This window comes from Lolium rigidum, chromosome 2 (genome assembly GCF_022539505.1).
Source record: "Lolium rigidum isolate FL_2022 chromosome 2, APGP_CSIRO_Lrig_0.1, whole genome shotgun sequence".
NCBI lineage: Eukaryota > Viridiplantae > Streptophyta > Magnoliopsida > Poales > Poaceae > Lolium > Lolium rigidum.
In genome coordinates this window covers 135585872-135656889 of record NC_061509.1, presented here as the reverse complement: position 1 = coordinate 135656889, position 71018 = coordinate 135585872, and the positions used below count along the sequence as shown (strand labels likewise).

At 44.9% G+C, this 71018-nt stretch overlaps 4 protein-coding genes and 2 non-coding genes across 6 annotated transcripts; 4 read left to right on the top strand and 2 right to left on the bottom strand.

Moving 5' to 3' along the window:
* Positions 1-4366: 4366 nt before the first annotated feature.
* LOC124687298 (katanin p60 ATPase-containing subunit A1-like) lies at positions 4367-9405 on the top strand. Its single transcript, XM_047221088.1, has 7 exons — positions 4367-4485; positions 5056-5527; positions 6820-7017; positions 7391-7635; positions 7931-8089; positions 8813-8900; positions 9123-9405. Exons 1-7 carry the CDS (start codon positions 4367-4369, stop codon positions 9399-9401), a joined length of 1560 nt encoding a protein of 519 aa, XP_047077044.1. The 3' UTR covers positions 9402-9405.
* Positions 9406-15337: 5932 nt separating this feature from the next.
* Positions 15338-18945, top strand: LOC124687297 (UDP-glucuronate:xylan alpha-glucuronosyltransferase 1-like). The gene is made up of 4 exons (XM_047221087.1): positions 15338-15410; positions 16885-17088; positions 17196-17845; positions 17936-18945. The coding sequence occupies exons 1-4, from the start codon at positions 15355-15357 to the stop codon at positions 18943-18945; spliced, it is 1920 nt and encodes a 639-aa protein (XP_047077043.1). The 5' UTR covers positions 15338-15354.
* A 27026-nt stretch (positions 18946-45971) lies between these two features.
* LOC124690139 (mitogen-activated protein kinase kinase kinase 3-like) lies at positions 45972-51481 on the top strand. The gene is made up of 11 exons (XM_047223568.1): positions 45972-46435; positions 47146-47646; positions 48198-48285; positions 48430-48492; positions 48959-49119; positions 49205-49280; positions 49839-49898; positions 49994-50101; positions 50254-50496; positions 50857-50975; positions 51051-51481. The coding sequence occupies exons 1-11, from the start codon at positions 45972-45974 to the stop codon at positions 51268-51270; spliced, it is 2103 nt and encodes a 700-aa protein (XP_047079524.1). The 3' UTR covers positions 51271-51481.
* A 321-nt stretch (positions 51482-51802) lies between these two features.
* Positions 51803-51875, bottom strand: TRNAF-GAA. Its single transcript has one exon. It is a non-coding gene; the product is annotated as a tRNA-Phe (tRNA).
* A 3877-nt stretch (positions 51876-55752) lies between these two features.
* Positions 55753-55825, bottom strand: TRNAF-GAA. The gene has a single exon. It is a non-coding gene; the product is annotated as a tRNA-Phe (tRNA).
* Positions 55826-67821: 11996 nt separating this feature from the next.
* LOC124687295 (chaperone protein dnaJ 10-like) lies at positions 67822-70253 on the top strand. Its single transcript, XM_047221086.1, has 10 exons — positions 67822-67908; positions 67996-68055; positions 68150-68232; positions 68343-68499; positions 68667-68796; positions 68889-69047; positions 69135-69316; positions 69474-69554; positions 69664-69789; positions 69876-70253. Exons 1-10 carry the CDS (start codon positions 67822-67824, stop codon positions 69948-69950), a joined length of 1140 nt encoding a protein of 379 aa, XP_047077042.1. The 3' UTR covers positions 69951-70253.
* Positions 70254-71018: the final 765 nt, after the last annotated feature.

Here is a 71018-nt window from a genome sequence, read left to right as displayed (position 1 = left end):
TTGCTACTAATCCGGGATTCGCCACCGCTCCTACAAGTAATCCCCTTCTCCAGTCGCGCAGATCTTCATCCAGAGATTGTGGCCCAGTCGCTACAGGCCCCAACCACCCGGTCGCCGCATGGCCCAGTCACGGCAGCCTTTTTGGGCCTTCGTCTCCATGGCGAGTGAGACTGGCGACACACCCCCTTGAGCATATCCCCATCACTTCACCCAAAACACTTGGGATAAAACACTCTAATCCACTCCTGCGGAACAAGCCCTTAAGCATACCGCTTAATCACGCTTATATCGCCGCTTAGGCCTAATCCTATACGGTAGGCCTCCGCTGCGCTTCGCTTTCCGCCTAAGCGTACGCTCAGCAGCGCTTTTTTGAACCAGGCCAGAAAGGGAATATAAAGACAAAATCTATAGCAGGATAAATCTTCATTGCTGAAACTAAACACATATGGCAAACGGTAATGGAAAATTGGAAGCGACATGGCCTTCAAACATGCTTTCTGCTAGCCTTGATTACTACCATCCACAGATTTTCAATGATTCCTGAAACCTTGCTGGGAAAACATCAGGAACACTAGATAACCAGGAGAAGTACTCACGCCCAATCTCGGCTCGTTACAAAAATCACATCATAAGAATAGGAAAATCACATTAATTCCCTGCAAGGAATCAAAGAAGACCCTCAAGTTACTACATCTGGGTATGATTGAGGAGCCAAATAATTGAAAGAAAAATAGCCAAATCTCATGGATAAGGGGCGCTAAGGCCATGTACAGCGGGCAGCGCTTAGTTAGGCGCCAGGATTAATACCCTGGTTGGTAGTTACGAGCGATTCCAGTCCGACACTAAAATTTGAGTCGACGCTCCACCACAATTTTACCGCAACGGCCCGATTTTATTGCTCTCCGTGCTCGCGCATTAGCGTTGGAACCTTCTGACTCAGTGACTCCTCCATGGACGCTAGCGATTTTGCTAGTTTTTCATCCCTCAAGCGCCAGGCAAGCGCCTTGCGTTGAAGATTCCCTAAGAAAGAAAATAAAGGGGATCACTCTAGACGGAAAGACTCTGTATCTCACCGTGATTATGTTCCAGAAACCAGACTCCTGGTAGGGGTTGAGACGGAGGCGAGACCCCTTGTTGCAGAAAGATGGCGCATGGACGGTTGGGGCGGCCTCCTCGCCGACTTCGGGCTTCCTCCATGCGGAGAGGTGCCGCCAAGCTCGACGATGATTCCGTCGCCTACGGATCTGGCGGCATGGAAGGGGAGTGGTGTGCGCGGAGAGAATCGGGGATGGATTTTAGGGACGGGCGGAAACGTAGCGGGGCATGCTGAAGGGTGCGACGTGGTGCGGTGTTGGGGCGGACCAGGTAGGCCCGTGCGTAACGGGAGGACGATCAAACATAACGGAAGGACGACCAAACATATCGTGGATGGCAGAATAAGGACCACTTTAGTCTTTTTAAGGGCATGTACAACGGGAACGCTAAGATAAGACGCTAGGGTATAATTCCCAGCCGTTATGGCTCGTTCCCGGCCGATCGCAGGAAAAGGGATAGAGTCGACGCAAAACATAGAGCCGGCGCTTCGATTTTTCTTTCTCCCCCCAAACCGATTTGATTAGCGTCGGGAGCTATCCAGATGAATAAAAAGGACGCGAAAAAAAAAGATTTGACAGAAACGTACGAGGGCAGGAAACTAACTTCCCATCGGTAAAATGAGCGCTTATCATTTTTCGCGTTGGGGAGATGGGCGCTTAGTTTATTTCCTAGCGTGTATGTAGCGCCTGTTATTAGCGTCCAGCATTGTAGAGTGAGCGCTTTGATGATTTTTTAATTTTAAGATAATTAACCTTTTCTCTGCAAGCGCCTACCTAAGCGTTGAGCATTGTACATGCCCTAAGTAGTAGAGATAGAGAAATAGGAGAAAAGAAGGAAAATATAAGTGGCGGCGGATGGGAGTTCGCTGACAGTGAGCCACTCCCGCGTCGGTGACCGAGTCTCCTTCTTCCCAAATCTCGGACGCCAATAGACAACCACAGTCCTGTGTTAGAGCAGGTCTAACAGATCCCGTAAAAGGGGCAAACCCGTATAATAACCGCCGGTTTGAGGGTTTCGGCTCTACCCGGCCGTCTAGCACGCCCCGTAAAAACGGCCCCCGACGTTTTTTGCTGTTTTCGAGTACGGGGCGGGTCCTCGCCCCCTACTTGTGCGGGGTGGGAGCGGGGATAGTGGGCGAAACCACTATCGTCCACTCCACTGCGCGGGAAGCATTTCGCTGAAGCCAACTGCCGCCGCCGCCCGATCTCCTCCCCCGCGCCATTCCCGGCCGGATCCGGCCGCCATGGACCGTCCGCAAGAGCCGCCTACCGCCGGCGCTACACCTCCTTCGGGCGCGGTGGTTGATGTCCCCGTCGGAGGTCCGCCGGCCGCCGGCGTCGTGTCCGCCATGATCGCCTCCACCATCCCGTCGAAGAGGAAGAGGATCCCGAAGCAATTCTTCGAAGCGCCGCCGGCTGCCAAGAAGACGGGCCGGTTGAAGACCAAGGCCGCCGGGCCGAGGGGCGTGCCGGCGGCCAAGGTGCGGACCAAGGCAATCAGCCGCATCGGCCTCGCGCCTCCGCTGGCCTCCAAGGTCACGACCCCTCCTCCGTCCGTTCCGGCCGTTGCGCTGCCCGCGCCGCCCGCGCCGCCGCCAACCACTATCGACGTAGACAAGGTGTTCGATGTTGAGTCCACAACATCGTACTTGGACATGCTCAACGATTCCGCGGTGAATTTGGACGCCGGTATCGGTGCATTCGATGGGGAGTGCAATGTTGAAGAATTTGATGATGAGAAGGAGGATGAGGGTGACGAGGAGGAGGTGGTTGAGGTTGATCCGGCTGCCGCCGGTTCTTCGTCGACGCCGAAGCCACGCACGGCGAACTACAGCGAGATCGAGGACGTCATCTTGGTCCGTGCTTGGAGCAAGGTGGGGATGGATGCGTGCACCGGAGTGGACCAAGGCGGCAAGCGCTATTGGCAGCGCATTGAGGATCAATACCACCAGCTGAAGCCTCGCACGAAGAGCATGGCGGACAGATCCTACCGCTCCCTTGAAGGCCGATGGAACATCATCAAGCCGGCTTGTTCTCGTTGGAGTGCTGCCATGGATCAAGTGGCCGACAACCCTCCTAGTGGATGCGTGCCGGAGGACTACGTAAGTTTTCCTTGTGTTGATGATGTGTTCATGATGTGAAAACATCTCCTCATACTATTGTTGTGCAGCCCAAGTATGCTCAACAACGGTACAAGGACATGGCCGGCTCAAAGAACAAGGAATTTCAATTTGAACATTGCTTTTCCATCCTTCAACATCTTCCTAAATGGAAGTTGCGGGACAACGAGCCAAAGTGCAAGAAGGAGGCACTTATCACCATGGATGATGAAGCGGAGGACATGAGGGGGAGAAACACCGGCAAGCCCGAGGGCAACAAGAAGGCCAAGGAGAGGGTCAAGGTAGAACTTGAAGCAGCTAGCTTCCGGGAGAAGTTGGATCAACTCATGAAGTCCAAGGAGGCATTGACGATGAAGACGTTGGAGACCAAGCTCATCATCACCGACAAAAAGAGTGTGGTGAAGCTTGCCAAGGTGCAAGCAAGGAAGGAGCTTGACATGAAGATGATCGCAGCCAAAGAAGCCAAGGCCATGAAGGAGCTCTTGGCCGAGGAGAGGGAAATCATGATGATGCGCACCGACGGCATGGACGAGGATCAGCTGGCGTGGTGGAAGGAGACCAAGGCGGACATCATTGCGAGGAAGAAGGCTGCGCGTCAAGCTCGTGATCAAGGTGAGTCTCCGGCGAGCGGTGGCGCCGGTGGTGATGAATCCGTTGATGGTTGATCACATTTGGGAATTCCGTGGCTTGAACATTGCCTATGATCGTGTTGTGATGTTAAAACTATGAATTATGCATCACATATTTTGGATGTGCTATGTTTGATGTGAAATTGTTGTGCAAATTTCTGTCTAAAACCCTGTTTTGAGGGGCCAAAAACTCGGGCGAGCTAGCAGAGCCCGTATACGGGCTCTGCTAGCTCGCCCGAGTTTTTAGCCGGCGAAAACCGGATACAGGGCTTGTTGAACGCTCTTCTCATCTGTAACCACTCCTCCTAGTATTCAGGTGTAGACCGGATCGTGCGTGGGCAGCCGTTAGGCTCTCTCTCATATATTGTACTCGTATACAACGATTGTCTTCTCTGCTGTCTCAGAATTCGAAATCACAGAATAGCTCTCATCTTCTCCATCCGCCCGTGCGCGTCTCCTTCTCTCCTCCCACCCCGCGCGGGCTTCGGCGAATCTGCTTCCCCGCACCTCGGCGGCGGCGGAAATGGCGAACCCGCTCGCCAGGCTGCAGGTCCACCGCAAGCTCGCGCGGGACTACGCGCTCGACGGTCTCTACGACACCTCCATCATCATCTTCGACGACGCCCTCGCGCAGATCAACAAGTGAGCGCCCCAGCCCCCTAACACGCCCCACCTCCATCATAGACTATTTGGGGTTGAGAAAATCATCGTCTATTTTCACCGTTCTGCCGTCATATATGGCTCTAGTTAGGTCAAATCCCGCTTCGGTGTAAGTTCAGGGAACTTTTGAGTTTTGACTCGATAGCTTGGGCTTGTTTTTTTAGACTTATTAGAGTTGTTGGAAGCGCCACAGAAAAGCATGCATGTAAAGCCTGTCTGGAAGTCAGAAAAGCACCTTGTTTATTGTGAAGTGGCGATGGGTTTTACCATGGTTGCATAACAGACATCGATGCTCCAAAACAATAGTGGCGTGTTTTCACTAAAACAGTGCAATAGACAATCCTTTTGCGGATCAACTTTCAGTTCCATTATGCAACTGTTCCAAAGAAAAATAGGCTCCTGTTCTTGTTCATTTGATTATTAGTTAGGTAAAATGATGGATGCGTGAATATTTGTTATATTAAATACTTAGATAATGCAATTTACCTATCTTGCTTCTTGCACTTTACTTGTTCTCCTTCCTGTTCTGATAGATAAGACTTGATCATGCAGGCATCTGACTAATTTGGACGACGGTTTCACTCGCACAAAATGGATGAAATGTAAGCAAGCTATCAGTGAAGAGGTGGAGATTGTGAGGCAGCTTGATGCCCAAATGAAGTCCTTTAAAGAAGCTCCTGGGAGTGGGACAATGCGGTCCTCATCGCCTCCTATTCGCTCTAATAAATCATTTCTGTTCCAACCGTTGGATGAGTATCCAACATCATTGCCACAAACCTTTGATGACCCTGATGTGTGGGCGCCTCCAAAAGATAGACCAACCCGAAGGTTAACAAGAGGCCAATCTAGTGCCAAAAAATCCTCCCAAGATGGAGCTTGGTCACGGGGTCCATCGAAGACTGGAACACCTAGCCGTCGTGCAAAGCCCAACGGGAGTAAATCAAGCTCTGTGGTGAGATCATCTACTGCTTCTAGCGCTGGTGGGAGGAAAGGAAAATCAAGTTCAAGCAAGGGTGATTCAGCGGTAATTTCTGTCAAGCAAATATTTTCTGTTCACTATAAACTCTTTATTTGATTTTTTTTTGCTGCGGTTTGTTTTCTCTGTCTGCATCCGTGAATGAGAAAATACACATGTTCTGCGTATGTTTAAGAAATTAGACTTGTAGTGCTTCTTTTTCTTTTGGCACTGTTTACCTACCTATCTGCGTAGTGCAAAAAGGATGGAAATTTCACGATATAATCTAAGGTACATGCTCCCTCTGTTCCGTAATTCTTTGCCGTGATTGTATTCAAATTTGAACTAAAACCACGACAAGAATTATGGAAGGACGGCGTACTTCTTTTATAGTAGTGCTTGTATGTGTATGGCTTCAAAATGTTTGTAGATCCGTTATTTCTAGCATACCTTCTTGGTGTATTCAAAGTACGGTTAACAATTTTCTGCAAGGTACTGCTGAAGTCAATCACATGATGCCACTCAGTCCAACTTAGCACTTCTTTTGTATAAAATCTAACTTGGGTTTCTCCATTTGTTCCTAAAACTATTTAAGTTTGTCTTAGTGAGAAAACATGCCTCTTTAGGGCCTGTTTGATTCACAGGATTTACAAAACACAGGAATAGGAAAAAAAGTAGAAATAGAATGCCATGGCTTGTTCAATCCTTCAGGAATTGAAATCACAGGAATTTGTATTGCATGTTGTTTGGTTGCACCATGGAAAAAACACTTCCTTTGTACCTGCCGAAGATGCAAGTAGCCCAACGACAGGCTTGTGTGGAGTTGAATAGAGGTCTTTTGGCGAAACTGGGGGAGGAATTGCTGTGAAGGATTATGTGTTTGCCATAGTTGTCATAGAAACAAGGGAAACTTTCTATGAGGTTGGACCTAAGGGAAAACTTCCTATGGGATTGCATGCAAAGTAGACCATAGGAAAAATTCCTATGGGTTCAAATCCTACGAACCAAACAAGCGCTATAGGAAAATTCCTAATGAATTGAACCCTACAGGAGGAATACCATCATCATCTATTTGTAGTTCCTTCGTATAAAAAAAAAAACTATTTGTAGTTCCTTGCTGTTCATATTTCATAGAGACAAAATATGATGGTGCGCACAACAAGAATGATGTTGAAGTCACCAAGCATCTCAAAAGCAATCATCGACTGAAACAAGAGAGCATATGTTGTTATTTTTTTAAGTTAAGGAACTGGAATCTTCATGTATACATTGTGTAAAATAATTTTCCTCTCTTGTTGAGTACCTTTATATGACATTCAGATTTCTTGAAATTTCTATTTTTTCTGATCTTTTTGTTTCAGAGTAGCAACGCCGAAGAAGGCAAGTCCAAGAAGTCACGATATGATGGGCCAGATGGGGACTTAGCTGCCATGCTTGAAAGAGATGTTCTAGATTCGACCCCAGGAGTGAGATGGGATGATGTTGCAGGACTTAGTGAGGCCAAAAGACTCCTTGCCGAGGCCGTTGTGCTTCCTCTCTTGATGCCTAAATATTTTCAGGTAATGATTTATAATTTGGACTATGCTATTGTATGGACCTCCTCATACTTTCCACAATAAAGCGTCTGTTATTTTATTCACCCATTCTTTCTGCTATTTAACATCACGGCCAAGGATAATGTTGCTGTCTTTATTTGACAGCATGTGTGAGTAATCTGTACATCACACATGGTAGTTGTTCTTAAATACGACCGGTTTTAGGAAAACTTCATTCAGAATTATGTTCCAATCACCCTAACCACAATTTGAGTTTGTAACATTAGTAAATTATGATATTCCATGTAGTATATTATCTTCTCTCTTGTAACCTTTTCCATCCAGTCTAAGTTACATCTAGCCTCATCATGTCCCTTTGGGTTTTATTTCTGATCAGGGTATTCGTCGACCTTGGAAAGGTGTTCTTATGTTTGGCCCACCAGGTACTGGAAAGACCCTTTTGGCAAAGGCAGTAGCTACAGAATGTCGCACAACATTCTTTAATGTTTCTTCTGCAACATTGGCTTCTAAATGGCGGGGGGAGGGTGAGCGCATGGTCCGTTGTTTATTTGAACTTGCAAGGACCCACGCTCCAAGTACTATATTCATTGATGAAATTGACTCCCTATGTACATCTCGTGGGTATGTGCACATACATTTTTCCGTTTGCCATGCAAGTTCAATTTCTATTGATTACTGCCAAGATAATGACAACTCCCTGAACAGCTTGTATCATAAATGAAGACACTCTTAATTTCTTTGTTTGGTAAACAAGTTACGTTTTGTAGAAGAGAATATTTCCTGCTTTTACATCTTTCTTTTTAATAAAGCTCAACAAGCAAATGACAGAAAAATCTGAAATTGGTAGTTCTTTTATTTTATTTATAATCATTAGAAAATACTATGTCCAGCTTTATCAGCTTATGTATTTATTCAGAGCTTCTGGTGAGCATGAATCATCGAGGAGGGTAAAGTCTGAACTTCTAGTGCAAATAGATGGTGTTAACAGTAGCTCTACCAATGAAGATGGTCAGCCAAAAAGTGTTATGGTTCTGGCAGCCACCAACTTTCCATGGGATATTGATGAAGCACTCAGGTTGGCAAACTATTTTCCGTGATATTTGCATATATTAATTTCTTAGAGTTGCTTCTGTTAGTATCAGAACTTCAGGAATAATATCCTGTTTTATACAAGATCATTGATTCCTTGAGTTGTACTGCTGTTGGAGTCCTTCAAAATGCAAAGAATCCTTTTGTTCAGTTCATGCTTCATTTCTCATTTACCGATTATGGCTTAAAATCAGAGCCTTGCGCATTTGTAACTTTTGTCACTGGTTAGTTTCATAAGGCCATAAGCCTTGTATAGATGTAATTTCCTGGAAGAAATAGGTTTATATCTTGTCTAAATTTGAAGTCAGTTCAGCATGTAAGTAGAAACACTTTGGATGAAGGACTAGAGCAGTATATATGATTGAATTAGTTGCTCCATGCAGACATTATACTTAACATTTACATCATTCACTAACATTTAAATCAGTGTGACCTTCTTGGCTAGAGTCATATCTGGTTGTTTTGACTTTTGACTGCTCTTACGCCTCCACCGTGATTAATGGCCGTTTTACCTAGCTGAAACGTCTATTGTAAAAACATTTTTTTTCTGCAGTGGGGACAACAATCTACAGCTTCTGTTATTTAATTCTACGTGGCTATTTCTTTGACAGTCAACGTGCTAGCTACATGCAATTATTGCAACTATATTTCTTTTACTACACTTTTGGTACATGTGTCTTTTTAACTCGGTGTATCTTGATTGGCTCAGGCAGAGGCTGGAAAAGCGTATTTACATTCCACTTCCAAGTTCTGAAAGCAGAAAGTCACTCATCAACATTAATCTTAGAACGGTTGAGGTATGGTGTAACTACAGTACTAATGCATTTCTTGCTCATATTTTCTTCTGTTGTTATATGTTCGATGTGATGTCTTTCGTTGTTTCATCCATTGGTACCGCGATGTGATGTCTTTCGTTATTTCATCCATTGATGCCGTTCATTTATCAGTACCGCGGTGTCTTATTTGACGATAAATTACCGTTTCGTATCTCCGGTTGCTTACTGCTTTTATACCAACAGGTATCTTCTGATGTTAACATCGATGAAGTTGCAAAGAGGACTGAAGGCTACAGTGGCGATGACCTTACAAATGTTTGCCGTGATGCTGCGATGAATGGCATGAGGCGAAAGATTGCAGGCAAGACCCGTGACGAGATCAAGAACATGTCGAAGGACTATATCTTGAAGGACCCAGTGGCCATGTGCGACTTCGAAGAGGCTTTGGCCAAGGTCCATAAGAGTGTTTCGCCCTCTGATATCGAGCGGCACGAGAACTGGAACGGGAAGTTTGCAATTTAATTATGTTGTGTTGTCGCTACTACCACTTTTCTTGTTGTCTGGGTAAGTTGCAATGTTCGTTTAATAATATGTCTCGTACAACTTATTTTCGAACCAAATGACCAAGTTATGTCTCGTAAAACTTGATTTTTGACAAACTCTCACTGTTCCTGTCTGGTTTCTTGGTGAATGGTGATATGTCGACCTGTGCATTGCTTCTAGGGTTTCTACCCTTTTATATCTGTTGTGCTTCTCCTCTTGCTGTGACACACAAGCCTGGCTTGGCTTGGTGACTAATAGCTGTGCCTTGTTGTGCTGTTGATTGCACAGCAGCTCTATGAGCTGCGTGATCACTTTGGTGAAACTTGAGCCCTGTGTGTGGCTCAGGTTTGGTCTGCCTATGGTTATCCTGGTTCTGTCCAGGTATGTGTGTGTATATGTCAATAAAGCTCAAATTTTCCTTACGAGCCCCATTGTATTTGTATCATCTATTTATGAATTATTTGTATATTCATATTGCAATTTGAAATTCAAAGTGATTTGAATTATGATGTGTATTAGAATTATGAATTCATATTTTATATTCTATATTGTTTATCTTTTACTCATTTAGTTTTAAATTCAATATGACTTGTCAATTCAAAATCAACTCCCAAATACACAAGTTACAAAAGAGATCATGTCGAAATTCTTAACTCACATTGCCTAACCCTAATTGCAATTGAGAGAGAACCTCGATCCCTCTGAGGTTTAGTTGCAATAAGGCGCGAAAATTTCCCTCGTTTTGTGATGAAATGCACATCCCAATTCTAAATCTACCATTCGATGATCCTATGTTCTGGGTTATTACACATAGCGGCCTCAACGGCCGTGTCCGCGACCGCGACCCGTAGAACCGGCCATGAATCGGGTGGGGGGTCGAGAAAGTGGACGGTGGCGCTAGGGTTTGTGTGAGGAGGAGCCGATGCCCGAGCACACCCCGTTGCTTACCCGGAGGCAGGCGTGGGCAGTGCTGCACATTTATTGCTTGGCCGAAGGTAGGAGAAGGTAGCTAGGTGGGCGGTGGCGCCATCAATCTTTGGCACATATGGCTAGGTCATTACGCTGACCGCTCATTCAACGGCTGCCAATCGGGCCCGAGGGCTTCCATCCGATGTGGCGCGCACGTTGGGCACCCCGCACGAATGGCCGACACGGGGTTTCCGGCCCATCTATTGAGCTCAAAAACTAGCCGGAAACTTTTGGGGCGCGCCTGTGTGGCCTAAAAACTGCGCCGAACTCCCAAGTCACTATTGGGGGGTCGCTATAGGACGCGTCGGTGGAGATGCTGTAAGAGTCAGTCACTAACCCTTGAAGTAAAAAAAATCCCGGTAAACAAAATCCTTTTTGGTGTTGATCCAACTTTTTTTAACAAACTATTGTCTATTGTTTTTTTGGCTAACTTTTTTCTTAATTTTTGGTAAGTTCTAAGCAGATCATAAAATAATTTCAGTGCGCACAGTTCAACAACCACTCTCCCCCTATCCCTGCACACACAGATAAAAGATCCATTAAATTAAAAACAAAAATAAGAGATAAAATTAAGTTTGCTTCAAGCAAAATGGAATTGCCAAAGCAAAGGTTATAGAGTGTCCGCAAGAAATTGTACAAAAACAAGCTACAAAGTGACATTCAGTTGATGTCGGCTGCTACTCCTCTTCCACTACAGTATTTTTGTTCATGGCCTTAGCCAACTTCAATGTAATGAATTCCTGGCCTTAGTCGACATGTTAGAAAAATTTGTATTGTGGACCCACTATTCACAAAGTCAACATCAAGTAGAGCTGAATTCCACTTCATCCATAGTAAGATGTAAGACGTCGTAAATTGAGACTTTGACAAACAATCACTCCAACAAATTTGGGTTCAGGTCATGCAATGTCACAATCATAAGTAAATACTTTGATTATTGTCTAGTGGCACTAGTTTTATGCCACATAAACACATACTATTAGCAAAGCCATTGTTGGTCAATTAATTTAGGCAAAAGATACGCCTTAAAATTTAATAATTCATGGACCTGTATCTTATCCATCTTGAATGTTCTTCGTGGCCATTGCTACTTGCATTGCCATCAAGGCATCCGGAAATAGTAGCACCGTGACATCTTAGGTTCTTGTTCCAAACAGAACAAGCTGATGAATATCGTTTTTCCGAACATTTTCTTGCGTGTTAGTTGGTTCGGAGACCTTTTAGTGTTCTAGATCTTCTATTGTAAGAAAATCATCGACGTGTCTTTGCAGACAGGCAAATTAAAGAGAGGGAAAGGAAGACACGAAGTAAACTAGCACGCGTAGAAGAGAGAATAGAGGTCAAAGGAGCAGGTAGATGATTCATGAATGGAAATTGGTCCCCCGATCGATCGAGGTAAGCAAAGGAGCTCAGGCTAATTTCTCCATCCAGATGGAAGCAAAGTAAGACCTGTCCCGTTATGGCCAAAATGCCCACGCAGAATGCTTTTGCTTTTTCTCCAATCATGTACGCGTTAGTCTTTGTCTTGCCATAACAGACTTGGGATGATAACAACAGTAGTCTAATAGACCAGCAGTTTAGTTAGCATGCGAACGTTCTACATCACAAATATTCTACGCACACACCTCGCCTAAACAACAAAGAAAACTTCACTTTTGTGGCAGGTAACCTTCCATCTTAGGTTTTTTCGATAAAGGGAATATATTAATATCAAAAAATACCAATTATATTCAGCCTGCAACAACGTAACACCTTAATGACAGTACGGATGCACACATCCAAAAAAAACTAAGAAATAAAAGTCCCGCCATAGTATCCTAGGTCTAGCAACAACAATACATCCACCACCAAGACAACACCTGAAATATAGACTCTCCAAAAACGACGCCTCCAAGAAGGGAACAGTGCACCAACGTCGTCGTCCGATCAAAGATCTTAGGTTTTCACCCTGATGATAGTCTCCGCTCTCAAAAACAATGTCTCCAACAAGGTCATGATTGCCAGGCACAACCAGTTAAGGCAGACCCTGGGTTTTCACTCTCAAAGGTAGGACTCTGAACTTCACATGTGCTGCTGCCCCCACTTTCATACCACAGCTGTGAATCCCGGAACACCAAGCAAGTTCCACAACATCGCGAAGACTTGGACCTTCTTTAGTTAATCCCCCAATCCCGTCCTCATGATATTTTGTGCTTCTGACTTCACCATGGACCAAAATTCACTTGATATCAACTTAGAGCAGAGCTTCACGCCGCTCCCTCCGAAACCAAACGGTCGAAATAAAAGCATGGGTGCGCGCGACCGAATACCACCCGAGTCTGTGAACTCCAGGCAAAAGATGCACTGTTCCATTCGCTATCGGAGCTTTCGGAAATTCATCCCTCCGGCTAGATGAAGAAAGATCGGCATCCGGAATGTCTTATCTTCGCAAAGAAGAACCCTAGGACCACCACCATGAAAGCCGGAACGGACGGCCCCCACACCGCCACCATGACTGGGAACCACGGTCTATCTTCCTCCTCCAACTCGGCCGGTGGACGCCGACAGCCATCGGGATAGAGGCTACGCCCACGCCCACGACGCGGAGACGGCCGACTGCTGCCCGCCAGGGCCGAGCCTCATTGCCGCCGCCTCGCGACCATGTACCTTTCCACTGCCGCCCGGTCCCGCTGCCGCCCTTCCGCCTCGCCGAGTTCCTCCACACCACCGTGTCCCTCGCCATGATCCAGGTGATGTAGCCGAAGGCCACCACCACCAGACCCGCCATCCACCGTCGCCGCCCCTGAAAGACCCCGCCTCCGCGTGAAGGGGAGTCCATGGGCGCACCACCACCGCCCCTGCCTTTGGCATCCGGGCGCGGCCGCTGCCGCCATCGGGGTCGGCGGTGGCGGCCGGGAAAAGGAAGATCAACTACCTTTCTAGGGTTTGGATCGTCGCCCGGATCCGCCTCGCGTGAGACGACCCGGGGCAAAGATCGGGTGGGGAGGGAGTAGAGGGGGAGGGAGGGGACGGTGGTGGAGGGTGGAGGGTGGAGGGGCCGCGCTGCAGGGAGGGAGGCGGCGGCTGGGTGGAGGGGCGGCTGGGTGGGGAGCAGATCCATCTTAGCTAGACTCCCTGTTTTCCCTGTTCAAATTGTTCGTCGCGATTGCCTTTCGAGTTTCACATTCACACCTGTAAACCTTCTTTGCAAGCCTTTTTGAGTTTAGCAGTTTACCTAAAGCAACAATAGAGAATCATGTACTAGATCATTCCCTTGGCTACAAAGGTACTGCAGAATTTGCTTCAGGTCCAACCAAACACACGCGCACACACGCACCCAGGTGACCGGCCGGGCAGATGAGTTGGGTTTGGTGAACGTCAAAGCAAATGTCAATGTGTCTATTTGTATATGCATGGTAGCCAATCTGCATTCCAACCACAGCAAGTGTTAATATCCTACCTACATAATTATAGATTTTTGTACTTCTTAGCGCTTGATGACTTCTTTGTGGCCTGTGAAACTTTGTTGATTAAGCTCGGTCTTCAGATCTGATGAGATCTGTTTCTCGACGTGTCACTGGCGCTTGTCGTTGTCCACGACGTCGCTGGGGCCCGGGGCGAGGTGGTTCTTCTGGAGCGAAGATGTTGGTCCGGAGGTGGTTGGTATGCGGTTCTTCTCCGACTTCGTCGATGGGAGGCGGCGTATCTTGGTCCAAGACAGCACGGGGACGTCCCCCGGTCGACGTGCCACAGCGACATGTGCCTCGCTGCTTGCAGCAGGCCTGTTCATCGACTCACAAAGCCTCGTTGGCGATGGTGCTTTTTTGGATCTTGCAATGGTGGAGGCTCGGCGTCACTTCTTGCGTCCGTCTCGGCGGCGTTGGAATTGGGCGGCGGTCGCTTGCTACGGTGGCTGCAGGAAATCCTAGGGATCGTTTTGTATTTCTCGATCTTTTAGGATTTTATCTGCAAATTCAGGATAATCATTTTATCCCGGTTTGTCTTTTAGTTTTCACATGTGTTGCTTCATGTAACTTGGTTTTCGGTTAATGAAATATGTGGTTCTCAAAAAAAAAAAACTTTGTTGATTAAGCTCCGTTTTGGTTGGATTAATGTTACGCTATATGCATTGATGATGCAGAGCGAGGGTAACGAAAGATTCCATTTTCTAGAAGAAAAAAAAAACATAAGCACATATTGTTTCCTTTGAAAAGAATCACATGTAGAAGAGAATACAAAAATACTAGCTACTGGCTAGTTTATTTTGGTTCACTTGTGTACATCTGTGCCAGAGCCTTCTGTGATGGGTTTCACCAACTCTGCCTTCGCACATAACATAAGTAAGGTGGCGCCTGAAGCAAAGAAATGACAGGGGTGAGTGAAACTAAAACACAGACATGTAACCAAAGAAGACATAAACGGACCAACTGAACAGTCAGGGTAGTGTCTTAGGTTTGGAAGATCATGCATGCAACTCCACATGTAAAGTTTTGCAGGCTCAGCACCAAAAGATTATGTCTTTGGCATTCAGGTGACTGGTTCCAAACACAAGCGAAAGGGACCAGGGCTTCCTGCCTGCACGAACTTGTCAACCATGCTGGTCTCTTACTTCCTCACCTGCCCATTGCCAATGCTATATATATATAACTTCATTTGTTGCCTGGCTTAGAACTTTCATTTTGCCTCTTGAGAGTCCCCCTTGATCACAGCTCTCTTTTTACCTTGCTTGTACATACATATATGTGCCTATCTATGTAAAGCACACCTATTGCTTGCTTTGCTTTGTGATATCGAGCAGTTCTATGATTTGAACAGCTCCATTCTTTGGGTTGATATACAATAAAAGAAGATCAACAATCAGGGTGCAAGTGACAAGGAAGGTACTTAGGATTATCAACAAAGTTCATCTCGGGGTTACCTTGTGCTGCCTGAAGAAGAGATAGGTACATACTGAAGATTTTTGGTCAGAGGTGCTTCCATCAAGATGAGAGGTTTTGCGTGTGCACATGCAGAGAAGAGGCATCGCCTGGATAGAACTTTGTGAGTTTATGCTCTCATCACCCCTGCCTCCATCTGCAGGTTTAATTTCTAACTGCTACATCATCATCTTATTATCTTCTGCATCATTCATGCCGATACCGCAGTATTCCATGGTATGGATATGTGATTAAGTCAAACTGTTCTTTCTTGATGTGCTGCTCCAAGTCTTGCTCAGTTTTTTATTATTATGAAGTATTGTTCTTCTTGTGAGATCATAACTTTAGGTGACCTTTTGGTCTACGATATAAGTTTACATACAATTTTCACATATGTTGCAGTGCATATTATTGTTTGCTTATCGAGTAAGTGTGGGTTTTTCCTTCAGAGTGAGTAAGCATCTCATTTTGGTAACTTCCAAAGCACAAGTAATTATCAAATATAGTAATATTCTCTAGTAAATAAAATAAAACCATAGTAACGTGTGCATCTAAGAAAGAAAACTCTTTTTTTTTCCAAAGTTGGCGTGTAATAACCAAATTTCTTCGTCATGTTGTTGAACAAACACATAGTAAAACACGCACCGAATCAGTCACGTAAGGACTAACATCACGGTTTGCTCGCCTGCTTTGACCTAAAGCAACCAATCAGGGTGTTCATGCAGTTTGGCGAAGACAAAGTCACAATTTTTAACACTGTTCCAGTTCGGGAGAATTGTTCTTTTCTCCTCCATCTTTCGCATGCCAAGTAAAGGCAGAATAGATAGCTTCTGAAGAGACAAGCGAAAAGGGACAATACGGCAGAAGAGATGGATGGAGTCAAAGATCATTTGGCGAAAGCAACCGCGATACTGCGAATTAAAATAAGTCATCGATAACGATGAGAAATCGACGCGTACTAGATGTAAAGCCTGGGCCGTTAGGATGGGAAAAAAATCCTATGAGACCGGGTCTAATACCCCAGCATGATAGACCCACCCCGATGGATGACACCTGGCGGTCTCTAATTCTGATTCCAATGAAAAATCGGGATTAGCAGATGGAAACAAAGGCTGAAAAATCGGGATTGAAATTAATCGTAATATTAATGGGGATTTACGTGCATGAAGATTCGGATAAGCCAGGTGTCATCCATCATGCTGGGTCTATCATGCTGGGGTATTAGACCCGGTCTCATAGGATTTTTTTCCGGATGCATGGTACTAACTGTCCCTGATGACTTGTTCATAGAGTGGGTGAAGATTGCATACCTGACTTTCAGTTTCAGGTCATGAAACTGGAAATAACAGGGAAGGTCTGCAGAATTTTTTTTTCGAGAATACAAAGTCTGCAGAATTTATTCGTAATCCTCAGAGGGTAAATTAACATAGGTAGAAGTTAATATACAAAAAAACGAAATCAATTCCCGGTAAGAACTGCTACTGATTCAATTGCAGATGATTTTGATCGCAAAGCATGTACTTCTGTCCTTTAACTATTTAACTTTTTGACCTTGATGAAAACTCAGGTGCTTACTTGACATGTTGTGTTAATTTCAGGAACTGTATTAGCAAGAAGGGCTGTGTGGGAAGCTGCTATGCTAAGGACGTCAAGTACAAGCCGTTGGGCGCCCTGTTACCTGAAGGTTTCAGCGGCAAGATGTTCTATGTGAAGCTTGTCCTCCTCGTTCTCATGTGCGGCTCCTTCATGGGCCTTCTCCACTCGCCATCGATCCACCATGGCGACGACGAAAACAACACGCAGTGAGCAAAACATTTTACATATTAAGGGCGACCTTGGTGTCTGACCTTGGCGATGAATGACAATTAGATTGATGATTTATTCTCAATCTGCTTGTCTGGAAACACAGGTCCCCTGAAGCGTCGAAGTTGATGTGGACATCGAACGCCGATCAGAAGGACTCGGGTTACGTGTCGAACGTGAGGATCGACTGGTCTCGGATTTCCATGGCGGTGCAAGAAGTTTCTAGAGCAGAAGCTCAGTTACGAGTAGGGCTCCTGAACTTCGACGGGGTGGAGATGGACCAGTGGAGGACGCTGCTTCCGCGGGATGCGGCCGTCTCCGCGGTGCACCTGGAGCGCGTCTCGAGCAACGTCACCTGGGAGCACCTGTACCCGGAGTGGATCGACGAGGAGGAGCTGTACGCCGCGCCGACGTGCCCGGACCTGCCGGAGCCGGCGCCGGCGCCGGAGGGACTAGAGTACGACGTCGTCGCGGTGAAGCTCCCGTGCAGTGGCGCTGCGGGCTGGTCCAAGGACGTGCCGCGGCTGCACCTGCAGCTGGCGGCGGCGAGGCTCGCCACCGCGGGCAGATCGGAGAAGGCGGCGCACGTGGTCGTGGTGAGCCAGTGCTTCCCGGCTCCAAACCTGTTCAGGTGCAAAGACGAGGTCATACGCGACGGCGACGTGTGGGTTTACAGACCGGACGTGGGCGAGCTCCGGCGGAAGCTCGCGCTTCCCGTCGGGTCCTGCAAGCTCGCCATGCCGATCAAAGCACTCGGTACGTACTTGAGCTGCGGCTGCGCGCGCCACACAATTTCATCTCATGGTTGCAGCCTCTTACTAATTATGCGCGTGATTGGCCGAACAGGGGAATCGTACGTGTCGTCGGCGCCGCGTCGGGAGGCGTACGCGACGATCCTCCACTCGGAGCAGCTGTACGCGTGCGGAGCCATGGTGGCTGCGCAGAGCATCCGGATGGCTGGGTCGGACCGGGACATGGTGGCCCTCGTCGACGAGACGATCAGCGAGCGCCACCGGAGCGCGCTGGAGGCGTCAGGGTGGAAGGTGCGCACCATCCGTCGCATCCGGAACCCGCGGGCGTCGAAGGACGCGTACAACGAGTGGAACTACAGCAAGTTCTGGCTGTGGACGCTGACGGAGTACGACCGGGTGGTCTTCGTCGACGCCGACCTGCTGGTGCAGCGCCCCATGGAGCCGCTCTTCGGCATGCCGGAGGTGAGCGCCACGGGGAACCACGGCACGGTGTTCAACTCCGGCGTCATGGTGGTGGAGCCCTGCAACTGCACGTTCCGGCTGCTCATGGACCACATCGGCGACATCCAGTCGTACAACGGCGGCGACCAGGGGTACCTCAACGAGGTCTTCTCATGGTGGCACCGGCTGCCGTCGCACGCCAACTACATGAAGCACTTCTGGGAGGGGAACTCCGCGGAGCACGCCGCCGCCAAGCGCCGGGTCCTGGCGGCCGACCCGCCCGTGGCCCTCGCCGTGCACTTCGTCGGGATGAAGCCGTGGTTCTGCTTCAGGGACTACGACTGCAACTGGAACGCGCCCGAGCTGCGCCAATTCGCCAGCGACGAGGCGCACGCGCGGTGGTGGAAGGCGCACGACGCCATGCCGCAGCGTCTGCAGGGGTTCTGCCTCCTGGACGAGAGGCAGAAGGCGCTGCTGCGGTGGGACGCCGTGGAGGCCAGGAAGGCCAACTTCTCAGATGGCCACTGGAGGGAAAGGATAGCCGACCCTCGCCGGAGGATCTGCGCCGGCGATGAGGGGTGCCGCGAGAGGGAGATCAAGGGCAGGCGGGTAGAAGGGAACAGGGTCACTACGTCCTACGCCAAGCTCATTGACAACTTCTGACTTTTCCTTGTGAGAGCAGAAGCCCCGCATCACAACCGTTGCTTACTGATTGGACGGTCCGTGTGTGCCGCCACATATGACCGTAGCTAGGGACGCAGAGGAGAAAGGCTTCTTAGTTTGGGCCTTCGATTTGAGATGTTCAAGGTTTCATGCTGTTCACCGTTTTTACGAGCTGGTGCAAAGCATATGCCACCACGGAGGAATGTGTACTAGTTACCCTGGCCCCGATCATTGCGAAGGACCAGATGTGACATTAATGTGTACCACTAGGTAGAGACCGATCTTCGTGAAGAAAAACTTCGTCCCGTACAACGTACGTATACGTGATGTATATGACGTAGTATACGCGTAGAACACGTGATGTAATCCCTCTATATATATACATAAAATATGACATAACTCGGGTATCCGAGTAGATCGACATCTACCTGATCTTACATGGTATCAGGCCGGCCTCTTCTGCCGACTCGCTGATCGCCACAAACCCTAGATTGCTTCGACGCTGCCGCCGCTGTCCTCGATCGCGTCCATGGCGTCCTCGTCAAGCAACGCGCCTGTCACCCTCGGGAACCCGCCAACTGACAAGCTCACGCGTGCCAATTTCCCGCGCTCAAGTTCTTCCTGCCATCCGCGGGGCTCGCCTCCTTGGCTATCTCACCGACACTGCAGTCGCCCCGCCGAAAGAGCTCGAAGTCACGGCGGACAAGGATGCCGCCGACAAAGCTCCCAAGATGGTGCCCAATCCTGCGTACGACACCTGGATCGCCCAGGATCAGATCGTCCTCAGCTACCTCCTCCAGCCGCTCTCCCATGAGGTTCTTCCTCGCGTTCATCAGATCGAGCATGCAGCCGGCATCTGGCAGACCCTGGAAGAGATGTTCGCCTCGCAGAGTGAAGCCAAGATCACGAATATGCGCACTTCCCTGGCGAATACAAAGAAACTGAATATGTCCACCGCAACGTACCTGACCAAGATGCAGGGCTTCGTCGATGAACTGGCCATGGCTGGTTGCCCCGTCTCGACCAGGGAACATGTTACCTTCGTCCTTGCGGGCCTTGGTGGCTCCTACAATTCCCCGGTGGCCGCTCTCGGCGTCCAAACCACGCCGATCTCGCTGAGCCACCTCTGTGCTCAGATTGAGGCCTACGCCAGTGCCAGGAGATGCTGCGCGGGTCCTCTGATGCGTACTTTGAGACCTCTGCCAATGCGGTGCAGCGCCAATGCCATCGCCGTCCCAACCAAGGCCGTGAACGTGGTGACCGCGGTGACCGTCACGAAGATAGCCGCCAAGATCGCCGTGATGACCGTGCTCCTTCCTATGGCCGTGGTGGTGGTCGTGCACCTCCTGGTGGTGGCCGGGGCCGTGGTCAAGGGCGTCGCCGCACGACCCCGTGGGTGGACGTCACCTGCCAGATTTGCAACCGCGAGGGTCACAACGCCAAGGACTGCTGGTAACATTGGCAAGATGAAGATGATGACTCCGGTGATGACAAGGAAGCGCACATTGCCTCCTACGGTGGCGACACCAATTGGTACTTTGACACTGGTGCCACTAACCACATCACAAGCGAGCTGAATAATCAGACTGTCCGTGACCACTACAAATGACACGACAGGGTCAACACAGCTAGTGGACAAGGTATGCAAATTTCACATGTTCGTCATTCAGTAGTTCACACTCCTAATCAGAATTTTCAACTTCGTGATATTCTACATGTTCAAATCCCACCAAAAATCTCCTCTTTGTTCATCGGTTTACATATGATAATAAGGTCTTCATAGAGTTTCACCCTTTCTTTTTCTTGATCAAGGATCAGGTTTCAAAGGAAATTCTTCATAGAGGGAGGTGTGTTGGAGGTCTCTATCCCTTCATCTCTTCATTGGTGTCACCCTCGTCGTCCAAGCATGCGTTTCTTGCCTCCAAGCCGTCCAACAACAAATGGCATAGTCGCTTAGGTCATCCTTCCTTTACTACTGTTAGGTTCATTATTAGAAAGAATAAGCTTCCCTTTGCTAGGGATTATCACATTGAGTCCAATTGTGACTCATGTCAGAAAGCAAAGAGTCATTAGTTACCTTATCCAGTGTCCACTAGTGTTTCTTCTGCACCTCTACAGTTAGTTTTCTCTGATGTATGGGGTCCTGCTCCCACCTCTGTTGGTCGTCATGAATACTATATTAGTTTTATTGATGATTACAGCAAGTTCACTTGGATATATTTGCTTAAACGAAAATTTGATGCCTTTGTTGCTTTTGTCAATTTCTAAAAACTAGTTGAAAGGAAACTAGATCGAAAAATTCTAACAGTTCAGTCTGACTGTCTGACTGGGAGGGGGGTGAATATGAAAAATTAAACTCTCTTTTGCAGACACAGGGAATCTCTCGTCATGTCTCTTGTTCTCATGCACACCAACAAAATGATGATGCAAAAAGAAAACATAGGCACATTGTTAAAGTAGGTCTTGCTCTTCTTGGTACTGCTAACATGCCCCTCAAGTTTTGGGATGAGGCCTTCTTAACTGCCACATATCTTATAAACATGCTTCCTAGCAAAACTATCAATAATGAAACACATATTCATCCTTCTAGGCACTAAGCCTGACTATAAATCTTTACGTGTGTTTGGCTATGCATGTTGGCCCAACTTGCGTCCTTACAACAAGCGCAAACTTGCTTTCCGCTCCACTTAGTGTGTCTTCTTGGGATATATCCCTAAAAATAAAGGTGTTAAGTGCCTAGAAGTCTCCTCTGGACGTGTGTATATATCTCATGATGTTGTCTTTGATGAAGCCGTTTTTCGTTTCAAAATCTACATCCTAATGCTGGTGCTCTTCTTAGACAAGAAAAGAAATCTTGCTCCTTGATTCATCTCTCCTGAATTCTGATTCCATGGATGCTACTATTGATGACTCACATGTGACTAATTTGTCTACTACTAATGGTACTGCTAGTGCTCCTATTGTTGTGCAGGCTCCATCACAAACTGCTGCTGAAAATTTGAGGCAAAATGGTGCTCAAAATGATCCACCAGGCTCTCCTGAATATTTGTCACAAAATGACACAGGCAGCGACCCCGGGGATGATTCCCTGACGCAATCCGCTTCGGGATCCCCCTCCGCCTCGGATCGGGCGCCAGATTCGCAGCCCCACCTGGTGTGGTCCCCCTCGCCCGCCCAATCTTCATCGGGATTCCCCTCCGCCTCGGATCTGGCGCGGTCCCCCTCGCCCGCCCATCCTGTCGGCCGTGGCGCCGGATCGTCTGCGCCCGGACGTGTGCGCGCGACGCCCTCCTCCACTTCTTCGGACACACATGGGGCGACAGGATCCCCTACGGCTAGCGGTGGGGCCAGCTCTACTGATTCTCCTGTTGCATCTGCACCGGTAGGTTCTGCCAGCTCGGATGGATGCTCTGCACCAGTTTCTCATGTGCATCAACCTGCAGCACGTCGCCCTGTTACACGTGCATCTCGGGGCATCAAACAACCCAAAGAATATCATGATGGTACAGTTCGGTGGAGCATGTTTGCGATCACTGATGAGCCAGCCACCTTGCAACAAGCTTTGAGTGATCCAAATTGGCATAATGCCATGAATGAGGAATATTCGGCGTTGATGAAAAACAAGACGTGGCACTTGGTTCCTTCTCATACTGCAAATAATGTTGTTGATTGCAGGTGGATATACAAAGTCAGGCGTAAGGCGGATGGCTCCATTGACAGATACAAAGCTCGTCTGGTTGCCAAAGGTTTCAAACAGCGCTATGGCATTGACTATGAGGACACTTTCAGCCCAGTAGTCAAGATAGCAACTGTCAGACTTGTTCTAGCAATCTCAGTTTCTAGGGGTTGGGCTTTGGGATAGCTTGATGTCAAGAATGCGTTTCTTCATGATGTTTTGGAAGAGGAAGTCTACATGCGACAGCCACCTGGTTATGAAGACAGGGGGAAGTCAAACTATGTTTGCAAACTTGACAAAGCATTGTATGGATTGAAACAAGCTCCACTTGCTTGGTACTCCAGGTTGAGTTCAAAATTGATTTCACTTGGGTTTCAATCATCTAAGTCTGAAACATCCTTGTTCATGTACCGCAAGTCTGGTGTTACTATTTTCATGCTCATTTATGTTGATGATATTATTGTGGCTAGCTCCTCACAGCAAGCAACCGATGCTCTTCTTCGAGATTTGAGCAAGGACTTTGCGTTAAAGGATCTAGGTGATCTTCATTATTTCTTGGGCATGGAAGTACACAAAGTTGATGATAGCATAGTCTTGAATCAAGCAAAGCATGCTCAGGACATCCTAGCTCGGGTTGGTATGAAGGACTGCACTGGTTGTCCTACACCCTTATCTTCACCAGAAAAAAACTGCACATGAAGGAAGCTTGCTCGGCCCTGAAGATAGTACAAATTACATGAGCATGGTAGGTGCAGTAATTGACCCTCACAAGGCCAGATATTTCCTATGCAGTAAACAAAGTATGTCAGTATCTTCATGCACCCACTACTGTTCATTGGACTGCTGCAAAGAGAATTCTGATATATGTCAAAAGTACCCCGTGACTTGGGCTTACCTTTATGAGGTCTTCATCCACACTTGTTAGTGCTTTCTCTGATGCTGATTGGGCTGGTTGTGTTGATGATCGCCGGTCTACTGGAGGTTTTGCAGTATTCTATGGCCCTAATTTGATTTCTTGGAGTGCAAAGAAACAAACTACTATCTCTAGATCAAGTACAGAAGCTGATTATAAATCAGTGGCCAATGCAACAACAGAGATGATATGGGTGCAGTCTCTTCTCAAGGAGCTAGGAGTAAAGCTGCGACATATACCATTATTGTGGTGTGACAATCTAGGTGCAATATAACTGTCAGCAAATCCAGTGTTTCATGCTAGAGCAAAGCACATTGAAATAGATTTTCACTTTGTTCGGGAACGGGTTTTGAACAAGGAACTAGAAGTCAGATTTGTTCCTTCAAAAGATCAAGTTGAAGATGGATTCACAAAGCCACTCCTAGTGAGAAACTTTTTAGAGTTTAGACATAATCTCAACTTAGTGAGTTATGATTAAGGGAGGATGTTAAACACAGTAGTCCTATATGTATACGTGATGTATAGGACGTAGTATACGTGTAGAACACATGATGTAATCCCTCTCTATATAGACATGAAATATGACAGAACTCGGGTATCCGAGTAGATCGACATCTGCCTGATCTTACAACGCCCGTCCGCACGAGTAGAAACCAGAGCAGCTCTAGTACTGACGTACACGCACGTACAACCGCTTACGTCCAGGCCGCGCGCGTACAACCGCGTACGTCCGCCAACGCGCATGAGCAAGTACAAGTAGCAAATACAGTCACAGAAGTACAGTCGTGCACATGAGCAAGTACATGTACAGAAGTACAGTCGCGCACACGAGCAAGTACTGATACAGAATTACAGTCACACACATGAGCAAGTACTGATACAGAAGTACAGTCGCGCACCTGAGAAAATACAAGTACAGAAGCACATGTACGGTATTGTACACGAGCAAGGCACAGTATTGCACACAAGCAAGTACAATTACTGAGTAAAGGGGGAAACTGTATCAAATACACTAAAAAATAAAAGTACTTAACAGTTAAAACACGAGTATTATTAGGTACACCATGAGTACAACCATACTAGTATTGAAAGTATAAAAATAAAGTGCGTCAACGACAAGAACCACACTCAAGTCCGAGGTCACGGAGGCATGGAAGAGAAGAAGAAAGAAGAGGAGTTGGACGCTCCAGGCTGGCACTTCCGCCCGCACTCAACCGACACTACCGCCCCACTACGATGAACATCAAACTTGAACCGTTATTTGCCCATTGTATGGTTGTGCTTGTATCTTTATTTTCCTAAACTACCACTCCATAGTGGCTCGCTATATATATGCTCCCACCGCCCCCTTCATTAGCTAAGTCATAACTTGAGATAGAACTTGGCTTATGCCTCCACCATCTCTTTGAGATTAGGGAAACCTGATACGTCTTCAACGTATCCATAATTTCTTATGTTCCATGCTACTTTTATGACGATACACACATGTTTTATACACACTTTATGTCATATTTATGCATTTTCTGGAACTAACCTATTGACGAGATGTCGAAGTGCCAGTTCCTGTTTTCTGCTGTTTTTGGTTTCAGAAATCCTAGTAAGGAAATATTCTCGGAATCGGACGAAATCAACGCCCAGAACCTTATAATTTCACGAAGCTTCCAGAACACCGGAGAGGGGCCAGAGGAGAGGCCCAGGGCCACCACACATGGTGGCGGCGCGGCCCAAGGGGGGGGGCGCCCCTGTTGTCTGGCTGCCCCAGACCCCCTCCGACTCCGACTCTCCGCCTATAAAAGCCTTCCTGACCTAAAAACTTCGGGGGAATAAGCCACGGTACGAGAAACCTTCCAGAGCCGCCGCCATCGCGAAGCCAAGATCTGGGGGACAGGAGTCTCTGTTCCGGCACGCCGCCGGGACGGGGAATTGCCCCCGGAGTCATCTCCATCGACACCACCGCCATCTTCATCGCCATCGCTGTCTCCCATGATGAGGAGGGAGTAGTTCTCCCTCGAGGCTAAGGGCTGTACCGGTAGCTATGTGGTTAATCTCTCTCTCATGTACCTCAATACAATGATCTCATGAGCTGCTTTACATGATTGAGATCCATATGATGAGCTTTGTGATCTAGTTGAATATCATCTATGTGCTACTCTAGTGATGTTATTAAAGTAGTCTATTCCTCCTCCATGATGTAATGTTGACAGTGTGTGCATCATGAAGTACTTGGTATAGGTTATGATTGTGATCTCTTGTAGATTATGAAGTTAACTATTACTATGATAGTATTGATGTGATCTATTCCCCCTTTCATAGCTGATGTGGACAGTGTGCATGCTATGTTAGTACTCGGTATAATTGCGTTGGTCTATCTTGCACTCTAAGGTTATTTAAATATGAACATCGAATGTTGTGGAGCTTGTTAACTCCGGCATTGAGGTGCTCTTGTAGCCCTACACAATTAATGGTGTTTGTCATCCAACAAGAGAGTGTAGAGTGATTTTATTATGTGATCAATGTTGAGAGTGTCCACTAGTGAAAGTATGATCCCTAGGCCTTGTTTCCAAACATCGAATCTCCGTTTATTTATTGTTCGGTTGCATGTTTACTCGCTGCCATATTTTATTCAGATTGCTATTACCACTCATATACATCCATACTACTTGTATTTCACTATCTCTTCGCCGAACTAGTGCATCTATACATCTGACAAGTGTATTAGGTGTGTTGGGGACACAAGAGACTTCTTGTATCGTGATTGCAGGGTTGCTTGAGAGGGATATCTTTGACCTCTTCCTCCCTGAGTTCGATAAACCTTGGGTGATTCACATAAGGGAAACTTGCTGCTGTTCTACAAACCTCTGCTCTTGGAGGCCCAACACTGTCTACAGGAATAGAAGCGTGCGTAGACATCAAAACCCCTCCTCTCTTAGACATCAGTCTTAGAGTTGTATCAAGGCACTTCTTATATGATTTATCTTTCGCACATGTGATTCTACCACCAGTCTCTCACATGTGTGACTCTATAGATCGTATACCGGTCTTTCTCTTGGGGATTCAACCTCGTGTCTTTTCCTCAAGAGATTCTATCGGGACAGTGGTTCGGACTATCGGGATATAAACTGGGATTGTATCGGGTTGCGTTGCGTGTGTTCATCGTGTTCTTGTTGTTCATCCCTCTTACCCTCTTGTTTTTGGTCAATTTGTGAGATCGGGACACAAATCGAGGCTTAAGACCTCATCACTTAGTTACTAGATTATAGTAGTAAAAAAAATTCTCGCAACAAAATACAATAGAAAAATTAGTGAAATCTTTTTATTTTCTCTTTCTAGCTTGAACGCATTTTTTCGTAACAAAAAGTCCAGTTACTTAAATTTACACGGGGTACATTAGGCCTAAAATCGTAGCTTAACTTAGAGTGTGTGATTTTAAAACATACTAGGAAGTTTGTCACGGCGGTACACCGCACCATTGGCCGTTAGACTGTTGGTTATAGTATTGTAAAAGTGCTACAATATCTAAGTTACTGAATTACTATAGAATCGTTGGTGTGGAAGAACAGCTGAAGAAACGTAAAACTGGTCCTTAGCACCATGGTTTAGTTTTTTTCCAGCGTCCATAGGTACTGATAAAAAAGATGTTAGTACATACGAAAAACATGGGATAATCATAGGGCGATGGAAAAAAGAGAGATTAATATGCTATAGTTGTACTGCCCAAAGCAAGGACACCATTTAAAAGGCGTGACAGGTAATGGAGCAAGTCTTCGTCGAGAGATACCATTAAGAAAGCAATACTATTTTTCCCGACTAAAAGATGCGATGGATGGTACGGTTTCTTTGTTTCCGGAGTTGCTACTGAAGAAAATGGTAGTGTATTTTTCAGCCGGGTGAAGTAAGTATACCTTTCTAAAGGTATGGCAGAATAAGGTAATAGTATTCTCCCGAGATAAAAGAGGCGACGAAAGGTGGAGTAAGTATATATTTTTCGATGGTACCGTAGAAGGGTACAATATTATTTTTCCTAGGTAAAAAAGACGGCCAGTGTTGTAATTTCTTCTCTAATTGCCATCGAAGAATTATGCATCGGTGAACCATTACTGCGGGTAACTATCGTCCAGAACTACGGTTGAAGCTGAAGATTCGTGTAAATATTACCACACTTGTGTGTCATTGTTGCGGTCAGAAACCCACCGGCGGGCAGCGACTGGCAACACCGTAGAGCCGGGAACAACTAGGGCTGCGGCTGGCCCCAGTCCCTCAGAGCGACGGCCCGCAAAGCCTTCTGGTCACACGTCCGATGCTGTCGCAAGGGCGTGCCACCTGACCTATACCTCGGTCGGAAGTTGTTGGATGATGCCTCGCTTAGTTTCCTGCATGGCCTACACGTAAACGTTAAATACGAGCCTCGATCGGCTCTCAGAGTTGTCCCGTGAATCGGCTCAAAGAGCCGATCCACCCATGATTCGTACGAGGTGTACGAATATATGGTGGTCCTCGCTTGATCAAGATAAAGCTAAAGCAATCTACGACGATTTAGGGTTTTCACCGCATAATCGGATCATCCTACTCACGATTGGGCCTCGCGCTCGCGTACGGTGATCGTAAGCCGATCCTAGACAGGGCCTAAAAACCAACACGAGGTTGATCCCCGGAACATCCCTGTCTAGGGCTAGCAAACTACACCCTACACGCCGCTGGATCCTCCAACCCTTTGTAAGGCCTAACTATTGCGGATATTAAACTAATCCTTGAAGAATCAAGGAGCAATCGTAACGAGATCGGATCTACTAAACAATGATCAAGCGGGGTGCCGCCCCTACACCTAAGATAGGTGTAAGGGCGGCTAGATGTATAAGGGTTGCACTACGACAAGCATATGATACGAAAAACAATGCTAACCCTAACACATCTAAGATAACTACGTTGCTCGCCATAAAAAGGCTTCAGCACGAGCAACGCATGAACAACGTAGACAAGCTTATGCTGCCTAGATCGCAAGATGCGATCTAGGCAGCATGGTGCTTACCGGAGAAACCCTCGAGACGAAGGAGTTGGCGATGCGCCGAGATTGATTTGTGTTGAACGTTGGTTGTTGTTTATTCCATAAACCCTAGATACATATTTATAGTCCAGGGGACTTTCTAATTCAGGTGTGCACCTAACCGTGCACGGGTAAAACTCTAACTCCTAACCGACACGTATCCTACTATGGTACAGATACACGGGCAAACTAGCCCAAACTTTGCATGTAAGGCCGATTCACGTATTTCTTCTATACATATATTCTTCAAGCCCATCTTGATCACGGCCCACCTCTGATCCGGTCAAATTCTGGTGATAACACATGCCCCCTGGTTTTGGAAATGACATTTCCAAAATCATTACGCTTTTCTTCCGTCGGGTCATGTCGTGGCGGAAGCGTAAACCGCCGCGTAATCCTTCATCATGATGCCTTGCCCCTTCCACTTCTCCACGTGGCCTGCGAAATTTTCCTGTTGGGCACCACTTCCTTGGGAACTGCTATGGCATTGAATCTCCCTCATATCCCCTTTTATTTAACCGTTCTAAACAGTTCGCTCCTTCATCCCTTCGACCACGGGGTGACTGCAATCTTGGTCAAAACTCAATAAGCCGATGTCAGCGCATCAAGCCTTCATGATCTATTCTTCATCCTTTCGATCAATGAGTTTGAGTTCCGCCGGATCACTGATGGCGTGTATTTCACACGTTCGTTGGGCAACCCCAAGAGGAAGGTATGATGCGCACAGCAGCAAGTTTTCCCTCAGAAAGAAACCAAGGTTTATCGAACCAGGAGGAGCCAAGAAGCACGTTGAAGGTTGATGGCGGCGGGATGTAGTGCGGCGCAACACCGCAGATTCCGGCGCCAACGTGGAACCCGCACAACACAACCAAAGTACTTTGCCCCAACGAAACAAAGTGAGGTTGTCAATCTCACCGGCTTGCTCGTAACAAAGGATTAACCGTATTGTGTGGAAGATGATTGTTTGCAGAGAAAACAGTAAAAACAAGTATTGCAAAGCAGATTTGTATTTCAGTATTAAAGAATGTACCGGGGTCCACAGCTCACTAGAGGTGTCTCTCCCATAAGATAAAAGCATGTTGGGTAAACAAATTACAGTCGGGCAATTGACAAATAGAGAGGGCATAACAATGCACATACATGACATGATAAGTATAGTGAGATTTAATTGGGCATTACGACAAAGTACATAGACCGCCATCCAACTCGCATCTATGCCTAAAAAGTCCACCTTCAGAGTTATCATCCGACCCCCTCCAGTATTAAGTTGCTAACAACAGACAATTGCATTAAGTATGGTGCGTAATGTAATCAACAACTACATCCTCGGACATAGCGCCAATGTTTTATCCCTAGTGGCAATAGCACAACACAACCTTAGAACTTTCTGTCACTGTCCCAGGCATGAACCCACTATCGAGCATAAGTACTCCCTCTTGGAGTTAAAAGTAAAAACTTGGCCGCAGCCTCTACTAGAAACGGAGAGCATGCAAGATCATAAACAACACATGTATAATAACTTGATAATTAACATGACATAGTATTCTCTATCCATCGGATCCCGACAAACACAACATATAGAATTACGAGATAGATGATCTTGATCATGTTAGGCAGCTCACAAGATCCAACAATGAAGCACAATGAGCGAGAAGACAACCATCTAGCTACCGCTATGGACCCATAGTCCAGGGGTGAACTACTCACTCATCACTCCGGAGGCGACCATGGCGGTGTAGAGTCCTCCGGGAGATGATTCCCCTCTCCGGCAGGGTGCCGGAGGCGATCTCTCGGATCCCCCGAGATGGGATCGGCGGCGGCGGCGTCTCGCAAGGTTTTCCATATCGTGGCTCTCGGCATCGGGGGTTTCGTCACGGAGGCTTTAAGTAGGCGGAAGGGCAAGTCAAGAGGCGGCACGGGGGGCCCACACCATAGGCCGGCGCGGCCAAGGGTGGGGCCGCGCCGCCCTAGGGTTTGGCCACCCCGTGGCCCCTCTTCGTTTCGTCTTCGGACTTCTGGAAGCTTCGTGGAAAAATAGGCCCCTGGGCTTTGATTTCGTCCAATTCCGAGAATATTTCCTTACTAGGATTTCTGAAACCAAAAACAGCAGAAAACAAGAATCGGCACTTCGGCATCTTGTTAATAGGTTAGTTCCGTAAAATGCACGAATATGACATAAAGTGTGCATAAAACATGTAGGTATCATCAATAATATGGCATAGAACATAAGAAATTATCGATACGTCGGAGACGTATCAAGCATCCCCAAGCTTAGTTTCGCTCGTCCCGAGCGAGTAAAACGATAACAAAGATAATTTCGAAGTGATATGCCATCATAACCTTGATCATACTATTTGTAAACATATGTAGTGGATGCAGCGATCAAAACAATGGTGATGACATGAGTAAACAAGTAAATCATAAAGCAAAGACTTTTCATGAATAGTACTTCAAAACAAGCATCAATAAGTCTTGCATAAGAGTTAACTCATAAAGCAATAAATCAAAGTAAAGGCATTGAAGCAACACAAAGGAAGATTAAGTTTCAGCGGTTGCTTTCAACTTGTAACATGTATATCTCATGGATAATTGTCAACATAGAGTAATATAACAAGTACAATATGCAAGTATGTAGGAATCAATGCACGGTTCAAACAAGTGTTTGCTTCTTGAGGTGGAGAGAGATAGGTGAACTGACTCAACATAAAAGTAAAGAGAATGGTACTTCAAAGAGGAAAGCATCGATTGCTATATTTGTGCTAGAGCTTTTATTTTGAAAACATGAAACAATTTTGTCAACGGTAGTAATAAAGCATATGAGTTATGTACATTATATCTTACAAGTTGCAAGTCTCATGCATAGTATACTAATAGTGCCCGCACCTTGTCCTAATTAACTTGGACTACCGGATCTTTGCAATGCACATGTTTTGACCAAGTGTCACAATGGGGTACCTCCATGCCGCCTGTACAAAGGTCTAAGGAGAAAGCTCGCATTTTGGATTTCTCGCTTTTGATTATTCTCAACTTAGACATCCATATCGGGACAACATGGACAACAGATAATGGACTCCTCTTTAATGCATAAGCATGTGGCAACAATTATTATTCTCATATGAGATTGAGGATATGTGTCCAAACTGAAACTTCCACCATGAATCATGGCTTTAGTTAGCGGCCCAAAGTTCTTCTCTAACAATATGCATGCTCCAACCATGAAGGTGGTAGATCTCTCTTGCTTCGTACAAGACGGACATGCATAGCAACTCACATGATATCCAACAAAGAATAGTTGATGGCGTCCCCGTAAACATGGTTATCGCTCAACAAGCAACTTAATAAGAGATAAAGTGCATAAGTACATATTCAATACTACAATAGTTTTTAAGCTATTTGTCCCATGAGCTATATATTGCAAAGGTGAATGATAGAATTTTAAAGGTAGCACTCAAGCAATTTACTTCGGAATGGCGGATAAATACCATGTAGTAGGTAGGTATGGTGGACACAAATGGCATAGTGGTTGGCTCAAGTATTTTGGATGCATGAGAAGTATTCCCTCTCGATACAAGGTTTAGGCTAGCAAGGCTATTTGAAACAAACACAAGGATGAACGGTACAGCAAAACTCACATAAAAGACATATGATAAACATTATAAGACTCCATACCGTCTTCCTTGTTGTTCAAAACTCAATACTAGATGTTATCTAGACTCTAGAGAAACCAAATATGCAAACCAAATTAGCAAGCTCTAAGTATTTCTTCATTAATGGGTGCAGGGTATATGATGCAAGAGCTTAAACATGAGCACAACAATTGCCAAGTATCAAATTATCCAAGACATTTTAGAGTTACTACATGTAGCATTTTCCAATTCCAACCATATAACAATTTAACGAAGGAGAAACTTCGCCATGAATACTATGAGTAGAGCCTAAGGACATATTTGTCCATATGCAACAGCGGAGCGTGTCTCTCTCCCATAAAGTGAATGCTAGGATCCATTTTATTCAAACAAAACAAAAAACAAAAACAAACCGACGCTCCAAGCAAAGTGCATAAGATGTGGCCGAATAAAAATATAGTTTCAGGGGAGGAACCCGATAATGTTGTCGATGAAGAAGGGGATGCCTTGGGCATCCCCAAGCTTAGACGCTTGAGTCTTCTTAATATATGCAGGGGTGAACCACCGGGGCATCCCCAAGCTTAGAGCTTTCACTCTCCTTGATCATATTGCATCATACTCCTCTCTTGATCCTTGAAAACTTCCTCCACACCAAACTCGAAACAACTCATTAGAGGGTTAGTGCATAATAAAAATTCACATGTTCAGAGGTGACACAATCATTCTTAACACTTCTGGAAATTTCATAAAGCTACTGGACATTAATGGATCAAAGAAATTCATCCAACATAGCAAAAGAGGCAATGCGAAATAAAAGACAGAATCGTCAAAACGAACAGTCCGTAAAGATGGATTTTATTAGGCCACCAGACTTGCTCAAACGAAAATTCTCAAATTGAATGAAAGTTGCATACATATCTGAGGATCATGCTCGTAAATTGGCGTAATTTTCTGAGCTACCTACAGGGAGATAGACCCAGCATTCGTGACAAGCAAAGAATTCTGAAACTCGCGCAGTAATCCAAATCTAGTACTTACTTTTCTATCAAAGACTTTACTTGGCACAACAAAACATAAAACTAAGATAAGGAGAGGTTGCTACAGTATTAAACAACTTCCAAGACACAAATATAAAACAAAAATACTGGAGTAAAAACATGGGTTGTCTCCCATAAGCGCTTTTCTTTAACGCCTTTCAGCCTAGGCGCGTAAAGTGTAACTCAAGTAACATCGCAAGATGAAGCATCAACATCATAACTTGTTCTAATGATAGAATCATAAGGTAACTTCATTCTCTTTCTAGGGAAGTGTTCCATACCTTTCTTGAGAGGAAATTGATATTTAATATTACCTTCCTTCATATCAATAGTAGCACCAACGGTTCAAGAAAAGGTCTTCCCAATATAATGGGGCAAGATGCATTGCATTCAATATCCAAGACAACAAAATCAACGGGGACAAGGTTATTGTTAACCATAATATGAACATTATCAACTTTCCCCAAAGGTTTATTTTTAGCATTATCGGCGAGATTAACATCCAAATAACAATTTTTCAATGGTGGCAAGTCAAGCATATCATAGACTTTTTTAGGCATAACGAAATACTTGCACCAAGATCACATAAAGCATTACAATCAAAATCTTTGACTCTCATTTTAATGATGGGCTCCCAACCATCCTCTAGCTTTCTAGGAATAGAAGTTTCAAGTTTTAGTTTCTCTTCTCTAGCTTTTATGAGAGCATTTGTAATATGTTTTGTGAAAGCCAAATTTATAGCGCTAGCATTTGGACTCTTAGCAAGTTTTTGTAAGAACTTTATAACTTCAGAGATATGGCAATCATCAAAATCTAAATCATTACAATCTAAAGCAATGGGATTATCATCCCCAAGGTTGGAAAAAATTTCAAGCAGCTTTATTACAAGCGGTTTCAAGCAGCTTTAGCAGCTCTGTGTAATTTTGCGCGCTTTGCACTAGGAGTAGAAGCATTGCTAACACCAATTATTTTATCATGGATAGTAGGAGGTGCAGCAACATATGAATCATTAGCATTGCTAGTGGTGGTAATCGTCCAAACTTTAGCTACATTTTCCTCTTTAGCTAGTTTTTCATTTTCTTCTCTATCCCACCTAGCACACAGTTCAGCCATTAATCTTATATTCTCATTAATTCTAACTTGGATGGCATTTGCTGTAGTAAAAATTTTATTTTCAATATCCCTACTAGGCATAACTTTCGATTTCAAAAGATCAACATCAGAGGCAAGACTATCAACTCTAGAAACAAGAATATCAATTTTATTGAGCTTTTCCTCAACGTATTTGTTAAAAGCAGCTTTGTGTACTAATAAATTCTTTAAGCATGGCTTCAAGTCCAGGGGGTGAATTCCTATTATTGTTGTAAGAATTCCCATAAGAATTAGCATAACCGTTACCATTATTATAAGGATATGGCCTATAGTTATTACTAGAATTGTTCCGATAAGCATTGTTGTTGAAATTATTATTTTTAATGAAGTTTACATCAACATGTTCTTCTTGAGCAACCAATGAAGCTAATGGAACATTATTAGGATCAACATTAGTCATATCATTCGCAAGCATAGACATAATAGCATCAACCTTATCATTCAAGGAAGAGGATTCTTCAACAGAATTTACCTTCTTACCTTGTGGAGCTCTTTCCGTGTGCCATTCAGAGTAATTAACCATCATATTATCAAGAAGCTTTGTTGCTTCACCAAGAGTGATGGACATAAAGGTACCTCCAGCAGCTGAATCCAATAAATTCCGCGAAGAAAAATTTAGTCCTGCATAGAAGGTTTGGATGATCATCCAAGTAGTCAGTCCATGGGTTGGGCAATTTTTAACCGTAGATTTCATTCTTTCCCAAGCTTGAGCAACATGTTCATTATCCAATTGTTTAAAATTCATTATGCTACTCCTCAAAGATATAATTTTAGCAGGGGGATAATATCTACCAATAAAAGCATCCTTGCATTTAGTCCATGAATCAATACTATTCTTAGGCAGAGATAGCAACCAATCTTTAGCTCTTCCTCTTAATGAGAAAGGGAACAATTTTAATTTTATAATGTCACCATCTACATCTTTATATTTTTGCATTTCACATAGTTCAACAAAATTATTGAGATGGGCAGCAAGCATCATCAGAACTAACACTGTAAAATTGCTCTCGCATAACAAGATTAAGTAAAGCAGGTTTAATTTCAAAGAATTCTGCTGTAGTAGCAGGTGGAGCAATAGGTGTGCATAAGAAATCATTATTATTTGTGCTAGTGAAGTCACACAACTTTGTATTTTCAGGGTTGGCCATTTTAGCAATAGTAAATAAAGCAAACTAGATAAAGTAAATGCAAGTAAACTAATTTTTTTGTGTTTTTGATATAGCAAACAAGACAAGAAATAAAGTAAAACTAGCAACTAATTTTTTTGTGTTTTGATATAATGCAGCAAACAAAGTAGTAAATAAAATAAAGCAAGACAAAAACAAAGTAAAGAGATTGAGAAGTGGAGACTCCCCTTGCAGGCGTGTCTTGATCTCCCCGGCAACGGCGCCGTAAAATATGCTTGATGGCGTGTATTTCACACGTTCGTTGGGCAACCCCAAGAGGAAGGTATGATGCACACAACAGCAAGTTTTCCCTCGTAAAGAAACCAAGGTTTATCGAACCAGGAGGAGCCAAGAAGCACGTTGAAGGTTGATGGCGGCGGGATGTAGTGCGGCGCAACACCGTAGATTCCGGCGCCAACGTGGAACCTGCACAACACAACCAAAGTACTTTGCCCCAACGAAACAAAGGAGGTTGTCAATCTCACCGGCTTGCTGTAACAAAGGATTAACCGTATTGTGTGGAAGATGATTGTTTGCAGAGAAAACAGAAAAACAAGTATTGCAAGAGATTTGTATTTCAAGTATTAAAGAATGGACCGGGGTCCACAGCTCACTAGAGGTGTCTCTCCCATAAGATAAAAGCATGTTGGGTGAACAAATTACAGTCGGGCAATTGACAAATAGAGAGGGCATAACAATGCACATACATGACATGATAAGTATAGTGAGATTTAATTGGGCATTACGACAAAGTACATAGACCGCCATCCAACCGCATCTATGCCTAAAAAGTCCACCTTCAGAGTTATCATCCGAACCCCTCCAGTATTAAGTTGCTAACAACAGACAATTGCATTAAGTATGGTGCGTAATGTAATCAACAACTACATCCTCTGGACATAGCGCCAATGTTTTATCCCTAGTGGCAACAACACAACACAACCTTAGAACTTTCGTCATCGTCCCGGTGTCAATGCATGCATGAACCCACTATCGAGCATAAGTACTCCCTCTTGGAGTTAAAAGTAAAAACTTGGCCGCAGCCTCTACTAGAAACGGAGAGCATGCAAGATCATAAACAACACATGTATAATAACTTGATAATTAACATGACATAGTATTCTCTATCCATCGGATCCCGACAAACACAACATATAGAATTACGGATAGATGATCTTGATCATGTTAGGCAGCTCACAAGATCCAACAATGAAGCACAATGAGGAGAAGACAACCATCTAGCTACTTCTATGGACCCATAGTCCAGGGGTGAACTACTCACTCATCACTCCGGAGGCGACCATGGCGGTGTAGAGTCCTCCGGGAGATGATTCCCCTCTCCGGCAGGGTGCCGGAGGCGATCTCCCGGATCCCCCGAGATGGGATCGGCGGCGGCGGCGTCTCGGTAAGGTTTTCCGTATTGTGGCTCTCGCATCGGGGGTTTCGTCACGGAGGCTTTAAGTAGGCGGAAGGGCAAGTCAAGAGGCGGCACGGGGGGCCCACACCATAGGCCGGCGCGGCCAAGGGTGGGGCCGCGCCGCCCTAGGGTTTGGCCACCCCGTGGCCCCTCTTCGTTTCGTCTTCGGACTTCTGGAAGCTTCGTGGAAAAATAGGCCCCTGGGCTTTGATTTCGTCCAATTCCGAGAATATTTCCTTACTAGGATTTCGAAACCAAAAACAGCTAGAACAAAGAATCGGCACTTCGGCATCTTGTTAATAGGTTAGTTCCAGAAAATGCACGAATATGACATAAAGTGTGCATAAAACATGTAGGTATCATCAATAATATGGCATAGAACATAAGAAATTATCGATACGTCGGAGACGTATCAATCACCACCCTTGACGAAAATCGCGGCGCAGGACTAGCCGATGGTCACCCAATCGGCTTTCAAAAAACAGAGCATCCACCAGGCCAGCTGCCCCCCCCCCCCCCGAGTCTCGCTCAAGGCGAAACAGAGACGAGGGCACGCCATTCAGACAAATGGACCTGGGCTAGATCATGTCTGAGAGAACTATCATGCAGAGCCAGCCAGAGCCGATCACCCCTCCTCCATTGAAAGTCGATAATCACAACGGCTCAGAAGTAGAACTCCTCTGACACAGAGCTAGAGATCCTTGTGTTTTGCACATGCTACTGGTAGATTCCATAAAATTTGTGCTAGAGTCGATGGCCGTGCATCGGCTTTGTCCCTTACATATCATGCGAAATATTTTTTTTACGGGCCGATTTTTCTATCGGCCCCCAATATCTTACTGCACATGTATCGCACATGCTCATCTGACTAGGTCCTCCCCGAGCCGATTCTGCCAGGTAACTGCTGAAATCGGCTTCTGTGATTAGCCAAGGTTTTACTGTGCATGTTCATCCGATTAGGTGCCCCCCGAGTCGATTCTGTCAGGGAACTGCTGAAATCGGCTCTGTGGCTAGCCAGGGCGCTATGTGTGGACATCGGCTCGATTAGGACCAGTGTGGACTTCTTCTAGCTTATTAGCCGATGTAACCCCATTTCCCATTAGATTGGCGTTGAACCCAGGCAGAATGGAAGGTGAGGATAATTTTGGCCGATTGCTGGAATCGGCCTCCACGTTGCTTGCTCGATGAAGGTTTTGTAACGTTCCTCCATAGATCCTTGGGGCCGATCACTTGGATCGGCATCGCCACGTTCGTCCATTGATGTTTGCCTTTGTTACACGGTCAGGCCGGTGGATAAAACCAGCCTAACCCCGTTCTTTGTCACGTCGATGTGCTCGCAGTCGTCCAAATTGATGCCTGAGAGTGGCTCTTGGCCTGATGTCTCCCAAACGTTCATGCCAGCCGTCGAAATCTCGGCTGAATCATCTGCGTGGACGACTTCGACTTCATCTCCATCCCACTGTATTAGGCATTGGTGCATCGTGGATGGAATGCAACAGTTGGCGTGGATCCAATCTCTCCCTAGTAGGATAGCATAGGAGCTTTTGCTGTCGACAATAAAGAACGTCGTAGGGACAGTTTTCTTTCCTACGGTCAGATCCACATTCGTAACACCTTGTGCGTCGATGCTTGGCCGTTGAAATCGCTCGGTGTTACATTGGTCTTGATCGGATCCGAGCCGGAGCGTCCCAACCGACGTAGCATGGAGTATGGCATAATGTTAACTCGCCGCTCCGTGTCCACCAACATTTTGTTGACAGAGCTGCCCATTGATGTATCCTCGCAGTACAGTGGCCTTCGGATGCTCGTAACTTCTTTCTCGTGGCTTCTCAAAGATGACCGGCCGTGGGCCGCGAGTCCGCTTGTGCTACGGGTGCTTCGTATAATCCCGGAGCGCTAAACTCCGTTGGAAGGATGAAGACCATGTTTGTGCCAGCCGATGTCTCATCATCGGCTTTCCTTTGTCCGGGACGCCACTCTTTTCTTTGTGGCCGACCTTCTTCGTCCAGGGTTCGCTGAATTTTGGCGGCCAGATCAGGCCGTGCCTTCCTCAACGTGTGCAGGTATAATCTTTCAGCTTCCTCCAACCCACGCAGACGCTGGACCCCTCGCTTCTGGGAACGGCTGAGCCCATCAGGGCACCACCTTGGCGGATGATACTTGTCTTCTTCATCATCGTCCTCTAGTTCCTCGAGATCTTCCACCCGAGCGGACTCAGCATGCTTGTTCCGAGGCGGGAGAGGCCCTAGACGCTTGAACACGGACACGTTAGCCGCATCCTTCTTCTTCTTTTGCATTCTCGGCGCTTCCGATTGTTGGCAATCGGCTCATTCCCGAATCCCAGCAGTTGTCCGAAGAAGGGGCAGTCCCAAGTGCCTATCCACGTCGTCTTGCTCCCTCGACTTTTCCTTGGCGTGGCGCTCGTATCGCTCCTCATCGTGATCATGCCGACGACGTCTCCTGTCGTCCCTAGCCAGACGATCTTTTTCATCATCGTCGTTGTATCGTCGGCGTTGGTCGTGTCGACCCACATACTTGTTGAGGAGGTGATCAGAGAGAGGTCGCTGATATCTTATGTTCTTCACTTCTCCCTCTGTGACGTAGCGCTTGCCGTCGTGGCGGAGCCGATTGCGTGGAGCGGCTTCCTCTGTGTCTTTGCTATGAGAGCAGCTGCCCTCATCTCCGTCCTTACCAGAGTGGTGCCCATGTCCCACCATGTTGATATTGCACGAGAAATCTGGTCGGCACCCTCCATGGTAAGTATACTCCACCATGTTAACGGCGGGGAAGGGGTGTGTGTCGACCTTCATGGCGTACTCGGTTGAAAATTAACCGCCCTTTTTCTATCGCCATTTGGATCTCGCCGACGCCACACCCTGCAGTCGTTAGTGGTGTGGGTGAACGTGTTATGCCACTTGCGAGATGGCTTTCCGTTCAGCCTCCCGCACCGTGGGGATCTTGTGGCCTTCGGGTACCTTTATATGCTTCTCCGTGAGTAAGAGATCGAAAATCTGCTCAGTTTTGGTCACGTCGAAGTCGAACCCTTTTGGAGGGCCTTGTGGCTTAACCCACTTGCAGGACACGGGGCCTGCCGCTCGAGTCCATTCAGCCACGGCTACCTCTCGATCTTCCGCAGCACCTTCATCCTCGTCTGCCTCAACCAGGACCACCGCACGCTTGAATTTGTCCTGGTAAACATCTGGGTGGCGCTGCTCATATGCTGACAGCCTTCGCACCATATGCGCCAATGAAGGGAGTCTCGCTTGGGAGGCCACGTCCTTGATCGATGATGAGAGACCCACCACCGCCAACTCGATCGCTTCTTTTTCACTTACGTGAACCGAATAGCATCGGTTCCTCACGGTCCCGAAGCGCCGGATGTATTCCGACACTCGTTTCCCCGCGCTTCTGCCGTACTTGTGCTAGATCGGCAATGCCAGCCTCGGAAGCCTCTGAGTGATACTCGCTCATGGAACTGCTTCTTCCAACTCGCTTCCAAGTCCGGATTGAGTTCGGTGGCAGCGATGTGTACCACCCGAAAGCCGATCCCGTGAGGGACCGTGCGAAGAACCTCACACGCAGCTCGTCCGACGCCGAGATCGTGCCCACCTGTGCCAAATATCGGCTCACATGCTCGATGGAGCCGGAACCATCCGATCCACTAAACTTTGTGAAGTCCGGGAGCCGATATTTGGGTGGTAGCGGGATCAATTCGTACTCGTTGGGGTACGGCTTGGTATAGCCGAACGTCTTCCTTTTCGGCATCATGCCGAACCGATCTTTCGAATTGTACAAATCTGATCCGCGGTGATGGTCGAAGGTGTCGAACCCCGAAGATTCGTCGGGTGGCATACTTGGCCAACCATGCTTGCTTTTCCAGCTTCCGAGCCAACCGCAGGAGCTGCGCTCCGGAGGTTTGTCGGAGTGGCGTACTTAGCTAACCACGTTTGCTTCTCAAGATCCGCTCCCGACGTTCCTCCCGCTGTTCCGCAGGCCCCCGCTCGTTGCAGCCTGGTTCGAGAGTGCCCGTGCACGCGGTCCGGCACGTATGCGCACGTGTATCCGTGCGGGATCTCCTTGGGCGCCTCGGTAGGAATTGGTAGTCACTACGATCACCAACAATCTTGTAGACGACGTATGCCGATGAGTTCGGCACTTCGGTGCTGCCAACGCGAACGGCAGCGGTGGACGGGACCGGAATGGTATTTCTCCTTTGTAAGTCCCCGCAGCTGGTCCCGACGGAGAATACCGATGGCCCATGATTTCCGGATCACGCGCAGAGCGACACGCTCCAAAGTGTTCACCAGTGCTCTCGAGTGGCGGTGCAGCCGAATGAGCCACCATGAAGTTGATCTCCCGACGCAGCGACCCGGTGTGTTCTTCTCGACGGGCGGACAGGTCCACTCCATCGAGCGCGCCTTCGGGTGAGAACCCCTTCCACCCGACGCCATGGGAGCGGGTTCGTGGAAAGAGCCGATGAGGTCGGCTTTGAGGACCGCCTTGATCTCGTCATGCTTCTTCTTGAGCTCGTCGGCGCGATCCTCGTACTTGACCGGAGTGCTTTCCGCCATCTCGGATGTAGATGGCGATGCGGTGGATGTCGAAGATGGTCCCACCGGGCGTGCCGCAATGTGTTGCGGTCGAAACCCACCGGCGGGCAGCGACCGGCAACACCGCGAGCCGGGAACAACTAGGGCTGCGGCCGGCCCCGGTCCCTCGGAGCGACGGCCCGCAAAGCCTTCCGGTCACACGTCCGATGCTCGTCGCAAGGGCGTGCCACCTGACCTATACCGGTCGTGAAGGTGTTGGATGATGCCTCGCTTAGTTTCCTGCATGGCCTACACGTAAACGTTAAATACGAGCCTCGATCGGCTCTCAGGTTGTCCTGTGAATCGGATCAAAGAGCCGATCCACCCATGATTCGTACGAGGTGTACGAATATATGGTGGTCCTGCTTGATCAAGATAAAGCTAAAGCGATCTACGACGATTTAGGGTTTTCACCGCATAATCGGATCATCCTACTCACGATTGGGCCTCGCGCTCGCGTACGGTGATCGTAAGCCGATCCTAGACAGGGCCTAAAAACCAACACGAGGTTGATCCCCGAACATCCTGTCTAGGGCTAGCAAACTACACCCTACACGCCGCCGGATCCTCCAACCCTTTGTAAGGCCTAACTATTGCGGATATTAAACTAATCCTTGAAGAATCAAGGAGCAACCGTAACGGATCGGATCTACTAAACAATGATCAAGGGGGTGCCGCCCCTACACCTAAGATAGGTGTAAGGGCGGCTAGATGTATAAGGGTTGCACTACGACAGCATATGATACGAAAAACAATGCTAACCCTAACACATCTAAGATAACTACGTTGCTCGCCATCAAAAAGGCTTCAGCACGAGCAACGCATGAACAACGTAGACAAGCTTATGCTGCCTAGATCGCAAGATGCGATCTAGGCAGCATGGTGCTTACTGGAGAAACCCTCGAGACGAAGGAGTTGGCGATGCGCCGAGATTGATTTGTGTTGAACGTTGGTTGTTGTTTATTCCATAAACCCTAGATACATATTTATAGTCCAGGGGACTTTCTAATTCAGGTGTGCACCTAACCGTGCACGGGTAAAACTCTAACTCCTAACCGACACGTATCCTACTATGGTACAGATACACGGGCAAACTAGCCCAAACTTTGCATGTAAGGCCGATTCACGTATTTCTTCTATACATATATTCTTCAAGCCCATCTTGATCACGGCCCACCTCTGATCCGGTCAAATTCTGGTGATAACAGTCATTGAGAAATTATCCATCCTTAAAGAATTGCTATTAGGTAGTTAACAATATATTTTGTAATTGACACGACACCCACAAAAATATTGCAATAGTTGAATATTTCTACAAATGAATTACTGCTATTACTATCGAAGATGAACAAATAAGTCTATAAAAAGTGCAGACCCGAAAAATGACCGCGAAAATCAAATTACAACGAAAGTTGAATATTTTCAATGACAAATTATTGCAAAAAATACCATCGCAAACCTGTAGGGTCGATAAATTATTACAGAAGTTGTATATTTCCATTAATATCAAAAACTTTTAAAAATTACTATTAGTAATTGTAAAAGTAAAAAAGTTCAGTCCAGTCCTTGATCCGAGCACGGCAGAGCAGCCGGCTTGCTCGCAGTAGCCTCAACTGGAATGTCCAGCCCTAGTCGAACCAGTCCGGCCAGCCGGAGTGTACCGGCCAAGCCCGGAAGGTCTGACTGGGCCAGAAAAACCCTCGCTTTTCCCAACGTCCAGTTTTATTAAAGGGATCTCCTCCTACCTCGAAACTCTGACGACCCACACACTCTCTCTCTCTCTCCACCATTACTAGGCTTCATAATTCATCTAGATCTCATCATTGCTCCACCCAAACACCTTATTTCTTGGAGGAGTGAAGGAGAAGCCCTAGATCTACAATCCCACCAAACCGATTTGTTACCACCACTCAAATCCTTCGCGTTTCTTCGTGTGTTGTTTGTGGATATTTTTTAGGTTGTCCTAAAGCTAGTTCTTGTGTAAAGCTTCAAGGGCATCATTTGGGAGCCTCCAATTTGATTGTGGATATGTGCCCCATACTTGGTGTAAAGGTTCCGGTTGCCACCTTCAAGGTTACCGCTTAGTGGAGCATGAGTTAACTTTCATGGTTTGCTCACCGGAGAATAGGGTGATGCCTTTGTGCTATTGGTAGGCCATCGTGGCACCACACCCCTTCAACGTAGACGTACTTCCGCTCAAAAGAAAGGAACTACGGGAATCAATCCTTGTGTCTCCGCGTGCTCTTCTCTCGGTTACCTCTATCATTTTACCGCACTTCACTACGTGTATGTTGTATCTTGTGTTTTCGCATGCACCTGTCATTTAGGTAAGTTCACCTAATTTCATATCTAGACGATTTACCTTTGTGTCAATCATAAATTGATTTTTTTGATTAACACCTTTTCACCCCCCCTCTATGTGCCCATACGATTCTTTCAGCTATAAAGGAGTATTCTTCCCCAGTTTCTAGAGTTCTTGAGCACGAAAATATACCTCCATTGTTTTCCTTAAAAAGCTTTCTTCCTCTCAATCCCTCCTATCATTTTTCATCTTTTTGAGGGATTTGAAAGAGAAGATCCAGATCTACAACGTCCACCAATCAATTCCTCCTCTAAGTGAGGGGAAACCATTGATTCTAGATCTTGGAGTGATTGGTTGATTTCCTTAATTGTTCATCCTCTCTAATTTGTCCCCAGCGCTTGTCGTTTTGGTGGGATTTGAGAGCGGAGGATTTGAGCACCCTTGGTGTTCTTGTTTTGCATTCTTGCATAGGTGTTGAGCTCTCCACCACAATTTGTTTGAGTGAGAGACCATGCACTTGTTACTGTTGGAGGGTGGCCTCCTAGTTGGCTTAGCGGTTTGTGTCATGGTGACCTCTTCGTGGAAGATTGTGAAGAGGCCCATGCTTTCCCCTTCATGGGATTTGTGATGTGGTCGTGGGATTTTGATACGCCTCTTATTGGTGCTCCTAATGCTAATTAATTTCCTGCCCAATCACCATTCGTTCTCTGTTTGACTCTAACCATGCACAAAGGAAAGACAAATTATACTCTAATTAATATCTGGGCCCATGATATATTCAATGATTATTCTATGTGGGCTACATTCCTCACATTAATATAGAGAGTGGCGGCTCCCAACAGAGCTCATTTTCAACTGCCTTCCTAGAAATTCCCCAGTAACCATTTTATTAGTTGTGAAAAAAACACAACCCCTATATATGGTCCCCCAGTTTAAATTTTAGCAACTCTCTTATAACTTGTAGCCAACTTGTCATTTTGCCAACCAAAGCCAAATACTTAAAACATTTAGCAATTCAGTCTTAGTGTTCCCCTTCATTCTTTTGTCCCATTGACATGTGGGCCTCTATGTGTGCGTTGTTTGTTGTGCTCGTGTGTAAATACGTGGGACAGTTGTGCGTGCGTGCGTGTGTGTGTATGTGTGAATGTGTGTTGTTTGCATCTCATCTGCGTGTATGTTGCGTGGTCATCTGCGTGTTGGTGTTGAAAAAATATACCTATCCAGTTTCAGAAATGCTGGCAAAGTAGTTTTTTTTGTTTGCATTGCTAAACACACACACACACACATTCTCTCTTTCCTCCCTCTTGTTGTGCCGTTTTTAATTTTTTTCTACTTCCCCTGCCTCATGGTAGATGTCTTAACTTTGCCAAATTTAAACAAAATCCATACATGGAAGGAGGGAGTGTTGTTCTAAATGATTTTAGATGGAGAGCACGTGCATTCCCGGTGCCAGCTCGATCTGCCCAGTACCGTTCATGCTCTTGCATCTTGATGTTTGCACGAAAATTCACGGCATGTCGCTAGCATTTGCATTTTGCAAGGCAGCTGGAACCTAAAAGTGTCAACTCTGGATTCAAAAGACCAGCGTGTCAGATCGCTGATAACCACCCATTTGGCACAGTAGGTAGAAGCCATGGCGCCACGCCATCACCAGTTTCCCCGGCTCGCCGCGGTGGGCCCAGCAGGCACAAATTTCGTGCGACATTCTCATTCCCATACTGGGCCCACCTGACCAATGACCCGGGAGGCCCGATCAGCGATCACCATGCCGCATTCCGTACGGCTGGGAACGAACGACAGCCGCCCAGCCCACACCACGGGCGGCACGTCGAGCCGCCGCTCACTGTCCAGGCGGGCCCACCGCGCCCGACCCCACAAACCTGGGCAGTGGCATTAACCCCACGCGCAGAGCAGCACGACGACACTTGACACTCGTCGTCGCGGCGGCAGCTCTGCTGTGACGCACTCATTACTGCTCTTCACATTCTCCTCTTCCTCCACGAAACCAAGAGCAGACCCGGCGGCCTGCTCCCTCGATCCCTCCCGCTTTCGCGCGCCACCGGCTCCAGAGCTCCGGCGGAACGGAATCCCTAGCGGCTCGGCGGCGATGCCCCTGTGGTGGCCCGGCCGGAAGTCCAGGTCCAGGTCCAAGGCCAAGCACAGCGCGGCGCCCGCCTCCGCGGCCTCCTCGCCGCCGCGCAACTCCGTCGACGCCGGCACCTCCTCCGCCTACGCGTCCGCCTACGCGTCCGCCTGCGCCTCCCCCTTGCCGTCCACCCCGCGGGGGGCGGCTAAGCCGCACGGCCTCGACTCGCCGCCGCCGCCGCCGCCGGCGCGGCAGCAGACCGGCGCCGTCTCGCGATGCGGCGGAGGAAGGGGAGGGACGGAGCTTCGGGCGGAGGGACAGGGGCATCCGCTCCCGCGGCCGCGGTACAAGTCGGCGCCGCTTCCCCTCGCGTCCTCCCTGGCTGCCGCGTGCGGGGGCTGCGCGTCCGCGGCGGCGTCCGTGTCCAGCGCCAGCTCGTCGGAATCGTTTGATGATGATGAGGAGGAGGATCAACGAACTTACAGGTAATTGTTGGGTTACGTGATGGTCGTTTACTGATTTTTGCTGTGATTGTTAGCGTAATTGCCACGTTTCCCACTGTGACTATTACTCAAATTGGACATGATTACTCCGGGCAATTCAGTCGGTACTGATTGTGCTGGTGAACTGCCTACGAACTTAGTGAATGCCTGTGATCTAGGGGTTTTAAGTTGAGTGACAAGCAGTGAGGCTTCGCACCAAACTACAGCCGTTGACCTCTTCCGTGCTTGGTCTGCTTTGTCTGTCCAGGACCTTTTATCTTTTCTTTTTCTGAAAAAAGGACCAGGACCTTTTATCTTTGTTTAGTAGTCGCCGTGGACTTGGGGTGTAAAAGTCCCAAACCGCGTCAGTCGTTCAACCATTTTTCATTTCTTTATACTCTACATACAAGATTGTCTACTCTATAGTACTACACTGTCCAATAGGAAACGGTGTCGAGGCGCCAATCATAAGGACAGCATTGTTTAGTCGTTGCAAGGAATGATGCACTTGAATTTTATTCTTTTTATTTATTACCCCATCGTAAATCTGAACACAACGATAGTACTGTTTTTTCCCCTTCTCTATTGCGGATCATTTTTATTACTGTGCTCTTGCCAAATTTGGCCTATGTTATTGTCTGACAGCTTCATGTTGCAGCAATGCAGCCCTTGTATATTCTCTGATATTTACTGTTGGTTGGTGCACTCTGCAGATATACAGATCCAGTTGTCTACTCTAGAGGAAAGACTATGCCACCTGACGGGCTTAAGGGCATGGTGGAAGGCAAGCACTTCGCCTCATGCAGTGCTCTCCAGGAGCACAACAGGTTCTTTGAGGCACCTATCAACAGCGTGGGGGAAGTTCGTCGGCAAAGCTTCGAGCCTTCAACGGGTGAAGCCAGTCGCTCGCTTGGCAGAATGCCCGATGATGCACTCAGAGCAAGAACAGGAAGTCTTTCCCCTGGGCCAAGAGGACATGCCTTTTCTGCCAGTGATGCAGGTCAGAGAGATTTTGGTTTCAGCCCAAGGTCACCACTGAAAAGGATGGATGATCTAAGGATTTCACCTCAACCCTTGCCTCTTCCTCCGGTCCCAGCTTCTAGCCTGCCCCTCCCTTCATCTAGCATTGCTTCTACCCAATCCCAATCACAGTGGAAGAAGGGGAAGTTGTTAGGTAGCGGCACATTTGGTCAGGTGTACCTTGGATTCAACAGGTATGAAAGTGAAAGTACAGTTCAGATTCTTTTCTGCTAAAGTTCGAATATTCGTGTAGAACAAACTCCCATACTTTGTTTATATGTACTTCTGTAGACTATAAATCTATAGCAGCAAAATACAGCATGCCATTAAGTGCATCCTAGCTATGCACAGACTGGGTGTAAAACTCTGATTGCTTGTATCGCCTTGTATCGCCCTTTATAGGAAAAATATAATTATAAAATACAGCATGCCATTAATGCAGCTTCCACTTGACTGTTGTCACTCTTTTTGGAGATCTTTTTAAATCAAAGAAGTGTAATTCTGACATGTATGCATGGATGTTTGATACTGATGTGGACACACTTATTCAACTGGGTAAGCTAGTAAATGGGAAATCATAACTATTAGATATATATGGTTCTAGTTGTCCAAAACGAAAAGCGGTGTATGTTTCACATTTTAGCATCAGATGCAAGAAAGCCTTAGAACTATCTGTAAAATTACTTCATTCTTGACGCCTCTGTTGTTCGGATCTTCTGATTGATCTTAACTGTGTGTTATGCAGGGAAAGTGGGCAGTTTTGTGCAATCAAGGAGGTTCAAGTTATTTTGGATGATTCAAATTCGAAAGAACGGCTTAGACAGTTGAATCAGGTTAATTTCTCCACCCCAATCACTATCCGAAGCAACTGTATTTTTATACCTGTAGCATGCAGCTATCCATCTTTGTGAGATCTTGATCACCATGTATATTGTCGATTTATTTACTAACTTGTTATCTATTTTTTGTATTGCCAGGAAGTAGATTTGCTTAGTCAACTCTCACACCAAAACATTGTGCAATACTATGGGAGTAAACTGGTGAGATTAATGTGATAACTCCTTGCAAAAAAGAAAAGAGATTCATGTGATAACTGACGCTACCATTTGAGTGAAACGTAGGCTCAAAATTTATGTGTTTTCACCCTACATGTTCTTGTTATGGGCCCTTTCGGGCATATTTTATTCTGTGTTCTGCATTATCTTTTGGTAATTAGTACTCCGTACAATGTTACTCACATAGTTCAGTGGAAGATAATGGCTGGTAATATGTCCAGATGCTGTGAGAAACTTTCTCTCTCAGAATACTACCTTTGCTTCATTTGGATGTGATAGATAAACTGTTATACTAACGGTATAGTAGAGATGAAAGCTTCACCTCAGTTTCTCTTGTATTTTCTATTTTTTCACTACCTCTGTATTATATTAAGTAATTACCATTTTTTATATAAACATACATCTTGAAATACTGATTATCACTGACCTAGTTATGTATTATTCTGGACAGACTGATGAAGCTCTCTCCATCTATCTTGAATATGTTTCTGGCGGTTCAATTCATAAATTACTAAGAGATTATGGTCCTTTTAGGGAACCTGTGATCCGTAACTATACACGGCAGATCCTTTCTGGACTTGCCTATTTGCATGGAAGGAATACTGTGCACAGGTACTGTAGTGTAAACTATCCTACTCCGTTTATTGTTTCTTGGTCAGAATTGAATACAAAGATAATTTCATAATGTGCTTGGCAGAGACATAAAAGGAGCAAACATACTTGTCAGCCCTACTGGCGATGTCAAACTTGCTGACTTCGGTGTGGCTAAACATGTATGCAGTTTCTCTTATTTTTTACAAGAGGTTTTGTTTTGTGCATATGTGCAGAAGGGTCATTAGAAAACTCATTCGCACGTCCACTCAAGTAGTAATCTTGTCTCCTTGGCCACTCAACCAAGCAACTCAGGGGATTATATTTGAATCTCTCACATATACTGGGGTTTGGACATAAACACTTGCATCATAAGGTTGATAATAGGGAAATAGTCAAAGTATGTTTTGTGCTTTCTTTTTCATTATTTTCCACACACTTCAGATAATCTCCTTAATATAGGGGTTGGCAAATATATATGATTAAAACAAAGTATGCTTGAACATAAACACTTGTGTCATAAGGTTGAGAGTACTCAAAGAATGTTTCGTGCTTTCTGCTGTCATGATTTTCCACAAACTCCAGAAAAATTCTCAATTTTGGGGCTGGCAATGTATTCCAAAGAAAAAACATGTTGTGATGTTTATTGATATCATTTCCTGCAATCGACAAAGAAAAATTTCCATAGTTTTGTTTCCTTCTCCATCTCACTTTCTTTCTTATGATGAAACTTGAAACAGATAACTTCTTTTGCTGAAATACGCTCTTTCAGAGGAAGCCCATACTGGATGGCTCCGGAGGTATGCTATTTTGCAGTTATGCCATTTGAACAAAATTTGCGTACGGTTTAAACTTCTAACAAAATTTTGTCCCAAATTTACTGCAAAATCTGCAGGTCGTAATGAATAACAAAGGGTACAGTCTTGCGGTTGATATCTGGAGCCTTGGTTGTACAATTATTGAAATGGCAACTGGTAGACATCCTTGGCATCCGTATGAAGATGTATGCTTTCAGTTCATCTTATATTTTGATGACATTTTTCTGTTTGCTTGGATCTGCCATTTCGCTCTTTGTAGTTGAAATAACTGGCATTCTATGCCTTCTTATTCTGATAGTGGAGCAACAATCATCTTCTCTGATCCTTGGTTTTGCAGGTGCCTGCGTTATTTAAGATTGCAAATAGTAAAGATGCACCAGAAATTCCACTAAGTATTTCGAAAGAAGGGAACGATTTCCTGAGTTTGTGTTTAATGCGTGATCCAGCACAGCGCCCCTCTGCAACACAGTTACTGGGTCACCCTTTTGTTCATGACCATCAAGCAATAAGAGCGGAAAAATGCAGAGCAACCCCGTTGAGTAATGGACTATCTACCCCTGTGGAGGCAAGGCATAAAAAGGCGAGTTCTTCTTTCTACAAGCTTTCTTCCCATTTTAATGTTCATTTTCCAAAGATTCTTAACATATCCAGATATTGTGTTCTGCCCTTTCCAAGCACCCGTAAAATAAATAGAATCTTGCTTTTTAATTCTAGTGTGGAAATTAAATCTTGTGACACACGTTTGTTAGTAACAGTGCAGCAATTGGTTAGTTGGTTACGAATCAAACTGTCGATATTCTTTAGATAATTGTGCATTCTCGGTTTGAAAGAATATTGAGCACCTCTTTTCTAGATTCTGCCATTACTCACTCTACATCATGCCCTAAGATGGTTGGTCATATATGCTGATTATGTTTGCCCTTCCTCGAATTTGGTTCAGTCAAACAGAGAAACTTTAACAAAGAGAGGCATTACCCCTCTACGGGATATTGGTGGACTGCGTGCGAGAGATTTCGCTGGATTTGCCACAGCTTATCCTTCGCCTCGCAATGCCTCCAGGTATAGTGACTGCTCTTTTCAATCTATGCTGGTATCCAAGCATCTCGACTGACAACCATCATCTTCATATACCAGTCCAATTGCTGCGAGAGCAAACATGTCTCTGCCGGTGTCCCCGTGCTCAAGCCCGTTGCGGCAGTTCAAGCAATCAAACTGGAGTTGCCTGCCTTCCCCACCACACCCAGTGGATTACACGCAGAACCAGATGAGACTAAGCACGGCGGTTCCAGATCCTTGGCTCGACATCGGCCAGTTGAGACCACCGAGCCCATATGGCTCACCGAGGAGATACTGAGTCTGATCTGTAGGTTCTATGACAGTATTTAGACATTTGAGACCAAGGGTAGGGAACAGAGATGTTTTGGTCGAGATAATCTGTTGTAACTATGACTATTCTGATCTGATATCTGAGGCGCTTGTAGACTATTGACATTGGACTCTGCAGAATTTGTAAACAGTCATTGTATAGCAATATAATTTAGAAGCACAGATAACCTTCAATGATGTGATTTTGATGTACCGAGGATTTTGAAGGTTGTATAGACGGCATGCCTGCAAATACCGGCCAGTTCATTTTTGTTCCCGCGTCGGCATATTGCTACGAGAAGATATATAGTACCGCATATTCCTGTTTACCAACAAAAGCCCCAACAACACTGCACTTGCGTAACCAACTAAATGATGCGTTTGAGCCCCATGGCAGGCAGGCTGTTAGCTTCTTTTGCCGCCGAGGTTTTTGCATCATCCCAAATGAAAATGTTAAAGGTTGTTAAAAAAACAGAACATGTAAAAAGGAAAAGAAAAAAAAAAAGGAAAACAGTATAAATTGCGGTGAGGGTGGATCGAACACCCGACCTTCAGATCTTCAGTCTGACGCTCTCCCAACTGAGCTATCCCCGCTGTTTTGACAATTTCGCTAGTTCAAAGAATACATTGCATGTAAAAAGAAAACAAAAAAAGAGTGTCTTTTGTGGTGAGGGTGGATCGAACACCCGACCTTCAGATCTTCAGTCTGACGCTCTCCCAACTGAGAGGAAATTGCACATACCAGTAAGTCTTGGGGTGAAAGTTGCACGAACCAGCAACTTTAATATTTCGTTGCATAGACCAGCAACTTCAGAGCTAATCGTTCGCAAAGAGATTAGCTCCATATTTAACAGTGTATTAGAGCATCTCTAATAGGCGCACTAAAATTCGGCGAGCTATATGTGGATGCGACCGCGTTGTAAACGCTTACCGCGCGTTGCGTTAATTTTCTCTTGCCATACAACACGTACTCGGGCGCTTAAAAAGTTCCTTCGCCGGACACTCCATTATGCAGCGTGTAGCGCGGCGCAAACAACATTTTGATCATATTTTGCGTTGGTAATATATCAAACAAAACATTAAAAAATTAACTGGAAATACGAAATATATTGCAAACTTCGATGCTACAACCACATTTATTTTGAAACTACCCTAAACTACTCGGAATCCCAGTCGAAATCCGACGAGTGAGTGGTGTCCGACACCGGAGTGGATGTCCACTCAAAGGAGGAGGAGAGGACGATCGTCGATGGGCCGACGTCGTTTTTCTTCTCCTCTGCCTTCCTCGCGGCCTTCTCCTCCCTCTCCTTCTTCCTCGCCGCTGACTTCGCCCTCCGCTCCTCGCGATCCACCTTCTTCTTCTTCGCCGCCGCCGCCTTCTCCTCTTCCTTCTTCGCGTAGAAGGCCTCCATCGCGGCAACGTCCTTCAGGAACTGGCGCGCCCACTCGAGGTCGAGGCACTCGTCCCGCTCCGCGATGACGAGCCGCTGCTCGAGCTCGCGCTGGCGCTGCTGCTGCTCGCGCGTGACGGCCGGAGGCGGTCGTGCGAGCGCTTCCGCCTGCTCCCGCATCCACACGTCGTGGAAGTTCATCGTCCGACGGGAGCGGCTGAGGCGCCAGGCGATCGCGTCATAGGCGCGCGCCACCTCGTGCGCCGCCTCGAATGTCCCGAGCCCGATGCGCTCGTCGCCGCTGCGGATCTCGGTGTAGAACTGTAGGATAACGTTGCATAGAAAACAAAAATTTTCCTACCGCGAACACGCAATCCAAGCCAAGATGCAATCTAGAAGACGGTAGCAACGAGGGGGTATCGAGTCTCACCCTTGAAGAGATTCCAAAGCCTACAAGATGAGGCTCTTGTTGCTGCGGTAGACGTTCACTTGCCGCTTGCAAAAGCGCGTAGAAGATCTTGATCACGATCGGTTCCGGCGCCACGAACGGGCAGCACCTCCGTACTCGGTCACACGTTCGGTTGTTGATGAAGACGACGTCCACCTCCCGTTCCAGCGGGCAGCGGAAGTAGTAGCTCCTCTTGAATCCGACGAAGCACGACGGCGTGGTGTCGGTGGCGGTGGAGAACTCCGGCGGAGCTTCGCTAAAGCGCGCGGGAGCTATGGAGGAGAGGGGCGGCTAGGGTTTGGGAGGGGGTGGCCGGCCACTCAAGGGGGCGGCCAGGTTGTGGTCTTGGGGTGGCCGGCCCCTCCCTTGGCCCCTCATTATATAGGTGGATCCCCAAGAGTTGGTCTCCAAGTCTTCGAATAAGACCCGAACCAAAACCTTCCAAAAGGAGGGGAAACCTAGCTAAGCTAGGACTCCCACCAAAGGTGGGAGTTCCACCTCCCATATGGGGGTGGCCGGCTCCCTAAGGGGAGTCCACTTGGGACTCCTCCCCCACTAGGGTTGGCCGGCCATGGAGGTGGAGTCCCATGTGGACTCCACCTTCCTTGGTGGTTTCTTCCGGACTTTTCTAGAACCTTCCGCGACATTTTAATTCACATAAAATGACATCCTATATATGAATCTTATTCTCCGGACTATTCCGGAACTCCTCGTGATGTCCGTGATCTCATCCGGGACTTCGAACAAATATTCGAACTCCATTCCATATTCAAGTACTACCATTTCAACATCCAACTTTAAGTGTGTCACCCTACGGTTCGTGAACTATGCGGACATGGTTGAGTACTCACTCCGACCAATAACCAATAGCGGGATCCGGAGATCCATAATGGCTCCCACATATTCAACGATGACTTTAGTGATCGAATGAACCATTCACATACAATACCAATTCCCTTTGTCTCGCGATATTTTACTTGTCCGAGGTTTGATCTTCGGTATCACTCTATACCTTGTTCAACCTCGTCTCCTGACAAGTACTCTTTACTCGTACCGTGGTATGTGGTCTCTTATGAACTTTATTCATATGCTTGCAAGACATTAGACGACATTCCACCGAGAGGGCCCAGAGTATATCTATCCGTCATCGGGATGGACAAATCCCACTGTTGATCCATATGCCTCAACTCATACTTTCTGGATACTTAATCCCACCTTTATAACCACCCATTTACGCAGTGACGTTTGGTGTAATCAAAGTACCTTTCCGGTATAAGTGATTTACATGATCTCATGGTCATAAGGACTAGGTAACTATGTATCGAAAGCTTATAGCAAATAACTTAATGACGAGATCTTATGCTACGCTTAATATGGGTGTATCCATTACATCATTCATACAATGATATAACCTTGTTATTAATAACATCCAATGTTCATGATTATGAAACTAATCATCCATTAATCAACAAGCTAGTTAAGAGGCATACTAGGGACTCTTTGTTGTTTACATATCACACATGTATCAATGTTTCGGTTAATACAATTATAGCATGGTATATAAACATTTATCATAAACATAAAGATATATAATAACCACTTTTATTATTGCCTCTTGGGCATATCTCCAACAAGAACGTGCCGCTCGGCCGTGCCCCGACGCCGCGGTAGCCAGAGGTCGAGTGGCGGCGGGGCAACATCTCGTCGTGAGGCGGAGCGGCGGCGCTGAGCGAGGTAGGAGGCGGAGCGAGGCGGGGGCGGTGAAACGACACGAGGCGGATGTGAAACTTCCGGAAGGTTGGGGTGCGCGCGCGTGACGTTTATGGCGTGCGCAGCAGTCGACACGGCAACTTTGGAGCGCGGGATGGCGCAAAAGCGTGCGCTAGGGACAGGCCACCACGCCTAGATGGCGACGTTGCATGAGGTGGCCCAGGCGGCGGCGGCGGAGGCCAGGAGAGTCATGTGGGAATCCTCTTTGGCCGAGGCCCTCGAACGCCGCAAGCGGCAGAACGAGGTGTGCCATGTGCGGCGTGCGTGGCGCGCGGAGTCTTGATGCCGAGAATCAGCAAGAAGAAGAATGATGTGTAATGCTAGGCTTAGTGACCAAGCATATTCCTTTTTTGGATGCATGTGCAGAGAGACGCAAATTTTGTAAATATTTCTATGAACCATGGTGGTGATCCGAATGATCATATTATTGTTGTCATCTTTGATGCTACAATGCTCCAATGTTCGTGTTGTTTTTCTTACAAATGCTCCTACTGCTGCTATCATTATTTGTGGTAGAATACATCTATTTTTATCTTCAAAACTGATGCATGATGTTGATCACTGTTACAACTAGTTGTGGAAATTTTGGAGGGAAAACAGTAGCTTGGCATGTTGCAGACCACGGTGGCTGCACTGTTAAACAACAAAATGAAGTCATTAGAGCTCCTTGCAACAAGCTACTCCTAGAGTAACCGGTCTGTGCAAAATAAAGTTTAAGTCACTGATTTGTGCAACATTCTCCTAGAGAGTTGCTGGTTTGTGCAATTTCCTCCCCAACTGAGCTATCCCCGCTATTTTGACAATTTCGCTAGTTCATAGCATACATTCGTATGTAAAAAGAAAACAAAAAATGGAAGTATTTTGCGGTGAGGGTGGATCGAACACCCGACCTTCAGATCTTCAGTCTGACGCTCTCCCAACTGAGCTATCCCCGCTTTTTGAATATTTTAAACGGTACGATTATAGATTAATGATCTACGGCTACGAAAATTCTTAAATCAATCTATTCCACCTGTTTAACAGAAGGGTCTTTGTTCACCTGATTCATTTTATTGCTTCCTGTCACCACCAACAAGAGAAAAATGCATAATCATCCGCCCTTGAATTAGTATATGTTTAGATTTTTTAATTTTTTTTTTTAAATTGACCACCTTTTACATAAAAATAGCAACATATATGCTACAAATTAGTATATTATGGAACTACATGTCAAAATGAATCTAGTAATAATAATTCAGTATCACAAATTCTTCTAATACCTCCGTCCATAAAACGATGTCATGAACGGAGGAAACAAAATCTATGAAGTTGATCAAATTTAATGAAGTTTAACTTTAGACAAATCAGTATTAATTACCACTTTGTCTATTATTTATCTGGAGAAACTTTGGGAACATAAACAATCAAGAACTTGAAAACAAATTGTACATTTCCCTGTTGTTATATTAATTACCACTTTGTCTATTTCTATGTCCTATTGAGAATTAGACATAGGGTACACTTTCAGATGGTCTAGAAATGGTAGGATTTTTGGCAAAATCTTTCTGGTGGTGAATCACTTTCTGCGGATTCGTGCATACTTTGTGTGAAACACATACTTGTCAAGTATATTTTATTCCCAAATATTTTAGAAAAAAATGCACGGGCATGACGGGTGTACAAATCAGAACATGATGGAGTTTGCATCCACCAACCGGCTCGCTAAAAAATCAGAGGAAACTGCGAAATGTGAGCAATACACATATACTTTTGAGACGTGGCCACACGCGTTGCTCTCTCAAGTCTACACGTGGTTTGCAGATTAGCTGCATTATCATGCGGCTGTGGAACTCAAGAGTCAAAAACTTTTGATTCTGATACCAAATTCTCCCTCCGTTCTGAAATAGTCTACATTTTAGCCTTAAAATTTGTTCTAAAATATTCTATATTTTAGCTTTTAATCAACAACAATACTGAAAACGAAATGATTTTGCTCTCTTTATTGGTTGTTATTTTCAATGTAGTTTAGATTGATTGTTCACATATCTAAGTAGTACTAATAAATGCAATACTCATTTATCTCATTTAGAATGTAGACTAAATCAGAACGGAGCGAGTAAAGTTGCACACCAGCTAGTCAACTAAAGTGAAATCTGCTTAAAAATATATGGAAAATACACTTACGTATCAACGCATTTCACGCGAATTATATCTGAATGCATAAAATTGAATCAAATACGCTGAGGACTAGCTCAACATTCATGTGGCCATGTGAAGCAAATCATGAAACCTTGCAGGATATGGTCCATATGGAGACATGCATGGTACATCGAATTGAGTTTATAGTCGGAGGCAGGCATGTCACATGCGCCCCTCTATTAGGCTTTGGTCCCTACCTGATCTCGGCCACGTATCGTGCCAAACGGACCAGCGTTTGTGCCTAAGAGCATCTCCAGTCCGGTAAAAGCGCCGGATTGATCGTTTACGAGATGTTCGGATCAAATGTGCGTTTGGAGGAGGTCTCTTTCTCAGCCACGTCCTCCAAACGCGACCTCCAAACAAAAAGCAAGTGTAAAAATCTTGTCCGGCGTTTCTGGTAGAACCTCTGTACACAGGGGATGACCTAGGGACACCGACAATATTTGGGGCACGTCCGGACCGAAGCGGTCTTTAGAGCACGTGACTGGAACGTTTTTTCGACCGGCGCGGTCTTTGGGGAACACGATTGGAGCATTTTTTCGGCCGGCGTCCCCCAAATCCCTTTAGGGAACGTTTTGGGAAACGCGACTGGAGATGCAACATTTCTTGGAGCTGGTCCAATCACACAAAGATTCCACTTAAGTATGCCAACCAAGCACTGGGAAAATACTGTGTTGGTTTTCGCTATACAGTGATCGGCATCATGCTACCACCGTTCTACAGCTCGACAACTTGACACGTACACCACTAAGCTCTGGTAAAACAAGAACATGTATTCTGTAATCGGTGACAGTTGGTTACTAACTATTTTCTTCTCTTCATATTCCACCTGGAGTAACAAAATAGGTGAAGCATACAAATTTTTGGTAGATCCGTACTTTATGATTCTGTAGATATAGTGAGATTTTAATTGGGTTCTTGAGGATATAGTGAGATCTGTACACTAATTTTGTAGATATAGTAACTTTGAGATATTTGCTAGCATTTTAGCCTCGATCTAGTCAAGTCCCCTCTTGATAGTAGAATGTACCTATGAATAATAATAAAATATCAAATCTAGTACCGAGTGACAAAGGATTAACTAGTCAATGCCTACGTATTGTAGACTAGGGTTTAGTTGGAAGTAGAGGGCAAGTAGATCTCGAAGGTTTCAGCCGAAAAGTACTCGACGATTAAGAAACTAGGGTTCTGTTGACGATGGATTCGATCCTCTCTTTGTCCCTCGACTCCCCCTTATATAGGAGGCGGAGCCGAGGATACCGTGTTATACAAGATTACAGATTCCGGGGGACTCTCTGAGTTCAACCCGCAAAGTTACAAGTCTATATTTCCTAATACAACTCTAACTTTCCTTAATACTAACTGGGCTTCCGAACTTCATATTCTTCGACTCGTGGGCCTTCAGTAAACCCCGGGTACCATCTTTAGCAGGCCCATTGGGGATGCCTATGTCACCGAGGGATGCCATATTTTCTCCTTTATAGTGGTCACCATTGACTTTTATTTAACTAACGTAGGGACCAAAATTAGAAACACTTAAATTTGTTAGCCCAGTAATTTCCCTGTAACTGATCAGTCAACATCCATTAGGGGTCTATAAGATGCACTTTTTTTTTGCTCTGAAGGAGAGCTTTATTTACTCCTTTGGAGTGGATAAAACAATAATGTCAAAATTTTCAACACAATTCATCTGAAAAAGTTCAATAATGCAAGGACATGAGATGTTCTCATGAGTTCCTATGAAATCCTCGTGTTTCAAGAAGCTTGATGGCACGTAAAATGATTGCGGAGTCTGACATTTTTAATTGCCAACTTGGTTGTTGGACAATGAGGTATTTGGGAGCTCGAGTGAGTGAAAGTAGACTAAAATTAAGGATCTGAAATTTATTGAAGAGTGAGATTTGAAACACCTGGATGGTTGGCAGGGAGGGTCAATGTCCTTGTCTAGGAGGAGAGCTTTAGTTGACTCTTCCTTAAATAGTAGATCAACTTATTATATGTCAATGTTCATGCTTCAGAAAACCTTTATAGAAACATTAGCTAAGTTTTAGAGGAGATTCTTTTGGAAAGGGGCAAGTTTTGTTAGAAAGTATCATATGGTAAAGTGGAAACTTATCTATAAACAAAAAAGATACGGGGTTTAGGAATAAAATACATGGGAAAATGAACATTAGCTTACTTTGCAAATGGTGGTGGAAGGTTGAAACCAGTGATGGTCTTTGGTAAAGGAAAATATTTGCATGGAAAACATTTAGCTTTATTGATCATAAGAAATTTAATTCTGCTTGCTGCATGGTATGGTCTTTTGAAGTTAAAAAAAATTGTTTAGACAACAAAAAATGAAAATTGGAGAGGGAAGTAAACCAGCTTTTGGGATGATACTTGGTGCTCATCACAACCTTTGAAAAGTTGATTTCCCAGTTTGCATGACATTTGGAATGACGAAAAGATGTTTATAGCTTATTCCAATGACATAAGATGGTCTCTTTCTTTCCGTAGATGGTCGACTGAGGATCAGCAAATGCATATGCACCAAATGCAAGATTTAATTTTGCCTTGTCATGTAGGTGTAGGAAGAGACAAACTAGTTTGGTCTTGTAACATCCTAGATATATAGGACTAGGAGGAGTATTGTAGAGATGTGTGCAACTTCATAGCATGAATTTGATAAATGTGGGAAAATTTCAAACTTTTGAAATGAAGTTACAAAGTGAGAATGACTTTGGCATCTAATTTTGAATTGACTCAAGTCAACACTAGGAGTTGAATTCAAATTTTGACATGAACTTTGTATTTTAAATTTGGGGTAAGTCAAATTATAACCCAAGGAGTCGCAACTAATATACCAGTACACACCACTATATATGCAACACTTCCATATTTGAATTCATCATTGAGGTTTGAATAATTCAAACTTGAGTTCAAATTCAAAACTTCATAATAAATAGAATAAAATTCAAAAATATAAGAAAAATATGACAATGTAAATAATTGAATTCCTATTCATAAGAAAATTAGTACATAGTCATTTACAAGAGGATTCTAGGAATAAAAATTCCATGAAGAGGAGAAACGAAACAACTCAATGAATAAGAGGAAGACAACCCACAACATAATGTATTTGCATTTGGATGAAGTTCAGAAGTGCAAAAGTAACGAACGTAAATATTTCAACAAAGAGGACCTCAATTAGACAAATGATTCCAACTTTAAATCAGAATAATACTAGTCATCTACCCTCAAACTTTAATTTGGATTTAATATAAAAAGGAAATCTAATATAACCTTGATGAACACTAAGAGCAGTTCATTACTTAAGCAAGCACAAGTAAAATAATGTAAAACATGAAATTATTAAACCACTAATCAAGGAAATGATTCCTAAATTGGTAACCGACATGATAAAACCACTTTTAATTGTCCAGATTGAACCCCATGATAAAACCACAATTGGTAACCGACATGCCTAACATGGGAAACTCACAAACTGACTTAAAACAATTTGGATAACCATAGAATACGTTACACGTGCACCTCAATCCAAAATAGAGAGAAATTCAAAATAGTACAAGCACCTTAATTAGTCACCCATGCAGAGCATTGAGGTGTCACAACCACAGTGATCAGACCAAACAATAAATATCCCAGGTTCCACGGTTCCAAGCCTCACAGCTCATAGCCTAGCATAGACTAAAATCACACTTTAGCTAGAGAGAGAGAGAGAGAGAGAGAGAGAGAGAGAGAGAGAGAGAGAGAGAGAGAGAGAGAGAGAGAGAGAGAGAGAGAGAGAGAGAGAGAGAGAGAGAGAGAGAGAGAGAGAGAGAGAGAGAGAGAGAGATTTGAGAGCAAGCATAGCCCTAGGAGGAGCAAACAACATTTCTTCATCAACAACAAGGAATAATAAGAACTACTCTCCAAAGTGTGCCACTAGATCCCTTTGAATAGAAGTAGTAGCCAGATAGTGGTTAGAAAATGATCAAGGGGATCGAAATCCTATCCAAGTTCAAGGAGAGCATAAATTTCATGACTATTACTGTGAAGCAAGCACCAACACCTATCAACATCCATTAAGTCTTTACTCTCTATATGCACACTCAATAATGAGTAACCACATAATTTAAACTCAAATGGGCAGGGCACTTAGGCACAACCGATGACAAGAAATACATACTAATACATGAACACACTACACCAATTAGCTAAGTATCGTAGCATTGAAATAATGAACACAATTAACATAGTTAACTAATAGAACTGAACCCAAGTTTAGTTGACACTTGAAATTTTGAAGCAAACCGAGCCAACTATGCAGGAATTTGAACTCAATGCGATCAAGCACTACATAAAACTAAACCACTTAACCTAGTTAATTAAGGACCTAAACCTTATCAACTATGAACAAGTAAAGCTAAAACCCTAGAATGTGAAGAACGGTAGAGGAATCGATGGAGCCAGACTAGTAGTAGGACTGTATCAAGAAGGAGGAGAAGAGGATAACTTACCATAGCTAGTAGAATTCGTGTGGGAGGTAAACTCAACCACACGGCTAGGTCGAAGTCAATGGAAAAGCAGTCGTGGCGACGAAGACAGAGGGATAACCTGTAGGGGCAAGCTCAACCTGCGCGTAGTCACACCGGTGACAACACAATATCATAGACAACACCAACAACCTAGGATAGGTCACCGTGCTCACTGGAGCATGACGACGCGATGAACACCAAAACCCTAGGTTTCGGGAGAGGGATAGGGCGACCTCGAGAGAGCTCAAGAGTCAAATCAAATTAATTGGATATGACGATAGAGCAGAGAGAGAACTGTTTGCGTGTGAGCACGATGGAAGCGGTGGTCGGAGCTGGCCGTTGGCAGCTCTTTTAAGTGATTTTCGAGTCAGTAGAATTCACATTAAAGCCAAAAGGGAAAATGGTAATTTCATCTAAAATAAGAGAAAAAATTCACAATCAAAATGGGTTAATAATAGAACAACAATTCATTACTTGTATGCCTTATTGCATCATTTTGTTTTTTAAACATTGTCCTTACGAGAGAACAATGCAATCTTCACGACACGGGGTCAAAAGGTCAAGTAGAACCTTCGAACTGCATTATCTCTCAGTTTCGAGGGAAGTTCAATATTGCTTGTCTTCTTGATTATTTTTTAACAAACTATATTTGAAAAGTATCATTGCATAAAAAGTATATATGTTTTATGAATGTTCAAATGAACTATTGTGTGGGTGGAAACATAACCATGGATGAATACCGATTTGAAACTCTGTGGTGGAGGTTCTGTTGTACCGGAGAAGGAACTTAGGATTAAATAAGCAACCTTTTTTCGAAATGGGGTGTGCCCCGGCCTCTGCATCGGTTGATGCACACAACCTTTTATTAAAGAAACAAATATTCAACGTTTACAATTCAGCGATCAACGAGGGTTGATACAAAAATCAACCACCGAAAAAGGAAAAGATTTCTAAGCAAGCTAGGCATCATGTAATCTCTTAATAGGCCGCCAAGTAGTCTGGTAGAAAATATTCTGGGCAACCATTCGAAGGCGGTTGCATCCAGTAACCATGCACTCCTGCTGGTCCTCCGGGAGCAAGAAACGCCAAAGCTGGATCCAGTGGAACATAGTGTGGATAACCTGCAAAAAATTAGTAGAGTCCTTTCTATTAAAAACAATATCATTCCTGCAATTCCAAATTGACCAGCATAAAACCGAAACACCAATGTGAATCCTAGATTTATCAGTTTTGTCAGTTCCATTAAGCCAATTCCCAAACATATTTGTGACATTGGATGGAGGTGGAATATTATATACAGCAAAAATCACTCACCAAATAATCTTAGCAAAAGGACAAGAAATAAACAAATGTTCAACTGATTCCTCATCGTCATAGAAAGAGCATTTTGTATTTCCATTCCAATTCCTTTTTGCTAGATTATCATGGGTTAAGAGAACTCTCTTACTGAGGAACCACATAAATATTTTAATTTTTAGTAGGATTTTTAATTTCCATATGTATTTATGAAGATATCTAGTGTGTCCATTTAACATATTGCCATACATAGATTTAACAGAGAATTTCCCTGAAGATGTTAAGTCCCAAACAAACTTATCTTGGTCTTCATTTAAGTTTACCTCCATTAATCTTTGGCAAAGATGCACCCATTGGTCCCATTTATCACCTATCAATCTTCTCCGAAAACCAATATTTAGCAGACTAGAACTCATAACATTTGCCACCGTATCATGTTTACGATTAACTATGTTATATAACTGTGGATATTGGGATGCTAGGGTCTGATCACCTAACCATCTATCTTCCTAAAAACGCACTCCTTCCCCAGAACCTACTTTAAATTTTCCTCTACTAAAAAAGACCCCTTTAACCTTCATTAGTCCTGTCCAGAGCGGTGAATTAGTAGGCTTGCTTTCAACTTCAGCCAATGTTTTCTGCGAGAGGTATTTATTTTTTAAAAGTTGTTGCCATATTTCCTCTTCAGAGATAAGTTTAAATAACCATTTACTTAGTAAGCAAGAATTTTTAATCTCAAGAACTTCAATACCAAGACCACCTTGGTCCTTAGGCCTACAAATCAAGTTCCACTTAGTTAACCTATATTTATTTTTATTTTCCTCACACTGCCAAAAGAAACGTGATCGGAAAAAATCTAATCTCTTCCTTACCCCTTTATGTAAATCAAAGAAACATAGTATAAACATCGGCAAACTAGTAAGAACCGAATTTATCAATACAAGGCAATCCCCATATGATAGCAATTTTCTAGCCCAAGAACCCAATTTTCTCTCAAATCTACCTTCAACAGGATTCCATTCAGAGTTTTTTAACTTTCTATAATGGATAGGGATTCCCAAATATCTGAAGGGTAAAGAACCAGATTCGCAACCAAATAGTTGTTTATATTGTTCCTCTTCCTCTTTAGCCTTACCAAAACAGAAAATCTCACTCTTATGAATATTAATTTCATGTTTACAGTTTTCTCAAAGTCATGTTCCGTAAATAGAATCGTATCATCGGCATATTGCAAAATAGAAATTCCTCCATCAACTAAATGAGGGATAAGACTTCCTATCTGACCGTCCTCCTTCGCTCTCGCTATTAGGATAGTCAACATATCTGCAATAATGTTAAACAACAAAGGTGACAACGGGTCACCTTGCCGAAGACCATTCCTAGTTTGAAAATAATGACCAATATTATCATTAACCTTAATCCTTACGCTTCCTCCCTTAACAAATTGTTCGATGAGTTGACACCATTTGGGGTCAAACCCTTTCATACACATAACTTGTTGAAGGAAAGGCCATTTAACTTTCTCATATGCTTTCTCAAAATCAATTTTAAATATCACTCCATCCAATTTCTTCCGATGAAGTTTATTAATGGTTTCATGTAAGACAACTACTCCTTCAAGAATATGTCGTCCTGGCATGAATATCGACTGTGTAGGACTAATAAATATTTCAGCAACAGTATTAGCTCTAATAGTAGCAGCTTTCGTGAATATTTTAAAAGTAACGTTAAGCAGACAGATTGGTCTATACTGTTGGATCTGAAATGCGTTCTCCTTCTTAGGCAAAAGGGTGATAACACCAAAGTTCAGTTTGAACAACTGTAATTTCCCTGAATGTAGTTGACTGTACATTGACATTAAATCACCCTTGATAACTTCCCAAAAAGTTTGGTATAACTCAGCTGGAAAACCATCAGGTCCTGGAGATTTATTTAATTCCATCTGGAAAATAGCATCCTTAACTTCGTTCTCAGTGAATTCAGCAACAAGGATATTATTCTCCTCTGATGTTAATTGCGGAATATCCTGTATATACCCACTATGGTTCCTTCCTCTTGTTCTAATAGGAATATTTTTTTTTCCTTTGGTGTTTGCCATTTGCAATTAGATGAAAATATTTTGTATTATTCCCTCCTTGAATGTGCTTTACTTTAGCTCTTTGTGCCCATTTAGATTCCTCATCTCTACGAAGTTTTGTTAAATCATCATTTGCTTTTCTTAACTTTGCCCTCTCATTATCATCTAGAGGAATTGACTCAGCTTTCAAGTCCAATTCATCTATCAACAAGAGCTGATTTCCTTTTTCTTTCTTATATTTTCCACTTAAACATTTTGCCCACCCTTTAAGAAAACGCCTCAAATCTCTGATTTTATTCTGCCAAATGGCAATGGGAGAATTCCCACGAGTCTCAGCCACCCATTCAACTATCACTATCTCATAGAAATTCTCATGTTTCAACCATGATATTTCAAAAGAGAAATGAGCTTTATTGCCAATATGAGCCTGATTGCCAGAATCAATTAACAAAGGAGCATGGTCAGAACCAGTCCTTGTCAATGCTCTAACTGTGACTAGAGAGAATTTTTGTTCCCATTCAACTGTCGAAAGAATACGGTAGAGTTTCTCATAGGTTGGATTTTCCTTTCGATTGGTCCAGGTAAATTGCCTACCTGAGAGAACAATCTCTTGCAGATTTAGGCTTTCAATAATAGCATTAAAAATAAAAAGCCAGTGAGGCATGAAGTTATCATTATTCTTATCTTCTTTTCTTCTCAAAATATTAAAATCACCTCCAATAAGAGAAGGTTTGTTTCCCGAATCACCCATCCTGGCTAGTTCGGCTAGAAATTGTGCTTTATGAACATCTTGAGCAGCACCATAAACTGGCACTAATACCCACTCAAATCTATCATGTTTACATTTAACATGTAATTTGACACAAATCCCCAGTTTCGACTAAACCAACTTGAAGTGATGCATTATTAATACCAACCAGAATACCTCTAGACCTCCCATGAGGGGGGAAGACAAAACCAGGAAAAGTCAAACCCATTTGCCAAATTATTTAGAAAAGGTATTGCAAAATTAGATCTTCCCGCGTCCCCAGTAAGGCGATAAAATTTACTTTTTCCTCCCTTAATTGTTCTTTGATAAACAAGTGTTTTGCAACATCATCAAAACCATCTGAATTCCAGAATAAACCTTTTATTGAACTCACCTTAACTTGCATATTTGTTTTTGAATCTAGCACTCCTACGAACCCCAGATAAGTCAAAATCCCTCTTTTTACGAGGTTTCTTTAGTTTAATTAGAGGCATTAGCAAATCATCATGTTCCACAAATAAGCAACTATAGTCAATCATTCTAAGCGGTGTATAGACAACGCTGACCACAAATCTTGTTATGGGGCGAGCGAGTTAGAAGTACCTTCTTCCTTTCGTATTTCCTCAGATACTTAGAGGGGATGTATTATGTTGTGGAATCAACAGTTGGGAGCCATAACATCCCCATCTTGTGCCGCAGGATGACAACTCTACCATCTTTGAAGAGAGGGTAATTGAGCGTAGGTCTTAAACCGAACCTCGTTACAACGGGTTGAATATGGGGTTGCATGAGCTTCTTCATGCAAGACGTCCGCGGGGGGGGGGATTTTGAAGGTTTACTAACTTTTTGTTGGTGTTGTTTAGATTGTATTTTTCGATGGTGGCAGTCTGGCGTACCTATGTCTGCTATGTCATGTTGTAAACTTTGTTGTATCGTTCATGATCATGTGGTAGGCTTTAGTAGGTGTTCGGCTTTCCATGGTATGATGGTGCATAAACTTTCATTTCCTTTTCAGTTTTTTTTACCCCTGGGGGCTGGGATCAAAAATAATTGTTCTGTTATCTGATGATAGTGAAACCCGGAGCTATGCTTCTTGTGAGAAAAAGTGATTGCCTGGGTTGGTAGAGGAGAAATTGGGAAAAATGTCTTAGCTGCAAGACACTATGTTAGTTGAAAAGATATACCGCCAAAAATGTCTTCGGTCACAACTTTTAGTTTCATTTCAACCATCCCATAACTTTAGAGCACATACATACTAGCTGTAGGAGATAACATCATTAGATACTTTTGGCATTCGTTGTACTATTGTTGATTATTACTATTAGGTTGGTGGATTTTCTCTTAAAAATGATTAACATATATTTTGTCTTCTCTATATCGCGCGAAATGGACAACACAAAATCATTTCTTGACGTATTTAATAAAAATACCGTCTTTACAACCCTTTTACATACCCTCGGGGCATCTTGAGTTAAAGTGATCTGACAATATCACCGTTAACAACGCGGCCAGTGCAAGCCATAAACCATAATCATTCGCCCCACTCATAGCAACAGCTTAACAGAGGTACGAAGAGAGAGAAAACCAAAGGATATAGACCAAGAAATGTTCAGAAAACACAACTGAACACAGAAAAATCACGAATCACGCTTTGCATTTCTTTCCGCACCTCCGACCCCGCGCACTCTCTCCTCCCCGCAGCTCACAAAACAGCGCAAGCAAAGACACACTGGAATAAACAAGGAGCTGCTGATCCGCTGCTCCCTGGAGAAAGAGAAGAGATCTGAGAAAGAAAATCCCAATGCCTGTTCCATTCCACCACCACTACGCCGCCCGGCGCGCTCGGCAATTTGTTTAATGCTCCCCTCTGCCTCGCCGCGCTGTGCGTCACTGGAAAGATGGCCCTGTGGCCTGTGGGGGCTCCCCACTTCCTTGCGCCATGAATGATGACCCGCCTTTTCTTTCATCTACTCTTCTTCCTCCACCAGACCACCACTTCGTGTTTCTTTCCACTCCCTTCCATGCTCTCGTGCTGTCTTGCTCCGTTTCCAGAGGCTACCGGACGGCGGACCAGGTACTGTTGTCGGCTGAGCTACGGCGGCAGTGGTTGCCATGTCGAAGGAGACAGAGTACTACGACGCTCTCGGTGTCTGCCCCACAGCCTCCGACGATGAGATCCGCAAGGCCTACTACGTCAAGGTCTGTCCCAGCCTTCCTTGACCACCCACCTTCTCGGTTTCAGCTTGATTCTTTCGCTGATCTGCAGATTTCGCTTCTGTTCTTCAGGCGAGACAGGTGCATCCTGACAAGAACCCCAATGATCCGCAAGCGGCCGAGAAGTTTCAGGTTCTTTCAACGACTGAAACCAATCAACATGTATAGAATGGTTTGATTCAGCGCGTATTCAGCTGACTTTCCCGTGGTGGTCTCCTGTATGTAGGCTCTTGGAGAGGCCTACCAGGTCCTGAGTGACCCTTTGCAGAGGAAGGCCTACGATGGGTATGGCAAGACTAGCATATCCAGGTAGGTGCCTGCCCGAGTTGGTCCCAGATGATAGATAGAAGCTCAGCTCGCCAGCAGCAATTCAAGCTTCACACTGACAACTGAAACAATTTTCGTTTTGTAATTTTCAGGGACAACATTCTGGATGGTGCTGTGCTGTTCACCCTTCTGTTCGGGAGTGAGCTGTTCGAGAACTACGTTGGACATCTTGCAATGGCAACAATGGCTTCCACAGAGATGGCCAGTGCCGACAACGATAACCCCGAGAAGCTCCAGAATAGACTGAAGGTGGTCACGCTTTTTTTTTATGGATACATTATTGCTCGACACCAATCTCATCTTTTTTGTTTTCCAGAGAAGTTTTGGTTGTTGTAACTGTCTGAAGAATGTTGTGGTAGAGTGGCTGGTAGTAGCATTTCCAACTTTCTGACCCTGATCTATTTTGTGTGATGAAGGGTGTGCAAAGGGAGCGAGAAGAGAAGCTAGCTAGATTCCTCAAGGAGTTCCTCTCGCAATATGTTCGGGGTGACACCGAAGGATTCGCTCAACGTGCCGAATCCGAGGCAAAGAGGCTCTCCAGCACTTGTCAGTTTGATGATCCCTACAAACTATAGTTATTGTTATCAATCTGTTCTGTGAAAGATTTTCATCTGAATCTAGTGAAATGCCACTGACAGCATCTGCACTAGACATTCTTCGCACCATCGGGTACGTTTACTCTCGACAGGCTGCCAAGGAGCTAGGCAAGAAGGCCATGTACCTGGGAGTTCCATTCCTGACAGAGTGGGTGAGGAACAAGGGCCACCTCTGGAAGTCACAGATCACAGCAGCGAAAGGTGAAAACTTTCGCAAAGCGGGCTGTTATTGTCGTGGTTGTGACCGTTAAATTGCTGACTGATTTGGGGGCAAAAAGAACAATGCAGGAGCCCTGCAGTTGCTGCAGTTGCAAGAGGAGGCATGCCGGCAGAGTGCTAAGGATGGCGGCGCTGCTACCGAGAAGGACGTCGACTTGCAGATGAGGATGAACAACGACCTGATGATGAGTTCAATTTGGAAGCTGAACGTTGTGGATATTGAAGTGACCCTCTTACATGTCTGCGAAATGGTATTTGTCTTTACTGAGATATCTTGTAAATTTATTACAGTGGTAGACAAATACTTCTCGTGTACTTCGAACAGATACTTTGTCTTCTCTCCCATATTAAGTTGATGAAGTGATTAATATATCAAACTGACCTGACAAGTTTTTGACTTCTACTCAGGTGCTGAATGAAAATAATGTCAAGAAAGAGGATCTCAAGACCCGTGCAATTGCCTTAAAAATCCTAGGAAAAGTATTTCAGGTACACTATTTGACATTTTCTTTTGGACAACTTCTGTGCTGCATGTGTTAGTAAACCAATATGATTACATACCATAAGTAAAATCTTTGATTACCTGGAATGTGAATAGAGGGAAAAGGAGGCATTACCAGGGCCATCAAAGCCAACCATTCTCGATGATGACAGCAGCTCAGATGAAAGTTCAGACGAGGACGTATCAAGAACAGTGACATATCGCACTCCTGCAATTACTCAGGCAATTTTTCAATCACTAGAAAAATACATGTATGCATTACACATTCAGATTTTCAGTAAGATAAATTCAGAAATGTTGCGTTACAGGGAATTGGCAGGCTATTTAGATGTTTATGCAACCCAGCATATGATGTTGACGATGACTTCGAACCCCGTAAATGAGTGATTGAGAAGCATAGATACTGCAAATCCATTTCAAAGATCCCTGAGTTAATGCGAGATATATGCTTCAGATCAGCTTTGAACGTGCACCATGATCCTTCAATTATCTGCAGGGGCATACATGTATATGCTGCTTCAGCACCGGTGATCAGATCGACAATCCAAACTTTAGATTACCCCCTTTAACATCCCACGAACAATAGTTTCTTATTTTTATTTTTTGAACTAGATCATATCGTTTGTGCCGTGCTTTCTGTAATTGTCCAGTTTTGGCGTTTCTAAAGAAAATTACAAAGAAGTCCATGTTTGATTTAATTTTGTTATTCCAAATTGGCATGGGAAGTTTCTGACATAAACAGAACAACAGTGTTTGATCCTATTATCCTCACACTGTATCGCATCTGCATGGTTTATGACTTCAATTATGGAGGCTTCTCCATTTATGAATAAAAAAGGTTTTGTGCATCACTCGATGATGCAGAGGCCAGGACCCCCTTCCCCTTCTGAAAAAAAGATGATACACTGCATTTTTTGGAGCATGAACTGGAGAGTGAATCCAACTATAAGTTGTTATTATGTGCGCTCGAATAATTATCCGGCCTAAAAATATTTTCACAGAAGTAAACTTCATGCTTCTGGAGAGGCTAAGGCAACAGAAAAATAATGTATTCAGCTCTTTAGCTGTGATGGTTCGAAATCACGGAGCTGCAATTGGTAGATTGGATGGAAAAGAAATTTAGTTGCTGAAAAGGCATGAATCTCTCCTCTGGGGGGTGACTCAGTGCTTACAAAGTATGTACTCACAAGCATGCTGATGTTCCTCCTGTCCTTCTTCGAGTTTCCAGTAGGTGTGCACAAACTATGTTTTGGTGCTCTCGCTTGAGAAAATTTATGTTTGTAAACTGGGTATCCTTTGTAGCCTAAGAACAAGGGGCCCTCGGCATCCAAACTTTCGAAATTAAAAACAAATGCATTTTGAGTAGCTCTTTAAGCTGTTGAACGAGAAAGGAGAATGGCAACATTTATTTGAGAATAATACTTGCGAGGAAAGCCATTGTCAGTGGTCTT

Bases quoted from the DNA above. Each gene is read 5' to 3' on its own strand.
- LOC124687298 (XM_047221088.1), top strand. From the start codon at position 4,367: ATGGCGAACCCGCTCGCCAGGCTGCAGGTCCACCGCAAGCTCGCGCGG. The intron at 7,018-7,390 runs GTAATGATTTAT...ATTTCTGATCAG, and splicing joins TGATGCCTAAATATTTTCAG to GGTATTCGTCGACCTTGGAA. The intron at 7,636-7,930 runs GTATGTGCACAT...GTATTTATTCAG, and splicing joins TCCCTATGTACATCTCGTGG to AGCTTCTGGTGAGCATGAAT.
- LOC124687297 (XM_047221087.1), top strand. From the start codon at position 15,355: ATGAGAGGTTTTGCGTGTGCACATGCAGAGAAGAGGCATCGCCTGGAT. The intron at 17,089-17,195 runs GTGAGCAAAACA...CTGGAAACACAG, and splicing joins GACGACGAAAACAACACGCA to GTCCCCTGAAGCGTCGAAGT. The intron at 17,846-17,935 runs GTACGTACTTGA...TTGGCCGAACAG, and splicing joins CATGCCGATCAAAGCACTCG to GGGAATCGTACGTGTCGTCG.
- LOC124690139 (XM_047223568.1), top strand. From the start codon at position 45,972: ATGCCCCTGTGGTGGCCCGGCCGGAAGTCCAGGTCCAGGTCCAAGGCC. The intron at 48,286-48,429 runs GTTAATTTCTCC...TTGTATTGCCAG, and splicing joins GGCTTAGACAGTTGAATCAG to GAAGTAGATTTGCTTAGTCA. The intron at 49,899-49,993 runs GTATGCTATTTT...CAAAATCTGCAG, and splicing joins CATACTGGATGGCTCCGGAG to GTCGTAATGAATAACAAAGG.
- LOC124687295 (XM_047221086.1), top strand. From the start codon at position 67,822: ATGTCGAAGGAGACAGAGTACTACGACGCTCTCGGTGTCTGCCCCACA. The intron at 68,233-68,342 runs GTAGGTGCCTGC...TGTAATTTTCAG, and splicing joins GGCAAGACTAGCATATCCAG to GGACAACATTCTGGATGGTG. The intron at 69,555-69,663 runs GTACACTATTTG...GAATGTGAATAG, and splicing joins TCCTAGGAAAAGTATTTCAG to AGGGAAAAGGAGGCATTACC.